Source organism: Oncorhynchus masou, unplaced genomic scaffold (assembly GCF_036934945.1).
Source record: "Oncorhynchus masou masou isolate Uvic2021 unplaced genomic scaffold, UVic_Omas_1.1 unplaced_scaffold_1963, whole genome shotgun sequence".
Classification (NCBI taxonomy): domain Eukaryota; kingdom Metazoa; phylum Chordata; class Actinopteri; order Salmoniformes; family Salmonidae; genus Oncorhynchus; species Oncorhynchus masou.
The window spans coordinates 15,629-87,717 of record NW_027008456.1 but is presented as its reverse complement, the minus strand read 5'-3'; the positions used below and the strand labels follow the sequence as shown (position 1 = coordinate 87,717).

Here is a 72,089-nt window from a genome sequence, read left to right as displayed (position 1 = left end):
GATTTCAGAGCCCTCTCGTCTGAGTGTGGCCGAGTGCAGAATAACTGACAAATTTAAAAACACTCAACACCCATTGAATATGGCAGATATCAGTAAACGTTGGCAAAAAAAGCTTAATTAAATTGTTGCCAGCAGCACAGTTGCAGTCACAGATGATCTGGATAACATAGAAACAGCCTAACCAGCTCTGCTAGGGTGTGTAAAATTGTTAGAGTGAGCTTTTCTCTCATTTGTGTCTGGAAGTAGCTAGCAAGCTAGCCAGTTAGCTTGGGTGCTAACTGGCTAATGCCGGAGAACCTGTTTTCCTGTTCCCTCGTGTCATAGCCCCTGTGGTCTTGGATGTAGATGTGGACATTCGCCAGGCTCTGGAGAGGGAACCTGCTCCTACTACTTGTCCTCCTTAGCACATCTATGTTCCCACGATGACAAAGGAGCAACTGTTGACCTGGGAACACACAGCTGTCCAAGCTGGACATCCTGGGATCACCCGTACTATACAATCACTCTCCAAAAAGTATTGGTGGCCCACCTTAGCGCAGGAAGTTACACGCTAGGTCAACTCCTGTTCCGTGCGTGCCCAAACAAAGCCTCCTCGGCACGCTCCAGTAGGGAAACACCTTCCCGTGCCTCAGCATCCCTGGTCTCATCTGTCCATTGACTTTGTTACCGATCTCCCCTCCTATGACGGTTTCACCACTATTCTGGTGGTTGTGGACAGATTTTCTAAATCATGCCGGTTTATTCTTCTCTCTGGTCTCCCTACCTCTCTCCAGATAACCGAGACACTGTTCCTGCAGGTCTTCTGGTACTATGGACTCCCGGAGAACATCGTCTCCGACTGTGGTCCCCAATTCACTTCATGAGTATAGAGGGCTTTCATGGAGAAACTGGGGATCACAGTCAGCCTCACTTCCGGGAATGGGCCTCAGTCCAACGGGCAGGTGGAGAGGATGAACCTGGAGCTGGGGAGGTTCCTGAGGAGTCACTGCCAGGACTGGCAGGGGGAGTGGGCCTGATTCCTTCCCTGGGCGGAATTCATTATTTCACTCCTCCACCATGCTTACTCCCTTCCAGTGTGTCCTGGGTTATCAGCCGGCCCTTGGCTCCGTGGACTCCACGCCGAGGCCCCTGCGGTGGACGAATGATTCTGACTCGCAGAGGAGGTTTGGAGTGAGGCTCCAGTGTGCAGTCTGTCACCAGAAGTTAACATAGATAACATAGAGCAAAAAGCTGAGCCCCCGGTTTGTGGGGCCGTTCAAGGTTCTCTGGGGGGGTCAACAACAGTAACGTATAGGTTACAGCTTCCCAGTGACTACTGTATCTCACCATTGTTTCATGTCTCCCTTCTCAGGACAGTGGTTCCTGGTCCCCTAGCTGATGCTGTCCCCCATGACACCCCTCCACCCCCCCCTTGGATGTTGAGGGAGGTCACACCTATGCCGTTAGATCCCTACTGGACTCCCGATGTCGTGGGGGTTGGCTCCAGTACCTGGTGGACTGGGATGGGTAGGGCCCAGAGGAGAAGTTCTGGGTTCCGGGGGAGGACATTCTGGACCCCAACATCATCCGTGATTTCCATCTTTGCCGACCAGCCCGCTCTTCGTCCTCGGGGCCATCCCTCTGGCCGGCGTCATCCTGCAGCTGCTTCCCAAATCCCATTGTTCCTCAACTGTAGTGTATGATATACCATTTCCTAGCTCTGAATCTTTATTTTGATCCAATGTAAAAAACACAATTTTACATTTTTGCTACATAAGACCAAATCGAGCCAGTCGATCACAAATATCCATATGTTTTCATGGCTATCTTTCCATATTCTGAATGCATTCTCCATAGACTACATTCTAGTCTTGAACCAATCAAATTTAAGGTACACAGTATTTAAAGGGATTGCTTTAGATAAATGAACAGAAAAACAAATGGATTTTTTTCTGGGATTTAATTAAATTTATTCAATGCATGCAAGGGAGCCACACTCGCAAACCTTGTTATGCACCTCCATAAGGTAAGTCTGAATACCAACTACTGAGAAGTGCATAGGAAAAGCAGGTATAGGAAAGGTGTAACTTTCCTAAGTCTGAATCTGCCCCAAAGAGTATAGAAAAACAAAAGTATGTGCCTCATTAAACTCCCAAACCCAACTGAAACAGAGAAATCCTTCCTCCTACTCAATCCTTTTGTCTGTGGGGAAACAAAGTAATACCTACCATAGGAGCTGAACAATAGATACAGACTCAGATACATTAATGAAACTGCAACACTTCCTCACCTCCTGGCTTGTTCATTTACATGAGACTCTTCCATATCATTCTCAATAAACGTGTAGCAGCCAGGGTTAATGTGGCTAATCATGAATTCCAGTGAATCAGAAAATATGCAACATTGTTTCCAAAACACCTATCATTTTCATCCCATTTCATTCTTTTATTTAGTCATTCAATGACACTTCTCATCGATCATGTCCATGCCAAGATTGTTTCAGCTAGAGACATTACAATGTGGTTGAAATACATCACATCCTGAACTTACACGCAACAGAGGATCTCTGGATCAATAAGTCTGCCACCCTCAGCCTGCTATATATACAGTACTCAACTCACTTGTAAACCACTGTTTGTCCAATATCCCCAGATCATTTGACATACAGTATTCATGCTGTATACAGTAGTAGGAATACGAGACACTTGATGGCTAGAAATGGAACGGATTGTTAAAAAGTCTCCCCTAAGCACCTCAGATGGCACCCCTTGAAAGAGAGTGATTCTTCATTTGGGCTGATCTGTGACCCCCTAGCACCCCCCCCCCCCAGTTAGAGTAGAATAAGGGAACCTCAGAGTAACACACAAGGAAACTTTATCGACACACACAGGAATGAAATGGACATGGAAAGGTAATGGAAGTGTTTTTTTAACACACACACTGTCTCACTAGTCCAGAGATATGTCCAGATATTGCTGTGCAGGACAGAGGTGAGCTTGCTGATCGCTCTGTCATTGCTTGGAGAAGTCTGTGAAAATGTGTGACCTGCAGAGTCAGGAGGATGGGCAGATGTTCGGTCCCCTAACAACCAGCCCAGTAACTGCCCTGGCAACCACCATAGCAACCAACCAGTGGTCAGGGTCCTAGGTCTGACGTGCCAGTTTATGGTCCCTGGCTTGCCTGCTAGGCTTCAGTGGGTGAAGGAAGCCTACTGCAAGATTTGGAAAGTTACGGAGTTTGTGTCCCTGAGAGAGAGGCCCGTGAGAATGATAAAACATTACTTTTTAATAGGGGTGGGCAATAATGTTGGCTCGAGGACCACGTAAGTTTTATTTTCTGGACCCGATTTGTATATGGAAAGCAATTTGCTGGCCGGAAAAGGGGTATTTATTTTAATATATACTGTATACAGTCAAGACCAAATTTATTGGCACATTTCCTGCAATTCTACACATTTTCATGTTGCGTGACAAACATGTTATAGCTATTCCACACATTTTGCAGTGAGGGTGAGATAATTTAGCATTTGTAATGCCAATTTCCTGCTATTCCACACATTTTGCAGTGAGGGTGAGATAATTTAGCATTTGTAATGCCAATTTCTTGCTATTCCACACATTTTGCAGTGAGGGTGAGATAATTTAGCATTTGTAATTCCAATTTCCTGCTATTCCACACATTTTGCAGTGAGGGTGAGATAATTTAGCATTTGTAATGCCAATTTCCTGCTATTCCACACATTTTGAAGTGAGGGTGAGATAATTTAGCATTTGTAATGCCAATTTCCTGCTATTCCACACATTTTGCAGTGAGGGTGAGATAATTTTGCATTTGTAATGTCAATTTCCGGCTATTCCATACATTTTGCAGTGAGGGTGAGATAATTTAGCATTTGTAATGCCAATTTCCTGCTATTCCACACATTTTTTACATAAGAGAAAACGTTCCAGTTTTACAGCGAATTTCATAGAAAAAAAATATTTTTAATGACGTGTTCATATGCTATCAAATCAAATCAAATGTTATTTGTCACATGCTTTATAGATAACAGGTGTGGACTAACAGTGAAATGCTTACTTAGGGGTCCATTTCCAACAATGCAGAGTTAAATATAAGAAAAACATTCATAAATAGAAATAGTGACACAAGGAATAAATACACAGTGAATAATGAATAAAAATAACAAGTAAATATAACATGGCTATATATAGGGAGTAGAAAATAACATGGCTATATACATAGAGTACCAGCACCAAGTCGATGTGCAGGGGTACAAGGTAATTGACGTAGCTACTGTATGTACTGTACATATACAGTGGGGCAAAAAAGTATTTAGTCAGCCACTAATTGTGCAAGTTCTCCCACTTGAAAAGATGAGAGAGGCCTGTAATATTCATCATAGGTACACTTCAACTATGACAAAATGAGAAAAAAAATCCAGAAAATCACATTGTAGGATTTTTAATGAATTTATTTGCAAATTATGGTGGAAAATAAGTATTTGGTCACCTACAAACAAGCAAGATTTCTTGCTCTCACAGACCTGTAACTTCTTCTTTAAGAGGCTCCTCTGTCCTCCACTCGTTACCTGTATTAATGGCACCTGTTTGAACTTGTTATCAGTATAAAAGACACCTGTAAGCAGCTTGGTTTGAAGAAATCAACTGTGGGAGCTAGTATTAGGAAATGGAAGACATACAAGACCACTGATAATCTCCCTCGATCTGGGGCTCCACGCAAGATCTCCCACCGTGGGGTCAAAATGATCACAAGAACGGTGAGCAAAAATCCCAGAACCACACGGGGGGACCTAGTGAATGACCTGCAGAGAGCTGGGACCAAAGTAACAAAGCCTACCATCAGTAACACACTACGCTGCCAGGAACTCAAATCCTGCAGTGCCAGACGTGTCCCCCTGCTTAAGCCAGTACATGTCCAGGCCCGTCTGAAGTTTGCTAGAGAGCATTTGGATGATCCAGAAGAAGATTGGGAGAATGTCATATGGTCAGATGAAACCAAAATATAACTTTTTGGTAAAAACTCAACTCGTCATGTTTGGAGGACAAAGAATGCTGAGTTGCATCCAAAGAACACCATACCTACTGTGAAGCATGGGGGTGGAAACATCATGCTTTGGGGCTGTTTTTCTGCAAAGGGCCAGGACGACTGATCCGTGTAAAGGAAAGAATGAATGGGGCCATGTATCGTGAGATTTCGAGTGAAAACCTCCTTCCATCAGCAAGGGCATTGAAGATGAAACGTGGCTGGGTCTTTCAGCATGACAATGATCCCAAACACACCGCCGGGCAACAAAGGAGTGGCTTCGTAAGAAGCATTTCAAGGTCCTGGAGTGGCCTAGCCAGTCTCCAGATCTCACCCTATAGAAAATCTTTGGAGGGAGTTGAAAGTTTGTGTTTCCCAGCAGAAATGTCCTCTGGTCTGATGAAACAAAAATAGAACTGTTTGGCAATAATGACCATCGTTATGCTTGGAGGAAGGAGGGGGAGGCTTGCAAGCCAAAGGACACCATCCCAACAGTGAAGCACGGGGGTGGCAGCATCATGTTGTGGGGGTGCTTTGCTGCAGGAGGGACTGGTGCACTTCACAAAATAGATGGGGGAAAATTCTGTGGATATATTGAAGCAACAGCTCAAGACATCATTCAGGAAGTTAAAGCTTGGTTGCAAATGGGTCTTCCAAATGGACAATGACCCCAAGCAATGACCCCCTCAATCCCATAGAAAATGAGTGGCAGAACTGAAAAAGTGTGTGCGAGCCAAGGAGGCCTACAAACCTGACTCAGTTCCACCAGCTCTGTCAGGGGGAATGGGCAAAAATTCACCCAACTTACTTTGGGAAGCTTGTGGAAGGCTCCCCGAAACGTTTGACCCAGGTTAAACAATTTAAAGGCAATGCTACCAAATTCTAATTGAGTGTATGTAAACTTCTGACCCACTGGGAATGTGATGAAAGAAATAGAAGCTGAAATACATAATACTCTCTACTATTATTCTGATATTTCACATTTAAATAAAGTGGTGATCCTAACTGTGTATGTAAACTTCCGACTATAAAGTGGCTAAGGTGTATGTAAACTTCCGACTTCAACTGTATGTATACTGTAGCTAAGAAAGTAATACTAAGTGTGTTGTGTAGAAGGTTGTTAGAAGCCCATGTGCCTCACCCAAATAATTTGCTCCCTTTCCCCCTCATAACTTAGCCTACTGTTCTGATTTAGTGGTGCACATTTAGCCTATAGCCTGTTTTAGAGAAATGTCATCATCAAATATAGTAAGAGCCTTTATTATCTGCCCCCATTATTTATCATACGGTTCTGACTTGGTGTACTGGGAGAATACTGTCAGAACGGCCCATGTTCTGAATTCTGTCGCTGTACATTTCAAAAGTGCTGAACAAATAGTTATATTGTCTACGTCCGTCCTCGCTCACTCTTAATCAAAATTACAGATGGCCTCTTATCTGCTCGTCGACCCCTTATGTCTTAGTTTGTACATATCAATTGTTACTAGATTCCACATTTGTTTAATTAGGGTGGCCATATAAGCAATGTTTTTTTAAAGTCAGAAAAGGAGGCTGAATGAACTGTTTCGCTGCCAGACAAGGCTCCGCTGAGGTCTAGCAGTGGTAAGTTGTTTGGACTGTTGTTGGGACTCTTCTGTTGGGACAGCTTTATATAGGCCCTAACAGTTTGTGGGCACCATGTATCACCAGTATAGTGCAATTCATGTATTGTTTAGTGTTGTGTTGTGTATTGGCTTTGCTGGCATGCATCTATAACATTTTTGGGGGACTTTGCCCCACAAAGATTTACATGCTAAAATCACCACTGATATGACCCCACTGTAGAAAGGGGAGACTCTCACAAACACGATGTTCTCTGTTTTGCTCTATGATCCCCAGAAGTGTCATGGGACTCTATATATATATTTAAACCTAAAGGGGTCCTAAAATTCCAAATCAAATAACTAAATTATCCATTATGTGACCTTCATGAAACAATTCCATATGTCAGCTTCCTCCACCCTCCAACGGGTTAGACTTTTAAGAATTAATAGACACGGAGGTGGCAAGAAAACGATCAGACATTCTGAACATTTAATTAAGTGTTTGGCCATTGTTGTTCTGCTATAGTTTAACCACAGTTCCAAAAAATGCTGGTATGCGATGGAGAAAAACTCTAACTTAAAAAAGTTAAAGGTCAATGCAGATTAAATTTAGCTTTATTTTATTTATAAGAATCGTTAGTAGTGCCAATAATTTTGACGCGTATCTTTCGTTTGATTTTTTAAAATGATTGTTAAACTAAATATGTTTTCTCTGAGTAATTGTATTAGTATAAAATAATATTGTTTTCCTATTTTTTTTGCATACGATATAGGTCAGTATTTGTATTATTTATTTGATGGTCTTTTTTACTCATCTTTATCAAGGGTGCCTATAATTTGGGTTGTGACTGTATGTCCATTATAATTTCTACATACATTTTATCTAGTTGAAGATGTTCAAGAGTGGTCTGAGTTTTTTTGGGTCAAAATAATAATTTGCCCAAAAAATGTCAAACCTCCTGCAGGCCAGATTGAAGGGCCTTAGTTTGCCCACCCCTGCTGTAGATGAAGACTGAGTACTGATGCACATGCTTCATCAGCAAGCCTGGCTGGTTGTGCAATTAAACTGACAGTCATATCACAATTAGACGTCATAATGTGCTGGTCTCATTTGCCTTTTATTAAAGTCTCAAAAAAATGTGATTTCCGGTGTTATGTACATATTTCCACCTGATGAAGATGGAATAATACTGTGACAATTATCATAATGCCCTTTTAGTGTAAGAGTTGTTTTAAAAGACTGCTTCAAGTTTCTGCCTGTTTTTGTGGGATGGAGTATTGGCTTTCCGTGGTGACATCAGCATGCGGTAAATTAGACCAATAAGAAAGAGAGTTTAAAACCTCTCTGCCAATAAGAGTACATTTTCAGTTTTCCCTTCCCAACTCAGACCATTCCCAGTCAGTCCTAGCAAAATTCTTGCTTGAGAAATTGCCCTTTGCTAAAAAGCTATTCTTGTTCACTTTTGACTATTTTAATTGAAAACAATCACAATAAGGTACTTCATTCTTACTGAAAAATGATTTGATATTGAGAAAAAATGGCTGCATTGGACCCTTAAAAAAAAAAAAATTAAACTAGAGGGAAAAAACCCCAATCCAAATTAAAATGTGTCCTCATGACAGTGCACAAGTGTAAAATGAATTCAATGTTAAATCAAAGAAACATTTGATTTGTTTAGAAGCCTCGACCTCAAATGACATTTTTCCATATCGAATGCCATTAACTGAAAAGTAGTCCTTGTAAAAATCTAGGAATGTCTTGCCTAATGATGTTAACTGAGAGCTGTATGAATTTGTCCAATAAACAAGCCACATAACAGACAAGACTAATGCCCTCTATCCCAGGGGACGTTCAAAGTATCTCTGGTCTGTGTGAGCTTTACCTACTTTAGGCAGAGAAACTATTGTAAGACAGGAAAACTTTGAGGCTGGTGGGGGTGAACCACCAAGAAGTTGGCCTCCTCTGACACACTCACCCTTCTGTAGACAGAGCAAGACAAGAGCCCAGGGACTGAATTCTCTCTAGGCAACAATATGTAAGAGCACAGACAGAGGCTCACAAGTGGAACAGAACACTCACTCACACTCTTACACAAAAACACAAATGCTTTCATACGTGAATGCACGCACACACAAGGTTCCCTGCCAATGGCGCTGCCTAAAGAGGCTATGAGGCATAACAGGATTGAATGCTCGAAGCTGAGGAAAAAACTAATTCCATGCTACAAAAAAACAGCAGTTATCCACAGAGGAGTCTTGAGTTGACAGATTGGACCTTTCAGATTAGTTTTAAACAAAGGGGAACATTGTGACAGGCAGCTGTTTTCTGACCTAAAAACAGGTGAGATAGTTCTCCACCTCAAACATTTGATAAGTATTGCATTGCATAAAACAAGTGGTGGAGAGGGATGGAGAGATAAACCTGCATTACTACCATATTCCTGTGGATTAAAGCTATTCACAGGGATCAGGCATTTTACTTACAAATCACTGGGGAACGGCAGTTGGTTTGAATTTGAGAAAGGAATGGCTAGAGGAGTTGAGGTAGAGGAGAAGGGTGAACGTCTGTATTTCGCTCCTGCATTCCCTCGATAGCCCTCACATACCAGTTAATGAAAAAGGGTTTTATCTGCTATGTGGCACTCTTCATTCTTCTTTTTCCCCCTCTACAACCTTAATTAGACATTTTGAAGACAGGCTGCTGCCGCAATGTCTTTCCTAATTTTCTGTGTAAAATGCGGGTGAGATATTACCCATGATTGTGGCCTAATTAATACAACCTCACTAAAAGTTTGTGAAATGGAATGGAAAGGAGAGCGAGATAATCTCCGTCACTGTCTGATATGGCCTTGTAATGAGAAATATATTCAATAAGAATCTCAACAATGTTCCAAAGTGCTTTTCACATTATCTGGTTTCAGGGAGAAAAAGTGTGCTTGATTCTTGGAAAGATGTCCTTGCCCCTTTTGCACTGAATGAAAAGGCTTTAGTCTCATCATGACGAAATAAGGAACAAAGAATAAAGTATGAGTAATGCAAGTTTTTCACCTTTGAAAAAGTCAATTGAAAGTTGTGTGACTGTATTGCGAGGACTTGGCAGACCTCAGTCAATAACTGATATCCAACTCAAAGGGACACTCCCTGTGAATGGATCGCTCCACTGACCACAATGGACTGCTGCGGACACATCCTAAGAGCATGATCACTGCAGGAGAGATAAAAAACGGGTGATCCTCAGCAATTTCTGCTGCCATACAATTGCTGATGCTCAACCTTCCAATTGAACAGCCATACATTTTTTTTAGCATCACTCCAATACACACATTTCACTTGTGAGTTAGATAGATTATTAGGAAGTGTGGATCATCATTATTTGGACAGTATAGATTACAGTGCCTTGCAAAAGTATTCATGCCCCTGGGCATTTTTTTAACTTTGTTGCATAACAGCCTGTAATTGAAATGTATTTTTATTTGGATTTCATGTAATGGACATACACAAAATAGTCCAAATTGGTGAAGAGAAAATTTTAAAAAGTAACTTGTTTAAAAACATTCTAAAAAAAAAAAAAAAACAGAAAAGTGGTGTGTGCATATGTATTCACCCCTTTGCTATGAAGCCCCTAAATAAGATCTGGTGCAACCAATTACCTTCAGAAGTCACATAATTAGTTACATAAAGTGCACCTGTGTGCAATCTAAGTGTCACCTGATCTGTCACATGATCTCAGTAAATATACACACCTGTTCTGAAAGGCCCCAGAGTCTGCAACACCATTAAGCAAGGGGCACCACCAAGCAAGAGGCACCACGAAGACCAAGGAGCTCTCCAAACAGGTCAGGGAAATGGTTGTGGAGAAGTACAGATCAGGGTTGAGTTATAAAAAACAGATCAGAAACTTTGAATATCCCACGGTGCACCATTAAATTCATTATTAAAAAATTGAAAGAATATGGCACCACAACAAACCTGCCAAGAGAGGGCCGTCCACCAAAAATCACAGACCAGGCAAGGAGGGCATTAATCAGAGAGGCAACAAAGAGACCAAAGATAACCCTGAAGGAGCTGCAAAGCTCTACAGCAGAGATTGGAGTATCTGTCCATAGGATTACTTTAAGCCGTACACTCCACAGAGCTGAGCTTTAAGGAAGAGTGGCCAGAAAAAAAGCCATTGCTTAAAGAAAAGAATAAGCAAACATGTTTGGTGTTTGCCAAAATGCATGTGGGAGACTCCCCAACATATGGAAGAAGGTACTCTGGTCAGATGAGACAAAAATTGAGCTTTTTGGCCATCAAGGAAAACGCTATGTCTGGCAAAAACCCAACACCTCTCATCACCCCGAGTTCCTAGTAGAGTGTTGGAGGCTGTATTGTAAATGACATCGACAAAGTCGAGGATTGGTAGGATAGCCGCGAGTGAAGGATGCTTTGTTGCGAAATAGGAAGCTACATTGGATGCAGTCTATCACAGTGCCATCCGTTTTGTCTCCAAAGCCCCATATACTACCCACCACTGCGACCTGTACACTCTCGTTGGCTGGCCCTCGCTTCATACTCATCGCCAAACCCACTGGCTCCAGGTCATCTACAAGTCTTTGCTAGGTAAAGCCCTGCCTTATCTCAGCTCACTGGTCACCATAGCAACACCCACCCGTAACACGCGCTCCAGCAGGTATATTGCACTGGTCATCCCCAAAGCCAACACTTCCTTTGGCAGCCTTTCCTTCCAGTTCTCTGCTGCCATTGACTGGAACGAAAAATCTCTGAAGCTGGAGTCTTATATCTCCCTCTCTAATTTTAAGCATCAGCTGTCAGCTGTAAATAGCACACCCGACTACCTCATCACCATATTATTACTTACCCTCTTGCTCCTTTGCACCCCAGTATCTCTGCTTGCACATCATCCGCACATCTAACACTCCAGTATTAATGCTAAATTTCTATTATTTTCACCTCTATGGCCTATTTATTACCTACCTCCGTAGTCTTCTACATTTGCACACACTGTACATAGATCTTTCTATTTTTATTTTCTTTTGTGTTATTGACTGTACGTTTGTTCATGTGTAACTCTGTGTTGTTGTTTGTGTCGCACTGCTATGCTTTCTTGTCCAGGTCGCAGTTGAAAATGAGAACTTGTTCTCAACTGGCCTCCCTGGTTAAATAAAGGTGAAATAAATAAATACAAATAAATTAAACTTGGCTGCTTAAAAGCTGCTTCCTTCCACCACTTAAAAATACCACCACGGCCACACCTGTGTCCCCACTCCCCATGCGCCAACTGTAGCGTGCAAAACATGTCTCTGTATCAGAACAGTGGGGCTTTATGCCAACTATACCACCATATGTTCAAGCAAACCACCAAACTACCATTTTTTTTTACAGCAGTGTTAGTCAGTGCTGAGTTAGACAGAAACTGGTCATTTGACTTTTAGATGACCTCTTCTCTTACAAACTGTCCAGCCTCAGCACCACTTGTCAGTTTCCAAGAAATTGGCAGTATTTCTTTAACTGCTGGGGTAAATTGAATGGGAGAGTGCATTCAGCTGCCAATATGACAGTGATTCAGAACAACGAGCCAGCTTGGTCCTCATACAGTATGTATCCACTCTTCTGGGATGTGCTTTCTACTGCACATCTTGTCTCAAAATGACTCCTCTCATTGACTCACAGATTCAGCATGAAGGCCACCCACTTCATTTTCTTAACTGTTTCATTCAATTTATATATCATTTTCTGAACAAACACAGGAGAGACATTTATTACACATACATAAGAAATCTATAGTCAATACTTAAATGAGAAAAAAAATATCAAGGATATGGGGTGTTACGAGATGTCACCAAGCCAATAGATGGTGCTGCTGTTATGTGTATCTGAGTGTGATACTATATAATACTAGCGAGCCAATTTAGGCATTACTTACCATGCTGTATGCATGCTACCGAGTGATGCTTAAGTAATGACTTTCTAATCAACATTACCTTGGTCTTGTATAGAACAAACAGCACACAAAACATGGGGGAACATCTCTCCATCTCCACTTAGAGAAGGATCAGTAGGCTACAGGTAGTTTCGGGTAGACTCCCACAATAAGTTGGGTGGACTTTGTCCCATTCCTCCTGGCAGAGCTGGTGTAACTGAGTCAGGTTTGCAGGCCTCCTTGCTCGCACACGCTTTTCAGTTCTACCCACACATTTTCTATAGGATTGAGGTCAGGGCTTTGTGATGGCCACTCCAAATTCTTGACTTTGTTGTCCTTTTTGCCATAACTTTGAAAGTATTCTTGAGGTCATTGTCCATTTGGAAGACCCATTTGCGACCAAGCTTTAACTTCCTGACTGATGTTGCTTCAATCGAACCGCATAATATTCCTACCTTATGATATCATCTATTTTGTGAAGTGCACCAGTCCCTCCTGCAGCAAAGCCCCCACAACATGATGCTGCCAACCTCCGTGTTTCAGGGTTGGGATGGTGTTCTTCGGCTTGCAAGCCTCCCCCTTTTTCCTCCAAACATAACGATGATGATTATGGCCAGACAGTTCTATTTTTGTTTCATCAAAGAGGACATTTCTCCAAAAAGTACGATCTTTGTCCCCATGTGCAGTTGCAAACCGTAGTCTGGCATTTTTATGGCGGTTTTGGAGCAGTAGCTTCTTCCTTGCTGAGTGGCCTTTCAGGTTATGTCAATATAGGACTCATTTTACTGTGGATATAGATACTTTTGTACCTGTTTCCTCCAGCATTTTCACAAGGTCCTTTGCTGTTGTTCTGGGATTGATTTGCACTTTTCCCACTAAAGTATGTTCATCTCTAGGAGACAGAACGTGTTTCCCAAGCTGTTTAAAGGCACAGTCAACTTAGTGTATGTAAACTTCTGACCCACTGGAATTGTGATACAGTGAATTATAATCTGCCTGTAAACAATTTTTGGGAACATTACTTGTGTCATGCACAAAGTAGATGCCCTAACCGACTTGCCAAAACTATTGTTTGTTAACAAGAAATGTGTGGAGTGGTTGAAAAACTAGTTTTCATGACTCCAACCTAAGTGGATGTAAACTTCTGACCCACTGGGAATGTGATGTGAAAAAAGTGCTGAAATAAATCACTCTACGATTATTCTGACATTTCACATTCATAAAAAAAGTGTTAGTCCTAACTGATTTAAAACAGGGAAATTTTACTGGGATTAAATGTCAGGAATAGTGAAAAACTGACTTTAAACGTATTTTGCTAAGGTGTGTGTAAACTTCCGACTTCAACTGTACATATGAGATGAGTAATGACATATGTAAACATTATTAAAGTGACTAGTGTTCCATTCCTTAAAGTGGCCAGTGATTTTTACTGTATGACTATAGGCAGCAGCCTCTAATGTGCCACTGATGGCCTTGATATAGAAGCTGTTTTTCAGTCTCTCGGTCCCAGCTTTGATGCATCGGTACTGACCTTGCCTTCTGGGTGATAGCAGGGTGAACAGGCAGTGGCTCGGGTGCTTGATGTCCTTGATGATCTTTTTGTCCTTCCTGTGAAATCAGGTGCTGTAGGTGTCCTGGAGGGCGGGTAGTTTGACCCCGGTAATGCGTTGGGCAGACAGCACCACCCTCTGGAGAGCCTTGTGGTTGTGGGCAACTTGATTGCGGGCGGTACAGTTGCCGTACCAGGCGATGACACAGCCCGACAGGATGCACCACACTCTGGAGAGCCTTGTGGTTGTGGGCAACTTGATTGCGGGCGGTACAGTTGTCGTACCAGGCGATGATACAGCCCGACAGGATGCACCACCCTCTGGAGAGCCTTGTGGCTGTGGGCGGTACAGTTGCTGTACCAGGCGATGATACAGCCCGACAGGATGCACCACACTCTGGAGAGCCTTGCGGCTGTGGGCGGTACAGTTGCTGTACCAGGCGATGATACAGCCCGACAGGATGCACCACACTCTGGAGAGCCTTGCGGTTATGGGCGGTACAGTTGCTGTACCAGGCGATGATACAGCCCGACAGGATGCACCACACTCTGGAGAGCCTTGTGGTTGTGGGCAACTTGATTGCGGGTGGTACAGTTGCCGTCCCAGGCGATGATAGAGCCCAACAGGATGCTTTCAATTGTGATTCTATAAAAGTTTGTAAGGGTTATATGTGACAAGCCAAATTTCTTTGGCCTCCTGAGGTTGAGGCGGCTCTGTTGAGGTTGAAGAGGCTCTGTTGAGCCTTCTTCACCACACTGTCTGTGTGGGCGGTTCATTTCAGTTTGTCAGTGATGTGTACACCAAGTAACTTGAAGCTTTCCACGTTCTCCACTGTGGTCCCGTCGATGGAGATGGGGTGGTGGACCCTCCGCTGTTTCCTGAAGTCCACAATCAGTTAGCCATTCTCTGGCGACGACCCATTTTTAATTACCCCATCATTTGAGAGGCGCATCCATGGAGCATAATGAGGTCTTGCTTAACGAGGCCTTGCCAAATGAGCCATTGACTTTATTCCCCTGCCCTGTGATTGTTGTCTGATCTCTGGGTGGGTAGGGTAGGTACACTGTTGCACTGATCCCCTGAGCTCACCTCCCTTCTCTGCTCCAGACTCAGCAATCCACAGGATTCACTGCTATTACTCTGCTTACTTCACAACTATACTCTGCTGTGAATGCCAATTGCTAACACAAACCCACGATAAGAATACGCCTTGTTTTCAATGTGCCACTCAAATATGCATGCTCACTCCCTCCCTCCCACAAACACAGGCACACACAGATGAAAAGACAGACTCCTATTCCCTAGTTGGGTGTATTTTATTCTAAGGAGCTACATACTCCCTAAAGAGCTTTCATAATACACACACACACTCCACTACCAACACATGTTACCTTCATAAAAGCGCACAAGACACAATGTAAGTACTCGGTCATCCCCTCCCCTGTTTGTCTGGGCTAGAGCTATATCAGTCTGCAATTCTGTTTCATTATGCATGCATGTTCCCTCAGCATTCCACCAGCACTCTTTCATTACATGTGTGGAGAACCTCTCGGATACCATGCTATCATTCATTAGGAGTGTGTCACATGTCACATGGGCCAACAGGGCCATAGCATGTCCAGACATGCCCCTCCTCTCTGTCTGCCTGGAGGGGGGGTTCAAAGGTCAGTGAACACAGGTAGAAGAGCACATTATTTTTTCAGGAGACACTCTTTATTCCTCTGCCCTGTGATCTTGCTGATTTCTCTCACTCCGCATCTCTCTCTCATTCACTAGCTCCAATGACTTTCTGTTCAGGGCCAAAAGTACAGTCTGACGATGCGCAGGGCTACACAAACAAGGAAGACTATGAATCACAGCTACCTGGAGGGGTAGTCAAAGGTCAGTGAACACAGGTAGAAGAGCATATTTATTTGGCAGAAAACCCTCTCGCTCCTCATCACTCTCTCTCTCGTGCTGATTTCTCTCTACTCATCTCTCTCTCACTCACTAGCTCTAGTGACTTTCTGTTCAGGGCCAAAACGACAGAATAACACAAACAAGGAAGACTATGAATCACAGCTGTACACACATGCAAATGGACGAACTTCACCTGCACAAAGTAAAATGTTTTTACAATATATAGAAATCTATCTTATTCTTGTCCTTGGAGACGAATGAAGATGTCTCGCACTGTCGAGACAGTGAAAATGATTCAAACCATAAATGCGTCACAGTGGATTACTCACACAAGGGGGCAATGAGTTCTGTGAAGGTTACAGATATATGTAAGAGTGTTCTCTGTGCACTTCATTATGTTATCCCACTCTTCTTGTTTCAGGGCTGAAACTACTGAATTAACCTAAACTCAGCAAAAAAAGAAACATCCCTTTTTCTGGACCATGTCTTTCAAAGATAATTAATAAAAATCGAAATAACTTCACAGAACTTCATTGTAAAGGGTTTTAACACTGTTTCCCATGCTTGTTCAATGAACCATAAACAATTCATGAACATGGACCTGTGGAACAGTCGTTAAGACACTAACAGCTTACAGGCAATTACGGTCACAGTTATGAAAACTTAGGACACGAAAGAGGCTTTTCTACTGACTCTGAAAAACACCAAAAGAAAGATGCCCAGGGCCCCTGCTCACCTGTGTGAATGCTGCAAGGAGGCATGAGGACTGCAAATGTGGCCAGAGCAATAAATTGCAATGTCCGTACTGTGAGACGCCTAAGACAGCGCTACAGGGAGACAGGACGGACAGCTGATCGTCCTCGCAGTGGCAGGTCACGTGTAACAACACCTGCACAGTATCAGTACATGTGAACATCACACCAGGGGGACACATACAGGATGGCAACAACAACTACCAGAGTTACACCAGGAATGCACAATCCCTCCATCAGTGCTCAGACTGTCCGTAATAGGCTGAGAGAGGTTGGACAGAGGGCTTGTAGGTCTGTTGTAAGGCAGGTCCTCACCAGATATCACCGGCAACATCGCTAACTATGGGCACAAACCCACCGTCGCCTGACCAGACAGGACTGGCAAAAACTGTTCTTTACTGACGAGTCGCGGTTTTGTCTCACCTCGGGTGATGGTCAGATTCACGTTTATCGTCGAAGGAATGAGCGTTACACCGAGGCCTGTACTCTGGATTGGGATCAATTTTGAGGTGGAGGGTCCGTCATGGTCTGGGTCGTTGTGTCACAGCATCATCGGACTGAGCTTGTTGTCATTGCAGGCAATCTCAACGCTGTGCGTTACAGGGAAGACATCCTCCTCCCTCATGTGGTACCCTTCCTGCAGGCTCACTTTGACATGACCCTCCAGCAGGATAATGCCACCAGCCATACTGCTCGTTCTGTGCGTGATTTCCTGCAAGACAGGGATGTCAGTGTTCTGCCATGGACAGCGAAGAGTCCAGATCTCAATCCCATTGAGTACGCCTGGGACCTGTTGGATCAGAGGTTGAGGGCTAGGGTTATTCCCCCCGGAAATGTCCGGGAACTAGCAGCTGCCTTGGTGGAAGAGTGGGGTAGCATCTCACAGCAAGAACTGGCAATTCCATTGCAGTCCATGAGGAGGAGATGCACTGCAGTACTTGATGCAGCTGGTGGCCACACCAGATACTGATTGTTACTTTAGATTTTGACCCCCCTCCCATTGTTCAGGGACACATTATTCAATTTATGTTAGTCACATGCCTGTGGAACGTGTTCAGTTTATGTCTCAATTGTTGAATGGTGTTATGTTCATACAAATATTTACACATGTTAAGTTTGCTAAATAACATCGGTCCGATTCTGACGCAAGCTTGTGTAAATGAATTGCAATTCCCTTTTACTGCTCTTTTCTTTCTATGCATCTGACCTTGAACTTAGGCATGAGAATAGCATGCTATTCACCCACTATTTGTTTGAGATGGAGCTCGGGGAAAAAATGAAGGTGTGGCGGAGGTGTGTCTACAGATACACTGTATTATGACCTTGACTTCATTTTCTCACACTTCCTTCACCAGCGAGGAAACCATGAATAAGGTCAAGCAAACCTTCCCGTTCCAAGTGGAAAAAGCATCTACTTCATTTTTTCCTGTGAGAATGCTGCTGTCTGTCATTTTATAAATTGATAAGATCTATTGAGCTATGTAAATTAGTAATCCATTTGGAGAAGGGGATTGTAAATACAGATAGCAAATGTTTTAAATTATTTTTCCTTTTGACCCCTGGAGAGGAACGTGAAACCAACCATATGGAAGCAAACTGAAATCATATCAACATTACAGATATTGTGGCCCCTTATGCACAGTGAAATGGGATATAAATAGCTGTTCCATTATTCAGAATGCCAATTGTGTGCCATCACAATTTGCATGAACGAAATTTGGAGACCCAAGCTATAGGCTTCTGTCGGGCTGAACCTGCCGAGTTGATGTATACGTTTTAAAATGTTTTGATTATATGCCCAGGCTTTTTTCTGTTTTATTTTACAATTTGTATCGTATTAAATATGAACAACTATCAGGAGTAGTGGAGGCTCCTCACAGGAGGAAGGGGAGGACCATCCTCCTCAGTGAATATTTTTTATTATAATAATTACGAAACATTAAAAAAGTTATACTTTTTAGATAAAACTATACTAAATATATTTTCACCCAATTTTGTTTTGAAACACACTGTTTTGCAATGAAGGTCTACAGTAGCCTCAATAGCACTCTGTAGGGCAGAAACTGTGTGCAGCTGGAGGACAGCTAGTTCCCTTCCTCCTCTGGGTACATTGACTTCAACCAAAACCTAGGAGGCTCATAGTAATTATGACAACTTCCGCAGGACATCCTCCAACCTATCAGAACTCTTGCAGCATGAACTGACATTTTGTCCACCTAAACTACAGCTAGCTAGCACTGCAGTGCATAAAATGTGGTGAGTAGTTGACTCAAATAGAGAGAAAGATCAGTTGAACAGTTTGTAACAAATACATTTCTTCAAAAATGAAAGAGGAGAGAGAGGTAGCTATATTTCATATTTTTTCCACTTTCACTTACTTAGCTAGGAAATGCAGCTAGCTAGTTTAGCCTACTCAAACACCCAGCTCAAATAGAGGGGTACTATGTTACCTAGCTGGCTATTCAACACTGGAACTCTTCCAAGTCAAGGTAAGCTTTTGTTTTTATTAATTTATTACCACCTGGGCCGGCGGGTGTGTCTGCTAAACTGCCTTCTAACTGTACACTGTACTGCTAAGTTTACTAATGCGTTTGTAATGGCTTTCCTCCTCCTCTTCTGAGGAGGAGTAGCAAGGATCGGACCAACCGTTTTTTCACCTGGTCACAGACAGCTAATGTGTTGTGCACTGAAGTCCAGAAGCAAAGGGGAGTGAGAGGAGTGTGTGTAGATGCGAGAAAGAATTATACAGTGGTCAAAGTGATCATGCTGTTCGTTTGTGGCTGCTATGAAAGTGAACTGTGTTTATTTGTGATTAGGGGTGTATTCATTCTGCTGATTCTATTGAAAAAGTTTCTTAAACAGAAGAAAAAATAACGAAACGGGGATAAACATACCTGAATTTGTCCAATAGAATTTTTTTTTTGCAACTGTTGGAATAATGATTAATCCCTAGATCAGCTAGATGCAGATAAGATTGTGCAAGGCGGTATTAAAATGTGTCAATGTCTGTCACCTTGATTACTCAAATTTCTCTCGACCACCTATTACCTGTTTACATTGTAAACTTTCAATCACAGGCTAGGCTGTAGCAACCTCATGATGGGTATGGGGGACATTTTTTTATCATGTAGTAGCCTAAACCTATTGATGTTACACTGAGCTGGGTGAATGAAATATGATTAACAGTCGTCCAATATGATGTAATAGAAATAAGGCCATGCTCATAATAAAAATAATCAACCTCCATCTTAAATGGCATTGATCAGGAGCCACCGTCAGTAATACCCACATACATTTAGAATTGCATTATTCCATTCCGTTTACCTTTCTTTCCTCTGTCACATTCATGTAAGTTGTTACTGAGGGTATCTAGCATTATTGGATCATATTAGGCACATTTTGTGCAAAAGTTTGGGACAAATACCCAATTTGAATCATTATGGAACTCGGACCACGCGTAGCAGCTTAAACCTGGAGCCAGACGCATGGTTCACGACCACTAGAAGGTTGTCATACAGTTCCATGATCAGTGAGAATTAGGGTAGATTTATAGCATTATCGTTCAACCCCTATTGTAAACTTTTTTCCACCTTCCAATATTTTATCGATTGAACTTGAATATGACAACTTTCAGCACTATTTTCTATTCATGAATATATTTTCTGCATAAAGGCTGTCCAAACCATTCTTTATATTTCAAACATACTTTACAAGATCATAGTAAATCTACCAGTTGGTGCTGAAACAGAGACAAAGATGAATAGATACTGAAGCATTCTTTAATTGATTCATATAATCTGAACCCATTCTCTTGATGTGTTCTGTTGAGTCTGTCAACAAAATTATAAGTAGACCGTATTTAAAGGGAAGGCTTAAGATAAATGTACTGAAAACTATATTGGCCGGCAAGTAGAATGGTATTCAACTGTTGACTGATATTTATTCAGTGCGTGCAAGGTAGCCACACCTGCAGAGCGAATTACGCGATTAAAAGGGTAAGTCTCAATACCAATTACTGAGAAGTGGATAGGAAAGGCTTGTGTAACAATAGCATACATTCCAAAATCAAGATTGGGCCCATAGTGAGAAAGCATATTGAATAATGCAAGTTTCAACCCCTTCAGCCTCCTCCTCTCCTCTGCATCCCCACCTCTTCACCCTAACAGCAGCAGTCATGATTTGAAATTATTAGAGTTTTCTTCTCAGTGAACATTACGACTCCATATGTGAACAAAATGATCTCTCCATGGCTTTTAATGTAACGCCCCACTGCTCTCATGTCTCCGTCTCTCAGTCTCTCCCCACTGGGCACACACTGGTTGAAACAACGTTGTTTCCATGTCATTTTGAGGAAATTACATTGAACCAACGTTGAATTGACGTCTGTTACCAGTGGGCCTGCTCTGCCCCCTCCAGCAGCGAGGAACATGCTGTAATCTAGTCTGGTCATTACTGGGAATGCTCAGAGGTGACACCAGAGGGTTGCTGAGTTTTTACTTTCACTCATTTACATTACATTTAAGTCATTTGGCAGACGCTCTTATCCAGAGCGACTTACAAATTGGTGAATTCACCTTATGACATCCAGTGGAACAGCCACTTTACAATAGTGCATCTAAATCATTTAAGGGGGGTGAGAAGGATTACTTTATCCTATCCTAGGTATTCCTTAAAGAGGAATACCACTCAGATTGGATTGCAAGATGCTCAGTTATATAACGAGTTGTTCAATGGCCATTACAACCTTGACCTCAGAAAGGGTTTTCTTTACATCCTGACTTCAGAGATATATACACAGAACATTGTGTCCACTGTTTGTCACATGGGAGAGAACAGGAGCTAAACATATCAATGAGAGAAAGGACTTTATAGAGGCAATGTGAAAATCCTTCCATCAGACACAGGTTCATCATTTTCCTCTAGAGCTCAGTCTTTCCACTGGGCTTTCATTCACCCTCCATCCTTTCCTGGGACTGAAAGCACAGTGGGAACATCCTTAGGAAATGATAGGGTCCAGATACAGCCCATCTCTATGTGTTTAATGATGAACTATAGCTTCAGGCTGAATGATGAAAACCCTCAGTTACAGCAAGAGCCAAAAGCAGAGGTAGCTAGTAGGTACATTCCTCATGAGTCATGACACCTTTTATCCACATTAACACAACATTCTGTCATGAAATGTCAAACAGATTTAGCATGATTGAATTGTGGGTCTATCAAACATGCAAAAGCAGATATTGACCAAATAATTTCACCTGGACTCCACTTTGACACCTACATAACTTTGTCCCCGGGCTCAATTGCTACTGCGTATAGACAGAGAGAGGGGTCCGACAGAGAGAAAGCTGGCTAGAGACGAGAACTATCCATCAACAGAAACCTCCACAATGGGTGTCTAATAACTGTCATCTATCCCCAGAAGGGGGCAGTATAAAACTTATGAGTCACATACCAGACCCAACCAAGCAGTTTTTCTTTTAGGTGTCCTATCTTGATGTGGAGCTAGTCAGACAGCGAGGTGAGGATGTAGAACAGGGCTGTGGGGAGGTGACATGTAAACACTGGTTGAAACACTGGCTGAGGGGCATTGAGGTGTGTACTGTTAGGTGTTCTGGGAAATAGAGGTCAGTAACCCCATCACCAAACCACTCACCCAGGATGATAAAAGCCAACAGGGAGGAGAAGAGGGCAACTGTCCTCCATTGAGTTGCAAAACACAGACACACACACACAATTACCTTCCACAAACAACAACAGGCACACAGTAACGGACAGGTATTCCACACAAACACATGCATAGACACACAAAACATTTGCTCCTGATAATGAACAATGTCATCTATCATCACCATGCAAACAAAAATAGAACAAGTCGTCCAAATGCAGAAATTACCAAGGCAATAGTCATGACAGTGTATTAAGAACTGTCAAAGGATTGAGCACATATGTAACCATTCAGTCCAAGAGCTTTTTAAAAAAATGTATAACACAGCGCATTCGGAAAGTATTCAGAGCCCTACACTTTCCCCACATTCTGTTACGTTACAATTCAATTTAAACATTTCCTCATCAATGTACACACAATTTCCTATAATGACAAAGCAAAAACAGGTTTTCAGAAATGCTTGCTAATTTATAAAAAACAGAAAATACCTTATGTAAGTATTCAGACCCTTTGCTATGAGACTCGAAATTGAGCTCAAGTGCATCCTGTTTCCATTGATCATCCTTGAGATGTTTCTGCAACTTGATAGGAGTACACCAGCGGTAAATTCAATTGATTGGACATGATTTGGAAATGCACACACCTGTCTGTATAAAGGTTCCACATTTGACAGTGCCTGTCAGAGCAAAAACCAACCCTCCAGAAGGACAACCATCTCTGCAGTGCTCCACCAATCAGGCCTTTAAGGTTCAGGGGCCAGACAGAAGCCACTCCTCAGTAAAAGGCACATGACGGTCCACTTGGAGTTTACCAAAAGGCACCTAAAGGACTCTCAAACCATAAGAAACAAGATTCTCTGGTTTGATGAAATTAAGATTGAACTCTTTGGCCTGAATGCCAAGTGCCACGTCTGGAGGAAACCTGGCACCATCCCTACGGTGAAGCATGGTAGTGAAACATATGGCTGTGGGGATGTTTTTCAGCGGCAGGGACTGGGAGACTGGTCAGGATAGAGGGAAAGAGGGAAAGATGAAAGAGCAAAGTACAGAGAGATCCTTGATGAGAACCTTCACCTTCCAACAGGACAACGACCCTAAGCACACAGGCAAGACAACGCAGGAGTGGCTTCGGGACAAGTCTCTGAATGTCCTTGAGAGGCCCAGCCAGAGCTGGACTTGAACACAATCAAACATGTCTGGAGAAACCTGAAAATAGCTGTGCAGCGACGCTCCCCATCCAACATGACAGAGCTCGAGAGGATCTGCAGTGCAGAATGGGAGAAACTCCCCAAATACAGGTGTGTCACACTTGTTGCGTCATACCCAAGAAGACTCGAGGCTGTAATCGCTGCCAAAGGTGCTTCAACAAAGTATAATAAAGGGTCTGAATACTTATGTAAATCCGATATACATATTTTGTTTATTTATTTATTTGCAAAAAAAATCTATAAACATGTTTTTGCTTTGTCATTATTGCTTTGTCTAAGAGCTTGATTTTAGACCAGGGCCGATATTGTGTGTAGATGGATTAAATTATAGTTTTTTTCATCAGTTGTAGAATAAGGCTTTAACATAACATTTCCAATAAGAGAAGGGGTCTGAATTACTTTCCAAAGGCACTGTATACACACACACACACACACACACACACACACACACACACACAATATTTAGAACAATGTAGAATAATAGTGAAGACATCAAAACTATGAAATAACACATTTGGAATCATGTAGTAAACAAATTAACAGGTGTGCCTTGTTAAAAATGAATTTGTGGAATTCTTCCCTTCTTAATGCTTTTGAGCCAATCAATTGTGTTGTGACAAGGTAGGGGTGGTATACAGAAGATAGCCCTATTTGGTAAAAGACCAAATCCATATTATGGCAAAAGCAGCTCAAATAAGCAAAGAGAAATGACAGTCCATCATTACTTTAAGACATGAAGGTCAGTCAATACAGAAAATGTCAAGAACTTTGAAAGTTTCTTCAAGCGCAGTCGCAAAAACTATTAAGCGCTATGATGAAACTGTCTCTCATGAGGACCGCCACAGGAAAGTAAGACCCAGAGTTACCTCTGCTGCAGAGGATAAGTTCATTAGAGTTAACTGCACCTCAGATTACAGCCCAAATAAATGCTTCAAAAAGTTTAAGTAACAGACACATCTCAACATCAACTTTTCAGACGAAAATGTATGAATCAGGCCTCCATGGTCAAATTGCTGCAAAAAAAATACTACTAAAGGACAACAATAATAAGAAGAGACTTGCTTGAGCCAAGAAATACAAGCAATGGACATTAGACCGGTGGAAATCTGTCCCTTGCTCTAATGAGTCCAAATTTGAGATTTTTGGTTCCAAAGACTGTGTCTTTGTGAGACGCAGAGTAGGTGGACGGATCATCTCTGCATGTGTGGTTCCCACCGTGACACATGGAGGAGGAGGCGTGATGGTGTGTGGGTGCTTTGCTGGTGACACTGTCAGTGATTTATTTTGAATTCAAGGCACACAACCAGCATGGCTACCACAGCATTCTGCAGCGATATGCATTCCCATCTGGTTTGCATCTGGTTGGACTATCATGTTTTTCAACAGAACAATGACCCAACACACCCCCAGGCTGTGTAAGGGCTATTTGACCAAGAAGGAGAGTGATGGAGAGCTGCATTAGATGACCTGGCCTCCAAAATCACCCGACCTCAACCCAATTGAGATGGTTTGGGATGAGATGGACTGCAAAGTGAAGGAGAAGCAGCCAACAAGTGCTCAGCATATGTGGGAACTGCTTCAAGACAGTTGGAAAAGCATTCCAGGTGAAGCTGGTTGAGAGAACGCCAAGAGTGAGCAAAGCTGTCATCAAGGCAAAGGGTGGCTACTTTGAAGTATCTAAAATCTTATTCTACAATGTAGAAAATGGTTTTAAAAAATAAAGAAAAACCCTGTAATAAGCAGTTGTGTCCACACTTTTGACTGGTACTACTGTATATGTTCCGGCCCACGACCATCCGCTCAAGAACAAAATCAGCCGCAAGTTGAATCTAGTTGGGGACCCTAGTTATAGATCATTTCAGAGAAATAGAACCACTTGATGCTCTGCTTGATAGCAATACAATTGCTTAGAATCAGTCAACAATATGATGTGCGGTGATAAAAGTACTTTGTCACTCCATGCTATTGGGAACTGTCAAACAAGAGTTTCCATGATAATACAGGCACTGAATGTAGAATTTGGCTTTAAAAAGTCATTAAGACAGCATTTAATTTACACAAAGAGTACCACTCATCTAATAACAATGGTTAATTCATGCTGCTAACAATTGAATTGCATAATCTATACATCTGATTTGAAAAAAAAATAGTCCATCTTGATGCTTTAGAGCTTGTTGATTGGCTATAAATACTGACTGTAGTACTCCCGAGTCCTGACCAATCGACAAGCTGGGTGTAAGGGATTTCCTCCTCTTCTTCCGAAGAGGAGAGGTGAAAAGGATCAGAGGACCAATATGCGGCGTGGTAAGTGTCCATGGTTCTTTTTAATATGTAATGTACACATGAACAACTGACTACATAAAACAAGAAATGTGAAAACCCTAACAGTCCTATCTGGTGCAGAGACAGGAACAATCACCCACAAACACACAGTGAAACCCAGGCTACCTAAGTATGATTCTCAATCAGAGACAACTAATGACACCTGCCTCTGATTGAGAACCATACTAGGCCGAAACATAGAAATACCCAAAATATAGAACAAACAAACATAGACTGCCCACCCAACTCACGCCCTGACCATACTAAATAAAGACAAAACAAAGGAAATAAAGGTCAGAACGTGACACTGGGTCTCTGAAAAATTATGCCGCTCAGGATGTTAATATCATTTTTTCCCTAATTAGCTATGCTAAGCAGTGGTCAACACAATTCAAACTTGCTGTATAATGGGATATGATGAGGTAACTAAAATGAAAGAATTCAGTATGGCCACAACATCCATCATATTGGTTATAAAATAAGAAGTGTAGGACTGACTGTACTGTTAGTACTAAATCAGCATAGGCTTGAGACTTGGGGGTTAATGCTTTTCTTTAACAGGAAATATTTTTTAAAGCATGTCGGCACTGTGGAGATGACTCTTTCAGTTCTCTTACGTATGGAGGCTCACGCATTCACCGAAAAAAGTTCTATGAAAAGAGAAATGATGTGTGGCCTGAAATCTATTGAAGCAAGCATCATAAAAGCCAAGAGAGATACAATTAGGAGGAGAGGTAAAACGGCAGGTCTAGTGTGTGGGTGGACCAGTTCAATCAAATGTGAAAGAAGACAGACGTTTGACACTCTTTAATGTCTCTCAGGACGTTTATTTCCCATGCATAGTTTGGACAAGTGTGTAGTGGAATTTGAGATTGAAATTTAAAAAAGAAAAGATCTGACATTCATTATTACTTTTCCATTAGGAATCATTCACAAAATGTTTTCAATTAATGTGAAAAGGTTGAAATTGATCAGCAACTCTTTCAAGGGATGAGTTTGGACAAAGAAAAGTGCTGTAAAAACATAAATACATGACAAAAAAAGCCTCTAAAACTAAAACATTCAGCACATTTGTACAACACAGTGCAATACAAAGGGGATATTCGAAATGGTTCTCAGCACTGAGCTCCTCGATTTGTCACTTGTTGAAATTGCTAATCTCTTTTAGAAATGAGAACGCAATGCAATTGTAAACATTATTGAGTAAGATATGACTGATACAGCACTGTTCAAAACTACAACTGAGCAAAAATTCTCAACTTTTCACTGCCATTTTGTTTTCCAGTTTTTAGTGCAGAGAAACATCTGCCTGTGTAACACAGAGAAGAGAACAGCACAAGTAACAAACCGATCCATGTAGATCATCATGAGAGGTAAGGATAGTGGAGCACAGGACCAGCTAACTCAACTCTACGCTAAGGCTGTGCCAGTATAGCCAGTTCTGACTGAGGAAAGATTGCATTTCGCAGGTCTATTCAACAACACTCCGTAAACCAGGGATGTACATTTGAAGTCGGAAGTTTACATACACCTTAGCCAAATACATTTAAACTCCCTGTCTTAGGTCAGTAAGGATCACCACTTTATTTTAAGAATGTGAAATGTCAGAATAATAGTAAAGAGAATTATTTATTTCAGCTTTTATTTCTTTCATAACATTCACAGTGGGTCAGAAGTTTACATGCAATCAATTAGTATTTGGTATCATTGCCTTTAAATTGTTTAAGTTGGGTCAAACTTTTTGGGGAGCCTTCCACAAGCTTCCCACAATAAGTTGGGTGAATTCTGGCCCATTCCTCCTGACACAGCTGCTGTAACTGAGTCAGGTTTCTAGGCCTTCTTGCTCGCACACACTTTTTCAGTTCTGCCCACAAATGTTCGATAGGATTGAGGTCAGGGCTTTGTGATGGCCACTCCAATACCTTGACTTTGTTGTCCTTTTTTCCACAACTTTGGAAGTATGCTTGGAGTCATTGTCCATTTGGAAGACCCATTTGCGACCAAGCTTTAACTTCCTGACTGATGTTTTGAGATGTTGCTTCAATATATATCTACATAGTTTTCCTGCCTCATGATGCCATCTATATTGTGAAGTGCACAAGTCCTTCCTGCAGCAAAGCACCCCCACAAGATGATGCTGCCACCCCCGTGCTTCACGGTTGGGATGGTGTTCTTCAGCTACTGCTCCAAAATGTAGGATATTTGTCCCCATGTGCAGTTGCAAACCGTAGTCTGGCGGTTTGAGCAGTGGCTTCTTCCTTGCTGAGACGCCTTTCATGTTATGTCGATATAGGACTCGTTTTACTGTGGATATAGATACTTTTGTACCTGTTTCCTCCAGCATTTTCACAAGGTCCTTTGCTGTTGTTCTAGGATTGATTTGCACTTCTCGCAGCAAAGTACGTTCATCATTAGGAGACAGAACACGTCTCCTTCCTGAGCGGTATGACGGCTGCGTGGTCCCATGGTGTTTATACTTGCGTACTATTGTTTGTACAAATGAACGTGGTACCGTTCATCAGGCGTTTGGAAATTGCTCCCAAGGATGAACCAGACTTGTAGAGGTCTGAGGTCTTGACTGATTTCTTTTGATTTTCCCCTGATGTCAAGCAAAGAGGCACTGAGTTTGAAGTCAGGCTTTGAAATACATCCACAGGTACACCTTCAATTGACTCAAATTATGTAAATTAGCCAGAAGCTTCTAAAGCCATGACATCATTTTCTGGAATTTTCCAAGCTGTTTAAGTCAACTTAGTGTATGTTAATTAACGTCTGACCCACTGGAATTGTGATACAGTGAATTATACGTGAAATATTCTGTCTGTAAACAATTGCTGGAAAAAATGACTTGTGTCATGCACAAAGTAGATGTCCTAACCGACTTGCCAAAACTATAGTTTGTTAACAAGAAATTTGTGGAGTGGTTGAAAAACAAGTTTTAATGACTCCAACCTAAGTGTATGTAAACGTACAACTTCAACTGTATGTGTGTTTGTGTTTTAGACATGACACTTTTAGGAGCTACAGTATCTACCGTGTGTCTCTCTACAATCTGTGAAATACATCTGCTGTCCTTGCCTGTCTCTTACACCTTCTCACTTTTCTCTTCTTCTTTTACTTCATTACCGGAAAAACACAATAGAACAAGCACACACTAAGAGGTGTCAATTAATCAACATAGATTTAAATGGATCCCATGTCTAATTCAAGCATCACATAGCAAGATGGTGGTGTATCAGCAGCTGCAGATTGGCGGGTGTAATATGTTGGTACAGTAGGAGGTTTGTGGGTTAAAGGTCAGGTTTCATTTGGGAGAAGGGTGGTGTTGTGAAGGGCATTATAGGAACAGGAAGTGAAGTGTCTTCATCCTCATCCTCAGGTCCAGTCATCTTCGTTCTACCCAAATTTAAAACACCAGCATTAAAGAAAAATGCTGACAATAATGAAAATAAGATTCAGTGTCATCCCAGTGATTACTGTGAAAGATATATATCTACACTTACAAAAACACCTTTACACACCAAGATTGAAACAGTTCCTTCGAAAAGTATGAAAACAATACAAATAAAAAAGTCAAATATTTTCAGACGCTAGGTAGTTTTCTGTTGACATGAAATCAGAGATAAATATTTCCCATGCTTTCCGTTGCATTAAGAGAAATTACCATTGTGGTTTTGGAAAAAATGAAAATCTATCCATTTGCAAATATTTCATCTGTAATTGATAACCTTGTGACACCCATTCCTGTAATTCACCTAAAATGCTTTCTAGTTAACAAAAGAGCCAGTGTTCAAACAAAAGCATATAATTATTTTAAAGCATCATACACTATGCACAGGTAGGTAGAAATAAAAAGGTGGAGATGGTCAGCTCCACAAGAGGGCCCTGAGGGACAACAGTTGTCCCCAATCAATGACAGGTCATGAGCATCAATGGCTCAGGAAAAGCAAGTTTCGTCATGAGCAAGAAATGCTTCAAACAATCACAATCAAATCAAGATAACTGTGGTATAAACAGTTAAATTAAGCTTGCTCAGGAGATTAAATGTTGGATCTAAAAGTCCCATTATCAACATTCTGTGAACCTTGGAGGTGAGAGGGGAGGGAGAGGGCTAGGGGACTGGTATTGAGGTGGTGGGGAAGGGATGGTGGGCACAAATGTGTGTGCAGGTAGCGTATCTCCGCTCTTAGTGTAATACGAACTTTGACCCATAAGAAGAAATAAGTTACCATAGTAACAATACCGGGAGCTTCAGCGTGCGAGCAGCTAACCAGTGCCTGGCGAGTAACAGACTGTCCAGACGTGGTGCTATGCCATGGTGGCACTGACACAGGTGAAAAGCTGGGGCTAGGCTGTGAGGGGACACTGTGCAGAGACAGGCATGTTCACTTGACGTGCTCAGCGCTGTGGGAGGAACAGTAGTACTTTTTGTGGGCTATGAACGTGGACAGGCTGCTGAACTTGATATTGCACAGCCGGCAGAAGCGGATGTTACCATTCTGCAAAGGGGAGACCAGGAGGGTCTTGGGTGTGGTAGGTGCCGGGACAGCAACAGGGAGTGGGAGAGCCAGGGTGAGGGCTGCCCTGTCTGGAAGCAGAGCAACAGCAGCCTGCTGGTTCATAACCCCAACCTCCCTCAGGACCTCAGGCACAGGGGACACAGTCAGGGGGAGGGACCTGGTGGGAGACACAGCAGGAGGGGCTGCTTTGGGGGAGCTGCCACCCCCAGCATGGGGACCCAGGGGGCTAATGTTCACCAGGGGAGAGGAGGGGGATATAGTGTCCATTCTGACCCGAATGTTGATGCTGTCCCTGCGGGTCTGGAGGCCCAGTTTGGGCGGGGTAACTGGAGTCTCATCCCTGGGGCTCAGGCTGGGGCTGATGACAGCTGGCTGGCCCTCCAGGTTCAAGACCAGGCCATGCATGGATCTGAAGTGCTCCACCAGGTCACAGGTCACCGCCCTATTGGGAGGGCAGTAGGGGCAGACCACAGGAGGAGAACCTGGGCCTTTGGCTGCAGGGCCACTGTGAAGGGATGTAGCCTCAGAGCCAGGCAAAGATGAGGAGTGAGGGCTGGGCGAGGCCCCCTGAGGAGCCTTCTCTGTGGGGAGCCCATTGGCCTCTGGGGAAGTGGAGGCTGGTCTCTTCAGCCTGTGGAGCGTCTTCAGGGTGTGGGCCTGCAAGGTGGTGGCTGGGCAGTAGTAGGTCTTGTGGGCCAGGTAGTTTTCAATGCTGTTGAAGCTGATGCTGCAGGCGGTGCACTTATGGTAGTCAGTGAGGGGCAGAGCAGAGATGCTGCTGCTGCCCCGTGGGGTGTCCCTCAGACGGGGCCTCTTACTCAGGTCGATTGGACCGTCTCCATCAGGGCTGGTGCTACTGGAAGTGGCTGGACACAGGCCCAAGGCCATGGCTGGAACAGGGGCCTCCAGGACCTTCCCCAATGAGGCAGCAGCCTCCTGCTTCACAGCCGGGCCCAGCCCTGGAGCAGAGGGAAAGGCAATAGCAGCAGCGTTGGCTAGGGCCTCAGTCCGAGCCATGTGGATCTCATACATCTTCTTCCTCTTGCGCGTGCGGATGGGCTGAGGCAGGAAGGTGGCTTTGCCAGCGCTTGACCGCTGGTTGGACGGATCGTGGCGCGAGGCACAATAGAAGCGCTTGTGGACGGTGTAGTTCTCATGGCGACTGAAGTGAATGTTGCAGGCCTGACAGAAGGTCCTGGTGGGGTCTTCTTCCTGGTCCTCTGCTGAGCCGCTGGGGCTCTGGCTGCCCTCACTGGCCAGGTCTCGTCCTCCTCCACCACCTTCCCCCTCAGAGGAAGAGGAGGACACAGCCTCCTTCACCCCAGGGTTCTCACTTTTTACCTCCACCAGCTTTCCCTCTGTGCCGGTGTTGCCTGGAACAGGGTCTGAGTCACTGTGGGAGGCTGTGGCAGCCTGAGGGGATGAACCGTGTCCGACAGAGGGGACAGTGACCCCTGAGGCCCCCTCCTTCACTGGGCCAGCCGCGTCTCCCTGTTGATGCCTGCTGGAGCAGTAGAGCTTCTTGTGAACGTAAAAGTTGTTGATGTTGTTGAAGGTGATGTCACACTCTAAGCATGTGGCCCCCTTGTGGACAGCGGTGGTAGTGCCTGCGGGATAGAAGGCTGGTGCTGCCCCAGGGGACACCTGGCCCTGCTTGAGCCGGCTGTGGACCATCTCAGACATCTTGGCCAGGATCTCTGAGGCCTGGGGCAGGATGGCTGCCTCTGGGCTGAACATGTACTGTGGCAGGAATACAGCTGCTCCAGGCAGCACTGAGCCAGCTCCTCCCAGGTGGGCAGGGCTGGAGCCAGGGGTGGGGCTGGTTGGCTCTGCCTTCACGGCCACAGCAAAGGGACTCCTAGGGGAGGTTGAGGTCTGAGAGCACCCTACCCCTGTGTGTCCATGGCTCTTCCCCTCCCGGTCCTCCTCCTCTTGCCCCTCATTCTCAGAGTCCGAGCGCAGTTCCTCTTTGATCCTCATGTCTGTGGGGAGGTGGTCAGGTGGGCTGCAGCCTCGCGGGGTGGCTGAGCTCCCATTGGCCCCAGGGCTGGAGGAGTCAGGGTGGGGTACGCAGGCAGGGGGCTCAGGGTGGTCAGCTGAGGAGGGGGTGCTCTGGCGGGGTGAGGGGCTCCTCTCTGCCGGGACTCTCACCTCCAGGTGTGTGCTAACATGCTGCTGGAGCTGGCCGGGAGAGTCTGTGACGTGGCCACATATCTGGCATTTCAACACAACACCAGAGTCTCCTGGACTTAGACCTGCCACAGAGAGACAGAGACACACACTATTAGAAATGGGTTTCTTACTATTAAACATAACATTACATCACTGGTGATTATGCTTCATAGCCTATAGGACCAAATCATCATCAATATACCCATAATCTCTCATGGAGAGACCCTCCAAAACACACGTTATATTGTCACATACCCTGAATAGGTGCAGTGAAATGTGTTGTTTTACAGTTTCAGCCATAGTAAAATTGCACCCCTGGAGCAAAGTAGGGTTAAGTGTCTTGCTCAAGGGCACATTGACAGATTTTTCAACTTGTTGGCTCTTCAAACCAGCGAGCTTTCGGTTACTGGACCAACGCTCTAACCGCAAGGCTACCTGCCGCCCTTATACTATGCAAACATAAAGGGTACTGTAGAATCTGTCTAGAGACTATGGGAAGCATCGGATAGCAGCAGCAGTAGTTCCGGGGCTTGAGTTTTTCGTATTTGGGTGTACCAGGGCGAGGGAGGTGCTTAAACTTGGGGCGGGGATACGCTGCGAGGTTATTCCTTCGATTGCAGACTACGAGAACCTGGCCATGCTTGATATATCACATTTTTGCCGTAGCCAGTTGGCAAGTATGCAAAAACCTCTTTTCCCTGCTAGCATTTTTAAGCACAACTGTTGCAGTGGCTTAAAACGAAGTGATGAAATGGACACTGCTAATTCAAAATAGTGTTAAACAGTCTCACATATCCATGGTGAGTCTTACACTGCTTTCGTGTGTCAACATGGATGATAAATGCGAAAGGAGGGGGGGGGGGCTTTGGCTGAGAGTTTCTGTTTGCGAGGTGGAGACTTTACAAATCACATTATCGCAATTTCTAACACGTCTCCCCCAGAACTTAATCAAGCATCTGACCAAATTTCACAATATTTTAGTTCTGGGTTAACCTATATTAATATACCCATAGAAAACAGGGTTTCTCTGCATAGTTGCTGTTCTGAAGTAGAGGCAGTGCTGTTATCCTCTCACTGCAATTGTAAACAAAAACATTTAGTCTGTTAATGTATTTACCTGTGGACAGAGGCAGTTTGGGCAGGCCAGGACCTGGGGAGTACACTTCACTGTGCGAGCCGGGCTGACAAACCATGTGACTGGTAACCAGGTGGCTATAGAGGATGTCCCTCGTGGTGGAGATGAAGCCACAGCCGTGACACACTCCGTTTTGCGTGTCCGTGTGCACCTTCAGGTGACGCTCACAGTTGGCTTTAGTGGTGAAGGCCGATAGGCAGATCAGACACACAAAGGGACGCTCACCTACAGACACACAGGATACAACACACACAGCTCAACAAAAGTGTCTAACGCTAACATACACTGAGTGTACAAAACATTAGGAACACCTTCCTAATATGGAGTTGCACCCCCTTTGCCCTCAGAACAGCCTCAATTTGTCAGGGCATGCTCTACAAGTTGTCGAAAGCGTTCCACAGGGATGCTGGCCCGTGTTGACTCGAATACTTCCCACAGTTGTGTCTAGTCGGCTGTATGTCCTTTGGGTGGTGGACCATTCTTGATACACACGGGAAACTGTTAGGCGTGAAAAACCCAGCAGCGTTGCAGTTCTTGACATAGTCAAACCTGTGTGGCTGGCACCTACTACCATACTACGGTCACAAGACGCAGGCCTCCTAATTGTCCCTAGAATTTCTAAGCCAACAGCTGGAGGCAGGGCTTTCTCCTATAGAGCTCAATTTTTATGGAATGGTCTGCCTACCATGTGAGAGACGCAAACTCGGTCTCAACCTTTAAGTCTTATGATTGAGTGTAGTCTGGCCCAGGAGTGTTAAAGTGAACGGAAAGGCTCTGGAGCATCAAACCAGCCTTACTGTCTCTGCCTGGCCGGTTCCCCTCTTTCCACTGGGATTCTCTGCCTCTAACCCTATTACAGGGGCTGAGTCACTGGCTTACTAGGGCTCTTTCATACTGTCCCTAGGAGGGGTGCGTCACTTGAGTGGGTTGAGTCACTGATGTAATCTTCCTGTCTGGGTTGGTGCCCCCCTCTTGGGTTGTGCCATGGCGGAGATCTTTGTGGGCTATACTCGGCCTTGTCTCAGGATGATAAGTTGGTGGTTGAAGATATCCCTCAAGTGGTGTGGCGGCTGTTCTTTGGCAGAGTGGGTGGGGTTATATCCTTCCTGTTTGGCCCTGTCCGGGGGTGTCATCGGATGGGGCCACAGTGTCTCCTGACCCCTTCTGTCTCGGCCTCCAGTATTTATGCTGCAGTAGTTTATGTGTCGGGGGGCTAGGTTCAGTTTGTTATATCTGGAGTACTTCTCCTGTCCTATTTGGTGTCCTGTGTGAATTTAAGTATGCTCTCTCTAATTCTCTCTTTCTTTCTCTCTCTCGGAGGACTTGAGCCCTAGGACCATGCCTCAGGACTACCTGACATGATGACTCCTTGCTGTCCCCAGTCCACCTGGCCGTGCTGCTGCTCCAGTTTCAACTGTTCTGCCTGTAATTATTATTATTTGACCATGCTGGTCATTTATGAACATTTGAACATCTTGGCCATGTTCTGTTATAATCTCCACCCGGCACAGCCAGAAGAGGACTGGCCCACTCCACATAGCCTGGTTCCTCTCTAGGTTTCTTCCTAGGTTTTGGCCTTTCTAGGGAGTTTTTTTTTTGTTTAATATTTTGTCTTGCCCATTCACCCTCTGAATGGCACACATACACAATCCATGTCTCAATTGTCTCAAGGCTTAAAAATCCTTATTTAACTTGTCTCCCCCCCTTCATCTACACTGACTGAAATGGATTTACCAAATGACATCAATAAAGCAAGTAACATTTTATTTGTCACGTACACATGTTAATGCAAGTGTAGCGAAATGCTTGTGCTTCTAGTTCCGACAGTGCAGTAATGTCTAACAAGTAATCTTACAATTCCCCAACAACTACCATATAAACACAAATCTAAAGGGGTGAATGAGAATATGTAGATGTAAATTTTTATTTATTTTATTTCACCTTTATTTAACCAGGTAGGCTAGTTGAGAACAAGTTCTCATTTGCAACTGCGACCTGGCCAAGATAAAGCTTATGGATGAGCAATGGCCGAGCGGCATAGGCAAGGTGCAATAGATGGTGTGATATGAGTAATGTAAGATATGTAAACATTCTTAAAAGGGGCATTATTTAGAGTGGCATTGTATAATGTGACTAGTGATCCATTTATTAAAGTGGCCTGTGATTGGGTCTCAATGTAGGCAGCAGCCTCTCTGAGGTAGTGATTGCTGTTTAGCAGTCTGATGGGATCATAGCTTTCACCTGGATTCACCTGATCAGTCTATGCCATGGAAAGAGCATGTTTTGAACATTCAGTGTGGGTCTTTTAACACACAATGACCACCAGTAGAATTGCTTAACCTAATAATACAAAAAGAGAGAAAAGGTCCTACTGTTATAACTGGCTATTAAAAGTGCAATAATTACACAAATATTCACACTTAGGAAATCTGCTTTGAGAGAGAGAGCTAAAGTAATGTTTTGTTAGAGAGAATACAGTTCTCACCACTGTGTGTCCGCATGTGGATCTCCAGGGAGCTGGCGCTGGGGCAGCTCTTGTTACATTGTGGGAAGGGGCAGACACGCTCATTGGGGTAGGAGTCCTTGGGCTTGTCCTGTGGAGGGGAGCAGGAGGACTGCTGCTTCTGCCGGCTGGCACAGTAGTACATGAGGTGGGCCTGGAGGTTCCTCTCACTGCGGTACCAGATCCCACAGTCCTTACACGGAAAGATGTCCTCTGGACCAAGTAAACAAACAACTGTTATCACTTATCAATTGAGTAGTACATAAACAATGCACGAGAGCAGTGCATGTTCATTCATAAAAATAAAAATAAACTGATTCCATGTGATCTGCTTACACATTAAAACGTTACATAGACACTTTCATGTAAACATCATGTTCATTGATGTGTACACACATCACCACACACGCATTCAGCTGCGTCACATGATCGATTCAATTGCGGAGCAAGAAAAAACACTTGATATTGCTCCGGGGTCTCCAAGGCAACAAGAGCACAGAGGTTGTGGTAGCGAGCGCCCGCCCGCGCGGGGTAATCGTACTGATCTGGTGTCAGGGCTCATGTTAAACAGGCTATTTTTGATAACGTCCGTAATTACCCACAGTCCTCAGCACAGAGCTTCTACAGCAGGAACCGGGATACGGCTGATCATGTTTTACCCTTTAGCTTGATTTGTGGTGATTAATCATGCACTCATCACAGCATGTCCATGCCTGCTCCCGCTGCTGACTACACTGCCAATAGGGGACTTTATGAAAAAGCGTGAAGGCAATTACAAAGCAGTCTACCTCTGAGACCAGGCGGTACAGAGGAGTTACATTGCCACCTTGTGGTGTACTGGGTGAATGAGAAAATGTAGCACGGTGAACCTTTGCAATTGCATTTATCTAGGTCCCAACATGGAGTCCCTCAATGTTGTTCACATTGACAGTATATACACAGTACAGTAACTGCCAATGCTTTGTGCTCTGCATGTGCTCACCATAGACATTAAAACCAGTAGATGGTGGTATCGCTGACATTCCTATGGAAAACTCCTGATGGAGCATGAAGTATTTTAATTTTTAGCGCCATGGCTGAATGGGGCTGAATAGCACCAGAAAATAGCTAAAGATCATAGTGAAAGTGGCCGTAACTAGGGGGCTTGGGTGCTTAGACAGACACATGTACAAAAGCACACAAGACACACTTATAAAAAGAACACATTATTATCCTGAGCAATCTGAAACTCACTGTTGACAACTGCCGTGGCCAAGATGGCTGCCATCCCAGCCTGCTGGGGGAGGAGCTGTATCTCAGAGTGGAGGGATGCTGGGTAGACACCTGTAGGCTCCTCCTTCACCGCAACACCCTGGGTCTTAGAGGGGGACCGCTGCTCCATAGAGGGTGTAGACAGCGTAGCCAGCAGACCGTCCCCTGTGGAGATGTCCTGGGTTACCTTACAATACAGCTCCTCACCTAGGGAGAAGAGATAGAGTCACACACACAACAACACACGTCACACCAGGGGCATGTAGTGAAACATAGATGGTATTGTACAGGATGTTATTTATGGAATGTATAGTAATCTATAGTAGGTCAAAATATCTCCGTTCTGGTCTCACTCTAATAAGAGACCTCTGATTGTAAACTAGGATAAGAGCACCAGAACTAAAAATGTAACAATGAAAATGGTGCATTATCTGCATGAGTGCTGTTTTGATTGTTTGGGCAGTTTGTAGAACCTTGGCTGTAGATGGTACAGTTGGTATCTGTTGCATCAGAGGTTAACAGGACTCTACGGAGCCAGCAGTCTGTGTCCTCACACACCAGGCTCAACCTGGAGATCTGTAGACACACAAATAAACAAACAGACACCGTCAGACTTGCTCTGGAAACACAGGGTCACGTTTTTAATACAGAATGAGGTGCGGCAAATTATTATCATAAGCCATCATCACGTACCCTCTGATTCTCACACACTTTCCAAGTCTTTGCAGACAAACCGATTTGGATACAGAACATTATACAGACAAAGACCTCCTGAAAAGTGAGGTTTAACAATGAATTCATCCTGACAATGTCCTCTGAATAAACTGTTCAATAATTAAAGCACATCGAATATACACTACAATAAAGGGACTCATCTTTTCCAGCAGTAAGGGGCAGGCCTGTAACATGGGCAATCAGAAGCATAGAGGGAGAGGAAGGGGGCACAGGCTGAACAAAGACTCGCTGAAAAGAGCTATAGACAGGGCATGGAGAGAGGGAAGGAACAGAGAGACCCCAGGAGAGAGGAGAAGGAGATCCGATGACGTCGTAGTGCTCCTATTCACCCGGACGCCCTCTCAGGAGCTTCTCTCAATACACGATGGGACAAAAGGTGCGTGAGTGGAGGGGAGTCATAATCTAGCTGTGTGTGTTGAAGAATGTGTGTCAGTGTCTGCACATGTGTGAATGCTGCTGAAGCCAGGGCAGACCAGAGAGTAACACACACCTGTGCCGTCCTCAGCACAATCTTGTCTTTGTTCAGTGGAGGCTCACAGAGCATTCCACCTGACAATCACTCCCACAGGCTTATCGTGTGTCTGCATGAGACACACACTCATCTACGTACGTCTGTGTGTTACGGCACAGTTAAGCAGAGTGCGTTCGTAACCAAATATCTCATAGCAGTCCCAGTAAAATGTTGTCTTCTTTGTGAGGTTTAATGATACATTTATGAGAGTGTGTAGTAAAACCATAAACACAGTCACATTAGGTGGAGCTCCACAACTACCGTATAGTATAGTTGCACAAGGCCTATAGCAGTGCAACACCTGTATGGAGGCCTGAGGACATATAGATTCTAGAACACAGTCTCCACTAGGTGGCAGCAATCATTCAGCAGCAACAGCCCTGACAGACACACCGCTTCAGGGGAGCCACAGTTCACTCAGTCTGCTTGCTACAGGGGATACCTTGGTACATATATTCCAGCATGGCACCACATGGACTGAAACTTTGAGAGAATATGAGGTATGAGTTTAAATTGACGTGTGTACAAGGACTGGGGGTATATGGGGTGAGTTGGGAAGCAAGGGAGGACAGTGGAAGGATTTATTTCTGAATCGGTCTGTTCTAGCCTGAAGACGCTGCGTATTGTATTTCATGGAGAACTTGCGCTGATGTGGAGATATGGCTTCTTTTGTTTTAGTTTGTAACCCAATACTGGAGCCGTCTGTGCTATAAGTGCTGCTAATTTGTTTCAGACTAATTTATCAGAAATCTATCACAATGCTTTGGTATTCACTGAAGAAAAGGCCAGTGTGGTCCGACTTGAGAACATTTCACAGGAACATTTCACACAAGACTACTGTAGAACAGAACAGAATAAAATAAAACCTTACAACAGAATCAGTTGGGAGTTTTGGACAGTTTGAACAAATGCAAAATGCTCTCTGAGAGACTCTCTGAGACTAGCAGAGAGAAGATGAGATGGATATGGTGGTTTAGCTGGCTCTGATCTGGCTTTGGGCCCTGACTGCACTAGGGCTTGAAAGATGGCTGGAACCAACACACAGTGAGATAATATGAACTAAAAGACATGGGGCAAGATTGCAGTTTGATAGGATGTGTAATTAACAAAGCCAACAGAGGCTGTGGCCGCCAAAGATTGTTAAGTTAAGAGGAGCAGAGAAGCCTCTAGTATCACATCTTCCTAGCCTGGAGGATATAATCAACAATCACAGTATCAAATTAAACATATAATCAAATGGCAAGTCCCTGCCTGTGAACACACACACACACACACACACACAGCTAACAAGCACACTCCACCTCTAGTGATGTAAACTATCCCACAATGCAATGTCCAACATCCCTAACTGAAACACTTTCTAATGAGGAGGGAGAGAACAAGGAAGGGGGAGCCAGAGGAGGACTAAAAGACTAAGAGGAGAAGTGAATGTTGCTTAGCACTGCCTGTGTTAACCCTGGTGGTCTCCCTAGGATCCCGGAACTTTGAGAGCGCTTCAAGTTCCTCAGTGAGGGAGTCTTTGAGGTGCAGTCTAAGCCCACTCTTCTGGACCCTCGTCTCTCATGAATATTAATCAGCTCAGCCGGGCTTTAATCTGCCTGATCCCCGCACTGCTGCCGCCGTGACGATAGCAAATCTAATTATTTGGTATTCTGATATTAACCACCACTAGCCCCCTCCCTACACCATACAGCCTCACCATAGCCACCTTCAACTCCCAAACACGCACAGACACAGCCTCAGTACGCACGCACCTCACCGCAGCCCACGACGCCCTCTCCTTATCACTCCCAAAAACGCCCTCTTCTCACACCGATAAAACTTGAATGCAAATGATGCTCGGCTGATTTCATTTCTGTATTCGTTCATTCTGTAGCCCTGTCGTTGCGGCGTATAAAAAGGAATATAGAATTCTCCCCAGATGCTCTTGTCTGGGGGTTGGAAATTAAGGGAGAAACCTTTCCCTGAACTAACCCCAAGTCTAACCTCGACTCAGATCAATTCAGCTTAATATACGGTTCAATTAAAGCAGAGGAAATAAGACAACGCCTCCCCCATCCTCCAGTAGATGAGAAGATTAAGCCTTCATACCACTGTCAACTCTCCACATATATTTGAATTTGCATACACATCATTGCTACCATAATTTGCTGAATATTCCCTGGTGATTAAAGCAATTATAGAATCCTGTTCTCTGTGGAACCATGAGAAACACAATGAAATGATTGGTCAATAATGAACTTCTTTTTCAATGTGTGCATCCTGGATAATGATATCATCCAAGTGTGTTTGAATGTACTCTATGAAGCGGACACAGCTGGACAGACAGAGAAGAAAAGAACAGGAAGGTAGAATAGTCTCTCCTTTCCTGGCCAGTGCAGCTGACTTCCACTGAATTCCACCATAGACCTCCTGACTATTGGGGCTGGCCTGGTCTTTATTCATACTCCTTTTCCCTCTCACTCCCTCTTTCACCCCCTCCTACCATTTACCTCTTCCCCTTCGCTTAATCTTCCCATCCCTCCCGCACTACAGTACTGTATGGCTAATCATGCCCTCTCTCATCCCTCTCTCTTTCCCATTCCTCAACCTCCCTCTCTCATTCCTACCCCTCTGTCTGCCCTTCTATCTCTATCTCTCCCCTTCAGGAAATGGTTTCTTTCCCAAAAGGGGAATGAAGGGGGTACTCACTGTCCCAAACAAAGAGGTCACTGTGTGAATCCTCCAAAAATACAGAGAAGAAAAGGAAGGAAGATAAACATCAGAAACCTACTCAACATCCGCCTCTCACACACACATTCTCTCTCTCAACACACACACACACACACACACACACACACACACACACACACACACACACACACACACACACACACACACACACACACACACACACGCACACACGCACTTCTTTAACACAAATAAATACGCACATGAATACACTAATACATGTGCTTACTGTACAAACACACTGAAACCCATTCCCTTATACTGGTCTGCTCATGCACAGCCACACATCTGCATATACACTATATATACAAAAGTATGTAGACACTCCTTCAAAATAGTGGATTTTGGTACTTCAGCCCCGTTGCTGACAGGTGTATACAATAGAGCACACAGCCATGCAATCTCCATAGACAAACATGGCAGCAGAATGGCCTTACTGAAGAGCTCAGTAACTTTCAATGTGGCACCGTCATAGGACGCCACCTTTCCAACAAGTCAGTTCATCAAATTTCTGCCCTGCTAGAGCTTCCCCGGTCAACTGTAAGTGCTGTTATTGTGAAGTGGAAACGTCTAGGATCAGATGTGAAGTGGTAGGCCTCACACGCTCACAGAACGGGACTGCCGAGTACTGAAGCTTGTAAAAATCGCCTGTCTCCAGTTGCAACACTCACTACCGAGTTCCAAACATCCTCTGGAAGCAACGTCAACCCAATAACTGTTTCCATGGCCAAGCAGCAGCACACAAGCCTAAGATCACCATACGCTATGCCAAGCGTCGGCTGGAGTGGTGTAAAGCTCGCCGCCATTGGACTCTGGATCAGTGGATACGTGTTCTCTGGAGTGATGAATCACTCTTCACCAACGGACAAATCTGGGTTTGGTGGATGTTAGGAGAATGCTACCTGCCGAATGCATAGTGCCAACTGCAAAGTTTGGTAGAGGAGGAATAATGGTGTGGGACTGTTTTTCATGGTTCGGGCCCCTTAGTTCCAGTGAAGGGAAATTATAATGCTACAGCGTACAGCGCATTCGGGAAGTATTAAGACCCCATTGCCCTTTTCCACATTTTGTTACGTTACAGCCTTATTCTAAAATTGATTGAATAAATAAAAATCCTCAATCTACACAATACCCCATAACAACAAAGCGAAGCAGGTTTTTCCATTTTTTTGGCACATTTTACTGAAAATAAAAACAGAAATAACTAATTTAGATAAGTATTCAGACCCTTTGCGATGAGACTCGAAATTGAGCTCAGGTGCATCCTGTTTCCATTGATCATCCTTAAGATGTTTCTACAACTTGACTGAAGTCCACCTGTGGTAAATTCAATTGATTGGACATGATTTGGAAAGGCACACACCTGTCTATACAAGGTCCCACAGTTGACAATGCATGTCAGGGCAAAAACCAAGCCATGAGGTCGAAGGAATTGTCCGTATAGCTCCAAGACAGGATTGTGTCGAGGCACAGATCTGGGGAAGGGTAACAAAAATTGTCTGCCGCATTGAAGGTCCCCAAGAACACAGTGGCCTCCATCATTCTTAAATGGAAGAAGTTTGGAACCACCAAGACTCGGCCCGGCCAAACTGAGCAATCGGGGAAATGGGCCTTTGTCAGGGAGGTGACCAAGAACCCGATGGTCACTGACAGAGCTCCAGAGTTCCTCTGTGGAAATGGTAGAACCTTCCAAAAGGACAACCATCTCCACAGCACTCCACCAATCAGGCCAGATGCAAGCCACCCCTCAGTAAAAGGCACATGACAGCCCACTTGGAGTTTGCCAAAAGTCACCTAAAGACACTCAGACCATGAGAAACATGATTCTCTGGTCTGATGAAACCAAGATTGAACTCTTTGGCCTAAATGCCAAGTGTCACGTCTGGAGGAAACCTGGCACCATCCCTACGGTGAAGCATGGTGGTGGCAGCATCATGATGTGGGGATATTTTTCAGCGGCAGGGACTGGGAGACTGGTCAGGATCGAGGGAAATATGAACTGAGCAAAGTACAGAGAGATCCTTGATGAAAACCTGCTCCAGAGCACTCAGAACCTCAGATTGGGGCAAAGGTTCCCCTTCCAACAAGTCAAAAACTCTAAGCACACAGCCAAGACAATGCAGGAGTGGCTTCGGGTCAGAGTCTCTGAATGTCCTTGAGTGGCCCAGCCAGAGCCCAGACTTGAACTCGATCAAACATATCTGGAGACCCGAAAAAGAGCTTGAGAGGATCTGCAGAGAGGAATGTGAGAAACTCCCCAAATACAGCGGTGCCAAGTTTGTAGTGTCATATCCAAGAATATTCAAGGCTTTAATCTATGGCAAAGGTGCTTCAACAAAGTACTGAGTAAATGGTCTGAAAACTTATGTAAATGTTGTAGTTCAGTACACGTTTTATAAATGTGCAAACATTTATAAAAACCTGTTTGCTTTGTCATTATGGGGTATTGTGTGTAGATTGATGTGGGGAAAAAATGTGGAAAAAGTAAAGGGGTCTGAATATTTTCAGAATGCACTGTACAAATGACATTCTAAACGATTATGTGCCTCCAACTGTCTGCCACAATTTCGGGAAGGCCCTTTTCTTGTTTCAGCATGACAATGCCTCCGTGCACAAACCGAGGTTCAGACAGAAATGGTTTGTCGAGATCAGTGTGGAAGAACTTGACTGGCCTGCACAGAGCCCTGACCTCAACCCCATCAAACACCTTTGGGATTAATTGGAATGCCGACTGTGAGCCAGGTCATCAGTGCCTGACCTCACTAATGCTCGTGGCTGAATAGAAGCAAGTCCCCGCAGCAATGTTCCAACATCTAGTGGAAAGCCTTCCCAGAAGAGTAGAGGCTGTTATAGCAGCAAAGGGGGACCAACTCCATATTAATGGCCATGATTTTGAAATGAGATGTTCAACGAGCAGGTGTCCACATACTTTTGGTCATGTAGTGTGCCTCCAAGAAAAAATAATCCAGGTTTGATGAGCTGCATGCAAATGACATGTAAAAATATAAAACTGCGATACTTAAAACAGGCAAGATAAGAGATTTGAAAATGAGGCACTCTTGGAAAGCGGGCTCCAGAACTGCCGGAGATGAGCCTCGGAGATAGGTTTTCCCTCTCTCCTTTACTCTCCGCCCCGCAGAAGCAGGCGCAGATGACAGCGAGCTGCAGATACCAGCCCAGTCACAGGGACTGAGTGATGAGAATAAGCACCCCTCCCCATCAACTCCATCTCCAACCCCACCTCTTTCCATTCCATCTCCCTTCCTCTCTGGCACTGCCTTCATCCTTTTGCTGGCTTTTGCCATTGCACTTTCCTATAATTTCTTTTTTTCTCCCTTTTGCCTCTCTACTTGCCCCTACCATAGTCCACCTATTTGGTCCATTCCCTTTCGCTAGTCAACATCTTCTCAGTGTCTGGCAGGGGCAGAAAGAGGGAGAGATGTCATAGTGGAAGTGTCTGAGGAAGAATTTAGGCCTCTGGTCCTCCTGTGAGCTCTAAGCTCTGTAGCATAACCTCAGGTCCGTGTTGCCAATGAACGTATACATGGGCGTGCTCTCAACATATCTGCCATCAAGATTAAGCTAGTTTAGTGCACTTTATTATTATAGACATTCAGGAGCGATCAAGAGGGTGACAAGTGCTAAATTACAGATTTGGGGTCTTCTGGAGAGACTGTTTTAATTAAGATCTAATTTGAGAGGGCAGGGTGCAGAAGGCTGCCAAAGACAGTCTCTGTTGATAATTTCAGATCAACTGGAGAGATTTACCAGGAGGTAAACAAACACTGCTAGATAGAGAATGAGAGAGAGTGAGAAGGTTCTCACCTTCACTTGTCCTTCGTAGGGAACGACAGAGCAGTGAGGGGGGAGAGACTCCCCAAAAGTGTGTTTGCAAGCCGTGGGTGGCAGACCTTATCATTTGAGTTCTCCTGGAGAGATTATTGGGGGATTAGTGCTAACGCTTGTTTCTAAAACATGATGAAAAGACGTTCCGCACGTGATAACGCTTTGAACTCCACACTCCGCTCCTTCTAGGATCATGCCTCTAGGCTTCGTTTCCGCGAAAGACAGGAGGGTGAAGAGAGGGAACAAAAGTGATGCGTAAGTTGAGTTGCTTCTGCAGGTTTGGAGGAGTATCACTCAAACTACGGTGAAACTATAAGGCATGGTGCGCTTTTCCTTGTTGAAGCATTGCCATTATGAAGTTATTCTAACTTGGTTGATACCACCAAATCATCACTACATATCAGGTGTAACCTACTAATCTTAAGACTCTTTTGACCGAGATTTGATCAATTTGTGATGTAATCAAAACAAGGGGAACTATATCAGATGAGTCTGATCCAATCAGAAAATACACACCTCAGTTGCCATGAGACGAGGACATGTTCACTGAACGACAAACTCCCAGCAATCTAAGGAAACCTGGTCAGCTCATCAGTAAACATTATTACACTGTGTACCGAAGTCCAACATCCATATCAGACAGAATATATTTCAATAGATTTGAATGCCTCTTTCTCAAGAGATGCAAATTACAGAATTTCCATATGACACACACAGCCCAGTGACATTGATCATCTAATGAGTGAGATCTCTTTAAGAGAGACCTGTCATGGATATCAACTCACTATCCACCCCGTTTCCTTAGACCTGACTGCCGCTCATGATCCCCACCCACACAAAGCAACAAACATATGCGCGAGCAAACACACACATTTCTTGTAGAAAAATGGTGTCAATCCCTCCAATAGAGTTCCAGACACATGTAGGTTCTATGCCAAGGTGCATTGACTCTGTTCTGACCTGTGGGGGCCTAACACCCTATTAAGACACTTTATGTTGGTGTTTCCTTTATTTTGGCAACTACCTGTATATCAGATCAAAAAAGAACAGGTCTTATATTAGCTAGGATCTATGCTTGTTGTGTGAGAGTGCACTAGTGTGCAGTGTGTGTGGGTGTTCAAAGTGAACGCTTGTCTTGTTGTGTTACAGGGTAGGCCCGTATTAAACTGATAGCTTATCTGGCAAGATCAAATAAGAAGCACATTTGCTCAGAGAAGGCAGAGCACAGCAGGCAGGTTTGGCATGGATCTGCAGGTCTGCCAGGCGAGGCGGGTGGTGCCAAGTCACCATGTGATGTGATGAGGGGCAGAACCCCAGGGCTCCAGACGCCACTGCAGGCTGCATGACAACACCACTGGGACAGGTCTGAGGTGGAAAGGGACAGGGAGGAGGTCACACTAACAGGACAGCACATGGCATACTGCCATGACAGCACCACTGGGACAGGTCTGAGGTGGAAAGGGACAGGGAGGAGGTCACACTAACAGGACAGCACATGGCATACTGCCATGACACCACCACTGGGACAGGTCTGAGGTGGAAAGGGACAGGTAGGAGGTCACACTAACAGGACAGCACATGGCATACTGCCATGACACCACCACTGGGACAGGTCTGAGGTGGAAAGGGACAGGGACGAGGTCACACTAACAGGACAGCACATGGCATACTGCCATAAAACCAACACTGAATGTCTCTTTTCTGTTACAAAAACATAATCTTGTAGCTGAATCAGGTAACCCTTTGTCCAATCCCCTACACATAATATTCCCTACTGAGGCCAATCAAGCAGAAAGGTTGGTAATAAGTGTAACTCAATCACAGCAAAATAAACAAAAGTTAGCTGTGTAAATTGGGTATTTGGAATTGTTTAGACTGTCAATGTTGAATCTTTACACAGTACACGATGGCAACAATCATGCAAAGCCAAATGAATTGCACATCCATTGTAAGCACCAGTAGTTTATTAATAATAATTGGTCTCTTTATAGTGGGAGAGAACGCAGCAGAAAGCAATCTTAGCTAAGCAGAGATAGAGATGAAGGCTGCGTAGCGGTGGATCTACTCTATTGAGGGTAACCCTGACCCCTGCTGACCCCTGGGCTGGCGGCCTGGCGGGCGGGGAACTGTGGGAGGAGGATGCGGAGTGACAGTGGGAGACACAGGAGGAATGTGAGATTAAACCCACTATCTCCTCCTGACTGAGGGTCAGTCTTCACTCTTTCAGCCCGCAGATAGCAGAGGGAGAGAGAGAGAGGGAGAGAGAGGGAGAGATGGAGAGGGTGAGGTTAGAGAGAAGGGAGAGAGAATTCAAAAGAGATGGTCAACGCCGAAAATCTACTAAAAACTGCATTGAGACGTAGTCTTCTTGAACATGACAGAAAGGGAAGAGTGAGAAAAGGAGATGAGCAGTGGAAGGGAGGAAACGAAAGATGGGTGATGGGTGTGTGGACTCAGAAATTCTGATAATAAACTAAATCTTAGAAATGAGAGCCTATCAACCAGAAATCAATCATTGGGATTTGTTGTCCAGGAGGATGGCGCCACGCAGAGATAAAATACAGGCGGACGTCTGGGGAGCAGAGGGTAGAGGAGAGGGGTGGGCTGGTCTGGGTTTGCTGGGCTGCAGCTGGGAGAGGAAAGGCTGCAGGACCAGTGAGTCAGTCAAGCTCATGGATGCATCAGCATGAGACAAAAAGTAGATGAGCAGTCTTTCAGAGAAACATTCATGGTCATTCAAGTATAATGTCTTCATATATTTATTAACCCTTTGGGGAATACATACGGCATATACCGTCATTTAAGAACAACATCGCAAAAGGCCGCTACACATTTTGGATTATAAACTGGGAGGTTTGAGCCCTGAATGCTGATTGGCTGAATGCTGATTGGTTGAAAGCTGTGGTAAAGTATATCAGACCGTATACCACGGGTATGACAAAAAAGTACTTTTTACTGTTCTAATTCCATTGGCAACCAGTTTATAATAGCAATAAGGCACCTCGGGGGTTTGTGGTATATGGCCAATATACCATGGCTAATGGCTGTTTCCAGGCACTCCGCGTTGCGTCGTGCTAAGAACAGCCCTTAGCCGTGGTATATTGCCTTCGGAAAGTATTCAGACCCTTTGACTTTTTCCACATTTTGTAACGCTACAGCCTTATTCTAAAATGTATTACAGATTTTTCCCCCTCAGCAATCTACACACAATATCCCATCATGACAAAATGAAAACATGTTTTGAGATATGTTTGAAAATGTATTAAAAATAAAAAACAGAAAAGCCTTATTTACATAAGTATTCAGACCCTTTGCTATGAGATGCTCAGGTGCATCCTGTTTCCATTGATCATCCTTGAGATGTTTCTACAACTTGATTGGAGTCCACCTGTGGTAAATTCAATTGATTGGACATTATTTGGAAAGACATACACCTGTCTACATAAGGTCCCACGGTTGACAGTGCCCGTCAGAGCAAAAACCAAGCCATGAGGTCGAAGGAATTGTCCATAGAGCTCCGAGTATTCAGTATTGAGCATGGAGTTGAACTGATCTGATCGAACATCTCTAGAGACATGAAAATAGCTGTGCAGCGACGCTCCCCATCCAACCTGACAGAGCTTGAGAGAATCTACAAAGAAGAATGGGAGAAGCTCCCCAAATATAGATGTGCCAAGCTTGTAGGGTCATACACAAGAAGACTCAATGCTGAAATCGCTTCCAAAAGTGCTTCAACAAAGTATTGAGTAAATGGTCTGAATACTTATGTAAATGTGTTATTTAAAAAATATGTTTTTATATAAATTAGCAAACATTTCTAAAAGCCTGTGTTTTCTTTGTCATCATGGATGTGGTATTGTGTGTAGATTAATGAGGCAAAAACCCAATTTAACCAATTTTAGAATAAGGCTGTAACATAACAAAATGTGAAAAAAGTCTAGGGGTCTGAATACTTTCCGAAGGCCATATACCACACCCCCTCAAGCCTTATTGCTTAAATAGAGCATGGATTACAAATCTTTAAAAAGTATTTGATCCAGTCCAGAGAAAGTGTGTGTGTATGTGTTTTTGTGTTTGACAGTGTGCAATGTTCTGGAATCTGTATCTGGTCAGTGCCAGGAAAACTCTTCCAGCTCAGAATCACATGATTAGACGGACTTTCAGCACATGATGAATAAGAGACAACTCCAGCGAGAGGAACATCCTGTCTCTAACATTTCCCAAGGAAATGCACATAGCGATTGGCCATGGGGTAATAGGAGCGTGCGCACACGCACACAAAGATATTTCCATTTCCCACCACTGACAGATTAATGGGTGATAAGTCATTTTTTAATTATCCTGTCCCATTGACAGAACCCAACCCTCTACTTGACCTCTAACATCTCCCTCCATGCACTTTGAACCTTCACCTCTGACTCCTGGTCATCTCCAGCATCTTCTGTTTGGATGATCCCAGCGTATGGCCCCCATAGTGTGTCGGTGGTGAGGTCCCGGCAGGCCAGGACCTTGGGGTAAGCAGCATCATCACTCAGCTCCAGATCATCTACAGATAGAAAGGGAGAGAAGAGAACGGGAAGAGAGAGATAGGAGATAGAGAGAGATATTAAGTCACTAAGGTGCCACAAGCAAACAAGATACACAGCCAAACAAAATTAAACCAAATCCAGGTAAAAATACGATCTCAAAACACAACTACAATGATCTACGTCATGTAAAGGCCAGAGCCCTGGAGATAACTGAGGAACAGACATGGGAGTCAAGGCTTTTTGTAAACAACCGGTGTAGACTAACAGTGAAATGCTTACTTACAGATCCTTCAACAATGCAGAGTTAAAAAAGATAAAACATCTAACATAAATGTCAGTGGTGACCCGAGGAATAAATGCACCGTGAATAACGAATAACAATAACGAGTAAAAAAAATCACGGCTATATACAGGGAGTAGCAGTACCGACTCGATGGGTAATGGAGGTAGCCATGTACATATACTCTGGGTAGGGGTAAAGAAACTATGCACCAGGATAGATAAAACAGTAGCAGCAGCGTATGTGATGAGTGTGAAAGTGTGTGTCGTCGGTATGCATGTGTACGCGTGTGTGGGCGTATGTACTGTGTGTGTTGGGGTTTCAGTGTAAATATGTGTGAGTGTGTGGGTAGAGTCCAGTGTGTGTGCATGGAGTCAGTGCAAGAGAGTTAGCGCAAAAAAAGGTCAATGCAGGTAGTCCAGGTAGCCATTTGATTAGCTATTTAGCAGTCTTGTTTCGAGGTCCTATGGCATGGAGGTAGAAGCTCTTCAGGGTCTTGTTGGTTCTAGACGTAGTGCACTTGTACCGCTTGCCGTGCGATAGGAGAAAGAACATTCTATGGCTTGGGTGGCTGGAGTCTGAAAATTCTTTGGGCCTTCCTCTGACACCCCCTGGTATAGAGGTCCTGGATGGCAGGGAGTTCCGCCCCAGTGATGTACTGGGCTGTACTCACCACCCTCTATAGCGACTTACCTTGCGTTTGCCGAACCAAGTGGTTATGCAGGTGCCGTTGATAGGATAGTCTTGAACGGAGCTTGTACAGAGTTCATCCAGTTTGTTCTCCAGGGACTGCACTCCAATACAACAGAGGGCAACGGTGGTTCACCTACGTGGTCGCGTCAGTATGCCCCCTTGCTTGCATCTCTTTTGCAGCCGTTTCCTCTTTCGAGACCTGGGTATTTAAGGCCTGGTACGGAGTAAGCAGAATGTAAAGAGCTGCCAACTCGTTGAAATAGAAATTTCCCTCCAAATCGAGGTTAATGATCACTGTTAAGATGTCCATAAGCTGTTTTTTCAGTCAAAGGAAATTATGGCGGAGACATTATGTGAGCTGGCGCACAGACAGAAAAAATGTTTTTGTGTGGAGGTGCTGACTAACGACGAATATAAACTATAAAAATAAATAATACAGAAATTTGCACACTATTGGGTAAATCACCCAATAAATTACTGGGAGTTGATATATGGAATGTGCGACTATCTTTATGATTTATTTTGATAGTCTATAGGAGACATTATGTACAAAAGAAGTTAAGATCAGCTTTAAAAAAGCTGGCAAGACTGCTACTATCCACTTTTCTGGAGGAGGGGGGGGGGGGTTACTAGACTACTAGAACAGGAGGAGACTCAGGCCATTGAGGAGGAGAACGCTTCACTAACGAACTGACAACCCTTACAACAACACAGAGGATCAACCAAGTAGGATCTCAAAGGCTTCAACAAAAACAGACGTCTCTCACAAAGGGATGATTGAGAAAGACATGTAGAAATTCACTGAGTCCAGTACATATAGTAAGTCGTCATATGACACAGCCCCCATAGCAATGGTGCTCTACAGAGCAGTCCCCCCCCCCCCACACACACGGTTCAGCTTCACTTTCGGGGCTCGGGCTAAAGTGCCGAGGCGATAAGAGTGTTTGTCTAACACTCTCCATGTCAAAACACTCATCTATCTTCTCTGTATCTATCCCCACCAGAGAACAACAGACAGACGCTGATAAAATGGCTTTCCCACAAGCCTAGAGTGGGAGAGAGAGGGATGGAGAAAGGGGGGTGGCAGGGAGAGAGAGGGATGGAGAAAGGGGGATGGCAGGGAGAGAGAGGGATGGAGAAAGGGGGTGGCAGGGAGAGAGAGGGATGGAGAAAGGGGGTGGCAGGGAGAGAGAGGGATGGAGAAAGGGGGTGGCAGGGAGAGAGAGGGATGGAGAAAGGGGGTGGCAGGGAGAGAGAGGGATGGAGAAAGGGGGGTGGCAGGGAGAGAGAGGGATGGAGAAAGGGGGGTGGCAGGGAGAGAGAGGGATGGAGAAAGGGGGTGGCAGGTAGAGAGAGGGATGGAGAAAGGGGGTGGCAGGGAGAGAGATGGATGGAGAAAGGGGGTGGCAGGGAGAGAGATGGAGAAAGGGGGTGGCAGGGAGAGAGATGGAGAAAGGGGGGTGGCAGGGAGAGAGGGGATGGAGAAAGGGGGTGGCATGGAGAGAGACGGATGGAGAAAGGGGGTGGCAGGGAGAGAGGGATGGAGAAAGGGGGTGGCAGGGAGAGAGAGGGATGTAGAAAGGGGGTGGCAGGGAGAGAGAGGGATGGAGAAAGGGGGTGGCAGGGAGAGAGAGGGATGGAGAAAGGGGGTGGCAGGGAGAGAGAGGGATGGAGAAAGGGGGTGGCAGGGAGAGAGAGGGATGGAGAAAGGGGGTGGCAGGGAGAGAGAGGGATGGAGAAAGGGGGTGGCAGGGAGAGTGAGGGATGGAGAAAGGGGGTGGCAGGGAGAGGGATGAGGGATGGAGAAAGGGGGTGTGGCAGGGAGAGAGAGGGATGGAGAAAGGGGGGTGGCAGGGAGAGAGAGGGATGGAGAAAGGGGGGTGGCAGGGAGAGAGAGGGATGGAGAAAGGGGGTGGCAGGGAGAGCGAGGGATGGAGAAAGGGGGTGGCAGGGAGAGAGAGGGATGGAGAAAGGGGGGGTGGCAGGGAGAGAGAGGGATGGAGAAAGGGGGTGGCAGGGAGAGAGAGGGATGGAGAAAGGGGGTGGCAGGGAGAGAGAGGGATGGAGAAAGGGGGTGGCAGGGAGAGAGAGGGATGGAGAAAGGGGGTGGCAGGGAGAGAGAGGGATGGAGAAAGGGGGGTGGCAGGGAGAGAGAGGGATGGAGAAAGGGGGTGGCAGGGAGAGAGAGGGATGGATGGAGGGAAAGGGGGATGGAGAAAGGGGGGGCAGGGAGAGAGAGGGATGGAGAAAGGGGGGTGGCAGGGAGAGAGAGGGATGGAGAAAGGGGGTGGCAGGGAGAGAGAGGGATGGAGAAAGGGGGTGGCAGGGAGAGAGATGGAGAAAGGGGGTGGCAGGGAGAGAGGGGGAGAAAGGGGGTGGCAGGGAGAGAGAGGGATGGAGAAAGGGGGTGGCAGGGAGAGAGAGGGATGGAGAAAGGGGGGGCAGGGAGGAGAGAGGAGAAAGGGGGGTGGCAGGGAAGAGAGGGATGGGATGGGTGGCAGGGAGAGAGAGGGATGGAGAAAGGGGGGTGGCAGGGAGAGAGAGGGATGGAGAAAGGGGGTGGCAGGGAGAGAGAGGGATGGAGAAAGGGGGTGGCAGGGAGAGAGAGGGATGGAGAAAGGGGGGTGGCAGGGAGAGAGAGGGATGGAGAAAGGGGGTGGCAGGGAGAGAGAGGGATGGAGAAAGGGGGTGGCAGGGAGAGAGAGGGATGGAGAAAGGGGGGTGGCAGGGAGAGAGAGGGATGGAGAAAGGGGGTGGCAGGGAGAGAGAGGGATGGAGAAAGGGGGTGGCAGGGAGAGAGAGGGATGGAGAAAGGGGGGTGGCAGGGAGAGAGAGGGATGGAGAAAGGGGGTGGCAGGGAGAGAGAGGGATGGAGAAAGGGGGGGGTGGCAGGGAGAGAGAGGGATGGAGAAAGGGGGTGGCAGGGAGAGAGAGGGATGGAGAAAGGGGGTGGCAGGGAGAGAGAGGGATGGAGAAAGGGGGTGGCAGGGAGAGAGAGGGATGGAGAAAGGGGGTGGCAGGGAGAGAGAGGGATGGAGAAAGGGGGGTGGCAGGGAGAGAGAGGGATGGAGAAAGGGGGTGGCAGGGAGAGAGAGGGATGGAGAAAGGGGGGTGGCAGGGAGAGAGAGGGATGGAGAAAGGGGGTGGCAGGGAGAGAGAGGGATGGAGAAAGGGGGGTGGCAGGGAGAGAGAGGGATGGAGGAAAGGGGGGTGGCAGGGAGAGAGAGGGATGGAGAAAGGGGGGTGGCAGGGAGAGAGAGGGATGGAGAAAGGGGGTGGCAGGGAGAGAGAGGGATGGAGAAAGGGGGTGGCAGGGAGAGAGAGGGATGGAGAAAGGGGGGTGGCAGGGAGAGAGAGGGATGGAGAAAGGGGGGTGGCAGGGAGAGAGAGGGATGGAGAAAGGGGGTGGCAGGGAGAGAGGGGATGGAGAAAGGGGGGTGGCAGGGAGAGAGGGGATGGAGAAAGGGGGTGGGCAGGGAGAGAGAGGGATGGAGAAAGGGGGGTGGCAGGGAGAGAGAGGGATGGAGAAAGGGGGTGGCAGGGAGAGAGAGGGATGGAGAAAGGGGGGTGGCAGGGAGAGAGAGGGATGGAGAAAGGGGGGTGGCAGGGAGAGAGAGGGATGGAGAAAGGGGGGTGGCAGGGAGAGAGGGATGGAGAAAAGGGGGTGGCAGGGAGAGAGAGGGATGGAGAAAGGGGGGGAGAGAGGGATGGAGAAAGGGGGTGGCAGGGAGAGAGAGGGATGGAGAAAGGGGGAGAAAGGGGGTGGCAGGGAGAGAGAGGGATGGAGAAAGGGGGGTGGCAGGGAGAGAGGGATGGAGAAAGGGGGTGGCAGGGAGAGAGAGGGATGGAGAAAGGGGGGTGGCAGGGAGAGAGAGGGATGGAGAAAGGGGGGGTGGCAGGGAGAGAGAGGGATGGAGAAAGGGGGGTGGCAGGGAGAGAGAGGGATGGAGAAAGGGGGTGGCAGGGAGAGAGAGGGATGGAGAAAGGGGGTGGCAGGGAGAGAGGGGATGGAGAAAGGGGGTGGCAGGGAGAGAGAGGATGGAGAAAGGGGGTGGCAGGGAGAGAGAGAGAGATGGAGAAAGGGGGTGGCAGGGAGAGAGAGGGATGGAGAAAGGGGGTGGCAGGGAGAGAGAGGGATGGAGAAAGGGGGGGTGGCAGGGAGAGAGAGGGATGGAGAAAGGGGGTGGCAGGGAGAGAGAGGGATGGAGAAAGGGGGGTGGCAGGGAGAGAGAGAGAGATGGAGAAAGGGGGAGAGAGAGGAGTGAAGGAAAGGAAGAAAAAAATTCAGACGCAGTAGTGAGAAGGAGATGGGAACGAATCAAGCTTGTGAATGTGTTTTTGAGTGTGTTACTGTGTTAATGTGACCACTGTTTGACTCCGGTTGTCATAAATGGAGCTCATACCACTATATTTGAACACATTGTAAGCTTCTGTATGAAACTGCACTGGGCTAACAAACTCATAATTGAGTTGAAAATCTCTGAAGCTAAAATGTATTTGATTCCCATAAAATGTTGAAGACTATACAGGCAATAGGCCCATGTCTCTATTAGCTATTAATCCGTGTTAGTCTTCTTTCCACATCAGTGAGGCTGAAGTTCAGTGTCCAGGCTTGGCCTATCTCCCATCACCCCCTGGTCAGATCACACTGTAACCCCCTAATCTCAACACTCCATCATTGTCCAGTCTGCTGCCCTGTCCCTGGCTGGTCTCGGTCACATGATGCCTTATCAACGTGACCACCACTATTAACCTAATTGTGAAATTGTCTTCTGAGATGTTACCTTTGTGAGGAAATACTGAGAGTCAGTGTTTAGAACGCCTATTCCCCCTCAGGAGACTGAAAAGATTTGGCATGGGTCGCCAGTTATTCAAAAGGTTCTACAACTGCACCATCGAGAGCATCCGTGTTGCATCACCGCCTGGTATGGCAACTGCTCAGCCTCCGGCCGCAAGGCACTACATCACTGGGGCCAAGCTTCCTGCTATCCAGGACCTCTATACCAGGTGGTGTCAGGAGAAGACCCTAAAATTTGCCAAAGACACCAGCCACCCGAGTCATAGACTGTTCTCTCTACTACCGCACGGCAAGAGGTACCGGAGGGCCAAGTCTAGGTCCAAAAGGCTTTTTAACAAATTCTACCCCCAAGCCATTAGACTCCTGAACAGCTAATTAAATGGCTACCCGGACTATGTGCATTGACCCCTCCCCCCCCACACACACACATACACATACATCTTTTACACTACTGCTACTCTCTGTTTATTATCTATGCATAGACACTTGACCTCTCCCTACATGTACATATTAATTACCCCGACTAACCTGTGCCCACGCACATTGACGCTGTACCAGTACACCCTGTATATATCCTCGTTACTGTTATTTTATTGTTGCTCTTAATTATTTGTTACTTTTCAAAAAATATGTTTATGTATTTTTTTTTTCAACTTCAGTTTGAGTAAATACCTAACACTTATTTTTCTTAAAAGTGCATTGCTGGTGAAGGGCTTGTAAGGAAGCATTTCACTGTAAGGTCTACTACCCCTGCTGTATTCGGTGCATGTGACAAATAACATTTGATTTGATATAGAAGATACAAATATTTGATCCTGCTGCCCAGTCTTCTCCCTCTCTATCGGCGTCACCTCCTGGATGGCAGGGTCCAGCTCTGAGGTGCCCACGGCCAGCCGCCCGGGCACACCATTCAACCGGCGACTTTAAATAAGAGATCAGTTTCATCCTCCCACTGAGGCGGAGGGAGTGATCATGAGGCCCCTTTTAATCACTGCACATCTGTAATCTCTGCAGGTTAGCATGGCGCTACTCTACGCAGGGCCTCCTCCAGTTCTAATCACTGCTAATTACCACTACCACCCACCACAAAACCCCATAATGACCTGGGGCTCTTATCAATACTGCTCAATGCCCTGCCGCTCGCCTCTCGGCCTGATACTGGCCCCTCTGTAGGGGCTCTACACCCCCACAGCCCTGTTCAATGCCCTGCCGCTCGCCCACTCCGCCTGATACCCTGGCCCCTCTCCTCGCCTCTACACCATATCTATACCCTCACAGCCCTCAACAATATCCCCAGCCTGGACCACAGACATCATCTACGCTGCTGCGTGACCAGTGGCCACAAAAACACAGGCCTTATCAATAGGGATCTTGCACGACAGAGTCCACATAGAGCGAGCGGCCAGCCTTATCAATATAGCTCCACTCTGGCAGTGTCCACACAAAGCCTCATCAATACGGCTGCTTCACCAGCCACTGGGGCGCCCTGTCCGTTTACCACAGCAGACAATAAAACAAACAATCACTCTATCATTAATGAAATGACTAATGCAATTACCCGATGAGTAGAAAGATGGGGATAGAGTGAGGGTAGGACGGAGAGGAAGGACAGGAGGGTGAATAATGCAACAATGAGGTCATAAATTAGTAACAAAAATACATGTGTGATATACATGTACAATATTTCAAATGCATCATTGACCTGGATGAAGCCAACAATCACATAACCACTTTTATTTTATAGAGACCTGGTATGTTTGTGACCTGTTGTGGCACGTATCCACAGACAGACTCCCTTCAAATTCCCTTCCTGTCTGAACCCTTCAAGAGGAACAAAGGAAACATCACATCTAAGCTGAGAAAAAAAACATACTTCTTAATTAACAGACACCTGAAAGTAGTTTGACAAGTCTGTCAAATTGTCATGAGCTCAGTGAACATTGATGTCCTGCCGTTAGTTACATGGCCCTATGAGTAACCCAACACCACCAAATGGGTTATAAATTATATCATGTTAAAGTACTACCAATGACTGTAGTTTATGGTATAGTACTGTAGGGGGACCAGAGTTCAGACTAGATTACCCAAACAATGTTTTAAGACAGACATACAGTAGCACTTCCTGGTACAGGTCAAATACACAGCGTACATTTATCTAGTTATTCTCAACAATTCATGGGACTCTTGGACAGCAATTCATGGTCTAATGGACAAGAACTTTGAGTTATTGAGCAATGAATGACAACATCACCAGCATTACTCAACGACAATGACCAACATTACATCAGCCAACCAATTCTGTTGGTTGTCACGTATGCAAAACAAAATGCATGACCAATGACTAACAAAAAGCAGTTACACAACCCTAAGTAACAGGTGCTCCCCTACTCCCCAACACCATAGTCTCCTCTATCAAGGCTAATTGATTTAAAAAAAACAATTGTTGATATCAAATGAGCACATCGCTGCGGAGCCATTGATTTTTTTGACACAGTACAACAGGAAATCTTTATCAGGGCCGTACTACGACCCTGCGCTAATAGGTGGGGTTTAACCTCTGCTGAATGACAAATCCCTGAGCTTTCTTCCCCACTCACTCAGCATGGGGACTCCCTCTCTGCTCTGCCCTGTAACGCCCAACTGAGGAAAGAAGATGGGCCCCTATCGGTAAATCAAATGTTATTTTTCACATGCTTTGCAAACAACAGGTGTTGACTAACAGTGAAATGCTTACTTAGGGCTCCATTTCCAACAATGCCGAGTAAAAGATTAAAATAAAAAGGTAAAATAAAAATAGATTGTGACACAAGGAATAAATACACAGTGAATAATAAATAACAATAAGGAGTAAAAATAACATGGCTATATATATACATGGAGTACTAGTACAGAGTCACTGAACAGGGGTACAAGGTAATTGGAGGTAGCTACTGTATAGGTAGGTATAAAGTGACAAGGCAACACGATAGATGATAGACTGAGGAATAAAGGAATGCCAAATCATTTCAGCCTCCTGAGGGGGAGGAGGCGCTGTTGTGCCGTTTTCACAACTATGTGGGTGTGTCTGAACCATGTTAATTCCTTAGTGAACAAAGAGATAGTTGAAGTTCTCAACCCTCTCCACTACAGCCCTCATAGATGTGGACGTTTCCTGTAGTCCACAAACAGTTTCTTGGTCTTGCCGATGTTGAGGAAAGGCCGTATTCCTGACACCACATTGCCAGGTCACTGACCTCCTCCTTACAGGCTGGCTCATCGTCGTCGGTGATCAATCCTTTCACCGTCTGGCCGTCAGCAAACTTAAAGATGGTGTTGGAGCTGTGTGCAGCCATGAAGGGTTAGGGATAGGATGAAAATGTCAGTGAAGACACTTGCCAGCTGGTCAGCACATGCTCTGAGTACGCCTCATGTCCTGGCCCCGTGGCCTTGTGAATGTTAACTCTTACTCATATCGGCTACGGAGAGCGAGATCACACAGGTGTCCGGAACAACTGGTGCTCTCATGCATGGTTCTATGTTTCTTATCTGGAAGTGAGCATATAAGGCATTTATCTCATCTGTTAAGCTTCTGTCGCTGGGCAGCTCGCAGCTGGGTTTCCCTTTGTAATCCGTGGTAGTTTGCAATCCCTGCCACAACCGCTGAACATCAGAGCCGGTGTCGTAGGATTTGTGCTTAGGATGCGGTCTTAGACGCTTTGCCTTTTTGATGGCTCGAAGGTCGAGGCAGGATTTCTTAAAAGTGTCCAGATTAGTGTCCCACTCCTTGAAAGCGGCAGCACTAGCCTTTAGCTCAGCGCAGATGTTGCCTGTAATCCATGACTGGTTGGGTTATAAACATACGGTCACTGTGGGGACGACGTCATTGATGCACTTAATTAGGCCGGTGACTGATGTGGTAAACTCCTCAATCAGATGTGTCCCGGAACATATTCCAATCTGTGCTAGTCCTGTAGTTTAGCATCCACTTCAATGGATCATTTCTGTATTGAGCGTGTCACTGGTACTTCCTGTTTGAGTTATTGCTTGTAAGCAGCAAGCAGGAGGATAGAGTTATGGTCTGATTATGCCAAATGGAGTTCCACCTACACTCTCTAACAAGAAACATTTCCATGATCATCCAAGCAGACCCAGAGTCCCTTCGGGTCCAGTAGCAGTTCAGTTGAAAATATACACATTTCTGGAATATGCACCTCATGCTCAGGACGCAATCATTTCCATTTTACCCTCTATTGCACAGCCAAGATAAGACACCTGCATCGCCACGCTAATCAGATGAGCTTCAACAGAACTTTATCATTGACATTTACGACTGTTTACCCAACTAATTTCTTTTAACTGCACTGCTGAACTTTTATCAGCAAAATACATACCCTAGGAAAGAGCAGATGCCAAACATGCAAATTACAAATATGTGAAATAAGATAAAATAACTTAAAACAAAATGGGGAACATTACTGTAAGCCAGGGTGGCAAGACAGTGTTGACAATATGTATTCCTGGGAATACAGACAGAAATGAAGAATGCTGACATTCACATGCAAAACTTCATTTTGAGTTCAAAGCCCAGTGGTTGAATGTGTTTACTTGCAATAAGAGCCTGTGATTGAGATACATGACTAGTAACACCCTTGTCTGAGTTTATGCTTCAAGTATACTTTATCACTCTAAAAACACAGCCAGCTGGGAGTCCAAGGTAAAAAAGAAACATACAAAAAGGACAAGCACTGAATGTCATCATTAATAGTGGCTATGTGCAATGTATTTCCTGTGTCTCTGGGAGGCTGTACCAACAGGGGGCACTGTAAAACAGAGAGCAGCCTCATTAGGGTCAGCAGTAGGACTGGAGGGTCACAGACAGGGGAGAATGGTTAGATCCGATCAAGACACCAATACTACCTCTGATCTCCCACACACACACACAGAGACAGTGTGTGTGTGCGTGCGCTTGTGTGTGTATATGTGCGTGTGAGCTCAATCTCTATTCATTCTTTGCCTCCATCTCTTACAGCCTCCCCTTCCTCCACTGCTACCCTTTTAGAAATTGAAAGTAGAGACCTTCCAGAAACTCTCCCTGATAATCACACATAAATTAATTAGAAAATGTTTCTTGACATTCTCTCCGCATAGATGGAGGGAAAAAAAGACTCGGGCAAAGCCACAAAATTAATTGTACGGTATGTGACTTCGATAATTAATTCAATCATTAATTCATGTCTTCTTTAACAACTCCTTCTGGCTTCATGAAGGACATTTCAATCATAGCTGTATCAGGATGTAGACTTGGAAAGTGAGTGTAGAATGAAGCTACTGTAAATGGTCAGGGCCATGTACAAATCCACTAGCTAGAAGTTAGAAGGCCTAAGGCGCTATAATAATAGCACACAAGGATGTGAAACAACGTGCCATAAAATATGAGTCCTTTTCTTACACTCTGGTCTGTGTCTGTACTTTAAAAGAGCAAACCGTTTTAAACATAATGCTGCTTCCTGTAATAAATCTATATAGAAATCACAGGCAGTGGTGTAGTGGAGGGTAAATGCAAGTAAACCCAGTTTACCCACCTTTTTTCCCCATCTCCCAACAGTTTACCCACCTTTTCCCCCCATCTCCCAACAGTTTACCCACCTTTTCCCCATCTCCCAACAGTTTACCCACCTTTTCCCCATCTCCCAACAGTTTACCCACCTTTTTCCCCCATCTCCCAACAGTTTACCCACCTTTTTCCCCCATCTCCCAACAGTTTACCCACCTTTTTCCCCCATCTCCCAACAGTTTACCCACCTTTTTCCCCATCTCCCAACAGTTTACCCACCTTTTTCCCCCATCTCCCAACAGTTTACCCACCTTTTCCCCCATCTCCCAACAGTTTACCCACCTTTTCCCCCATCTCCCAACAGTTTACCCACCTTTTCCCCCATCTCCCAACAGTTTACCCACCCTTTTCCCCATCTCCCAACAGTTTACCCACCCTTTTCCCCCATCTCCCAACAGTTTACCCACCCTTTTCCCCCATCTCCCAACAGTTTACCCACCTTTTCCCCCATCTCCCAACAGTTTACCCACCTTTTTCCCCATCTCCCAACAGTTTACCCACCTTTTCCCCCCATCTCCCAACAGTTTACCCACCTTTTCCCCCATCTCCCAACAGTTTACCCACCTTTTTCCCATCTCCCAACAGTTTACCCACCTTTTCCCCCCATCTCCCAACAGTTTACCCACCTTTTCCCCATCTCCCAACAGTTTACCCACCTTTTTCCCCCATCTCCCAACAGTTTACCCACCTTTTGCAGAAAAATGCATTAAAAGAACAGGGAGCGTTATTTTTGTCACTGCGACCGGTGAGCAGAGTTACCCACCTATTTGTTGACCACTACATTACTGATGACGGGTAAGAAAAGGGAAGTATTAATGGGCTAACGGAGGAGAGACAATTGAGTGTGCTCTTGTTCCACTTCCTAAAATGGCTACTTTTGTCCTACAGTTTTAACGGCAGATTTTGTTAGAGGAGTGTGTCAGAAAAAGTGCCAGAAATTCCCATTTCCTGGTGTTAATTCATTGAATCAGGCTGGAGGTGGTAACTACTGTATTGACATTCAATCATTCCAGAGATACTTCCATTTGGGCACACCAAGCCAACGATGCATTTCAGAAAATGCATCACCCTCTCCAAGTTCAACACAGTACAGTACATGTGACAATGCTCTTTCCCCTGCATGAAATCTCATCACACACATCAGATCTAAACCATAAAAAAACATTCAGTATAGTGGAGCAGTGAGCTGGAGTGGGAAGTTGGTGTGAGTCTGGCAGTGGAGAGATAGAGGACAGGAGGGGGAAAGAACAAACTGAAACGCAGGGTAGGAAGGACAGGATGTGGGCTAGCACTGCTGAGAAGCCAGGCATCTGATAGGGTTGTAATCACCATGGCTCTGTCCCGGCAACAGGCGCTAACACATCGGCGATGGGAGCAGCTGGGCTGATAGGGCCTGGACAGCACTGAGAAATGTTCCTTTAGATTATACCCCTCGCCTATCAATCATCACGAGGGGAACAGAGTGACACAGAGACAGGGCCAGTTGAGAGAGAGCGAGAGTGAGAGGACAGGGGTGGACAGGGGTGGGGTTCAAGAGGAACGGAGATAGAGGGGGTTGTTAAGGCTTAACTACAGTTGCTCCTTCATTCTAGATAAAATACACCAAAGCAGGTCCATCATTAAACGGTGAGCTTATTATTTTACCACAGTGAAACAGACATGTAATGGCCACCATATTTATTCACAGGAACAGATCACATTCACATGGAAGCAAACACATTCAACCACTGGGCTTTGAACCCAAAATGAAGTTTTGCATGTGAATGTCAGCATTCTTCATTTCTGTCTCTATCCCCAGGAGTACATTTAGTCTTCGACCTTAGATTTTTATGCAACTTTTTCCAAAAAAGATTCAAACATGTTTGCAGAAAGAATGGGGTGTCAGCTATGGCATGGCACCTTGAATTTGCAAAATATATATTTTGGTTATTGAACTAAGGCAAGTCAAGTTGATTTAAACATAATTATGGTAACGGAATTACAACATGGGTCCCTGATATGTACTACATAGAAATGCATAATTATGGATATGAATGTCATTCTCCTCATGTTTCACAAGTAGTTTGGACATCCCAACACAGCATAGTAGAGCACAGTACAATGTAGCACAGCAGAGTAGGGTAGAGTAGAGTTCAGTACACTTCTTTTATTTACTGTACTATACTCAGTACTTTACTCTACTGTGCTATGCAAACTTGTGAAACATACATCTACAACAGTTTCAGATTTGGTCCAGTCCAGCCAGGCCACGGTGGACTGACCAAATTTCAAAATACTTTTCAACGTCCATGGACGTCCGGTGCTCAGTGGGTGAGGATGGTGGTTACAGTAAATGGAAAGAGAGGAGGCTCATGGGTAGGTGTCAGTAAGAGCTGGAAGAGGTCACATTAACTGGAGAGAGAGAGAGAGAGAGAGAGAGAGAGAGAGAGAGAGAGAGAGAGAGAGAGAGAGAGAGAGAGAGAGAGAGAGAGAGAGAGAGAGAGAGAGAGAGAGAGAGAGAGAGAGAGAGAGAGAGAGAGAGAGGTTGTCCACGCAGACAGTTTTATAACTCTTGGTTTGACCACCCGTCGACAGAAAGAAAACAGTTATGAGCTGAACATAACAGTATGTAAATTCAGTTGCACTAATTCCGTGACCGATTTCTTGGTTATTCCATTACCAATTTGGTAACGAATTACAAGTTTTAATCACTTAATAATATAGGCTCTTAGTGTTCATTTGACACCCAATTTGATATTCTCCTATGAACTTCACATGTAGGCAGTGGTGTGTATTGATGGATGCCAAGGGAAGCCAGGCTTCAACAAATATTTGACCAATAAATAAGTAAATAAAGTAATTTATATTTCGTCTCTCTGTGTTTTCATAATTTTCTGTAAATTTGCAAGTGGTTGAATCTCAGCGGAGAAATCATCCGAGCGAGGGAAACAACGCCCCTCTGTCTCAGCCTGTGTAGCCCATGTACCTGATTCTCTCTGGACCAAAAGAGTATAACATGTTGCCGACGTAGCATTTGATTGATTGACTGATGCAAGAATTTGGCCTTCCTTCATCATTTCTTTTTTTGCCAATCAGCATTGACCTGAGCTCAACTGTGGGATGTTCCAGTGCAGCAAAACACCCCCAAGGGAGGACAGTTTGGATTTGGCTTCAGACCAATGAAATCACGTATCTGTTTCTGGTCTGCTTGTGTTGATGTCCTGTAGTAGCTAGCTTCTAAAATCGGCCCTTTCCTAAGCCATGGATGGAGATGGGGATTTGTGGTTATGATTATGACAGCGATTCTGATCCATAAATGAATATGTTGTGCCACTGGCCTGAGACAAGTTCAATATGCAGCCTAGATGTAGCATAGTAGGCTCACATTAACTAGATAACTAGCAATCTTGGCTGGTTAATTGTTGCTCATTCAAGGAAGTAGCCTATGACAACAAAAAACTAAAAGTGTACTGTATGACAGAGCCATAGACCGGTTTGCCAACATGAAAAACATTCAACTAGTCTACAAGTAGGGTGAGTCAACATTTTTGTTTAAGCGCGCACACACACACAGAAATCAGTGTGTGTGTGTGCTATGTGATATTTAGCAACATTGATTAGACTAAATCGATTTTGGTATATTTACATTTGTTTTCCAGTATTAAACTAAGCATAAACAGCCTTGTTGATTTGATGTTGAAATGTTTAAGTTGAAATGGTGATGGAATAGCAGAGGCAGTGCTCCTGTTGTCTTTGTGCTGATGTGCAGGAACTCTGTGGTTCTCAATCAGGTGTTGTTTAGTAAACTGTTGAAAACATTAACTTGCTTGACCTGCAGGAGATATAACTGTCTGTATGCAACATTTGCTTTGTGGACTTCACCGGACAGATGTTGCTTTCCTTTTATTTTAATGAAACAAACGTATTTGTAGTTGAATTTATTCTGCCACTGTGTAACTGTTGTCTTTCTGTTGTCACGGCCTTATTGTGTATCACAGTGGTGTATGAACGAATGGGTTAGAGAGCAAACTACGCAATTATCACAACGTAGGTGGCATTTTTGACTGGCTTGGCTTGCTCAGTGATTTTACCCATGCACCGCTACCGCATGAAGGTGCTCATGGGTCCTTTTCGATGGAAATGGCCTGAATCAACATGTCCAATGGGCATAGAGTATCTAAAAGGCAAACAAACCTCCAGGAATGAGTAAGAAATAGCCTCTGAATGATAAATATAATCTGCTGTAATAGACAGGTTACAGAGAAGCCATGAGAAAAAGGTCTAGTAATGAGTGGTTGGCTTTCTATACACCAGTCTGCAGTGTGCTCATTATAAGAACATATCAAGAGACCAATATTTCCCTTAGACACACATTCTCGGCCTCACACCAGAGGGCGAAACACACTCCCTCACCCGATCCCCGCACTCCTACTCCTCAATCCCTACCCCTCAAAAGTGATGTCAGACCACAGTCAAATGTTTATGATGTGACTGAGACAACGGTCTGAGACAACGGTCCAAAACGGATACTTTCTGTAGCAAAGTATTGTCCTAAAAAAATAACAGATTTTGGGATTGGGATTTTTGTTGTTGATTTCTAATACTAAAGAGAAAATAGCTACACTAAATTATGCAAATGTGTTATTACTGCACTTGATACCTCCACTGCCTTCTGCCTTTCGTGACACACAAGGAATAGGCTGAAATAAAACCTCAAAAGTAAAACCGCTATATCGCAACCTGATACACACAACTAAACTTGTATAACTTCTCATTTGATGGATATCTTTACAGAGAAATAAAGCAACTTGCAAAATAATAAAAAAGCAATACTAAAAAAGCAAGCACACAAGGAACATTTTCCAGATAACATTACTGCCTTTAATATTATGCATAGTGATAGGAGATTACACAGGAGATTACGGTCTCCAAAACTGCTAAATACAGTATAAGGCACGTTCAAAACCTTGCTGTTAGGTACATTAATTTTCTTTATAAATTCACATAAAACCATATATCATACGCAGATTTAGAAACAGACATCATAATAATCATAATTTTTTATAGTCATGATTAAAATTTACTTGTATTTAATACTTTAATCTTGGTATACCTGTAAGGAGCCATGTCAGTTCTACCTCTGCCTTTTCCACTTTAGTTCTGCTCATCCCTCACCCCCCTGCTCGCCCTCCAATTCCCTCTACGGAGCTCTCCTATAGAGGGATATGCAGATTCAGTCACTCTCTGCTGACAGAGAGACAACCTAACCCTCTATACACACCTTCATATCAGGACCACTCCCCCCCTGCCTCTCACCCACCACCACCGCTGCCCAAAATAAATTATCATCATTTATATGCCATTGATAATATGCATATTACTATGTCACTCCATGGTCCTACATAATTAAATATTATAAAACTCTACCACGCCTGGTAAATAATAATAATAATTATTATTACGTTGCCATAATAATTTATTATTGTGGGTAATTTGGAGGATAAGGATAGAGGAAAATGCTAGCAAGGCAGGTCTGCTGGGTTTCTCCAGGTCCGATTGCGCAGCTCAGTGACACTCAGTCTGTTCTGTTCTGTATGTGGAGGAGAGAGAGCCAGGAGTGACAGTCCGTGAGCCACGAGGGATTACTGTGATGGCTATTTGCATATCAAGAATTTTAAGCAGAGAGGAAAATATCAAACCCTCCAGCCAGCAAGGTCATTCAAGAGACACATTTTTTTCTCTTCATAATTTATTTTGCATATCATGCAGCAGGACACATCCTAGATTAAAAAGCCTCTTTACCGTATCATACTATCCCTGCCAGACACTTGGTCCCAGCCACCGCCTTCCATTCCAAAACATCACACCCTCATCAAACTCTATATTACACACACCAACTCCATTACAGAGAAATACAACCACAGACACACACACACGTCATCTTCCAGGTGGCCTGAAAAATATAGCAAGAATATAATTTGTTAAATAAATATTTGAGCTAGTGTAAGCCTTTTCCTTACAGCATTCAACTTCTTTAGATATTGCTTATAATCAAGGCATATTTTAATGTTCATGGTTTTCACTATCAATTAATGTCACAAAGGCAATGTATTGATAGTTATTGACAGTAAATATAATTATTACATTTTTTATACTGCTTGATAACGATCGTCTATAGTCATATCACTCACTTGGATGAAAGTGTAGGCTACAACCATATGATAACCACTTCTCATATGGTCCTACCAGGGAAAATAACACACTAATGACACTTTACAGGAAGATAATGCCTTTCTGATGGGAAGTGGCACATTTTATTTTCTAATAAACAGGAAACTAATGTGGTCGACAAATATAGGCATGGGAAGAATTCAAATCCTTATTTTGAGCAATTACAATAGGAGTCTTCCTTCTGTTCATCTGAAATGTAATGTCTGAGCGGTGGTAATGACACAGACACAATGCAATATCATTTACAGGAACGAAATAGATAAAAAAATATATATAAAAATCCTTTCTATAAAGAATTGCTAACTTAATAATCATTACCATTATATTGTAAAAATGGAATTTTTGCACAGAATTGGAAATTACATGAAAAATATTTCTACACTGTAAATGAACGACAAATATTCATGATTGTGTTCATCATTGACTCATTATGGCATAGAGAGAGAGCGAGAAGACTGCGAGGGCCTGAAGACATCAGTCATGGAGAAAGAATATATCGAATTTCTCACATGAAGCGTGGCTGCCATGACATGAACATCTAGAAAGCACAGAAATTGAGGGCAAGCACCAATCTCTGGCAGACAGGAGCATGACAGTCTGCATTTGTGAGGAAGAAAATAGTTAAGTTGGACAGCTTGTGAGAGCGACAGAGAGAGACAGAGAGGGAGAGGGAAAGAGAGAGTAAGAAGGAGGGGGAGATGGTGAGGACCTGACCAGACCCTGCTCTCTCGTGTAAACCACCCCCAAATCCCTGTACCCAGATGGACAGCCAGACAGACAGGAGGTAGAGACAAAAACAGATATGCAGCTAGAAAGTTCTGTATCTTCAGCCTCATCCGAAAACAGGGGTAAACTAAGTGACAGTGAGAAATGAGCAGAACGCTAACACAAAGAAGAAAGAGATGAAAGACTTTTCCATATGAGAAAATGTTCCTCTCCCAGAGACTTGTGAGAAATCGCTGATGGAGAATAAACGAATGTATGAACAAGACCACGTTCACCATGTCTCCATTCCTGACATTCAGAGGAAGAAATAACAAGAGGGAAGTGCATGTCTGGGTTTGGGGGGTTGTTAGTGGTGATGGGGGATTGTGGGGGGGGCCTTGACGATAAGGGAAAAATTCAGACCGGTCAAAGTTTCCCTTTTGCCAATCGTGCTCCTGATAAAGACAGCGCCTGCTCCAGTACTGATAGAAGGGCTATCTCTCGCTCGTTCCCCCTCTCTCTTGCTCTCCCGGCAGTTAGTTTGTGAGAAAAAAGCCTATCACACTAACATCACTGTGCTGCCATCAACCAGCAACCACACAGCAATTAATATCGCTCCAATTACTGTTAAAGGGACAGGCTGGGACATGACGATAATGAAAACATCCTCAACTAAAATAATTAAAAAACACTGACATACTCACTGATGGGCACATACACACTCACACACACAGTTTGAAAATAAATATGAAAGATAGATCCTATAGTAATCTCCTTACATTATTTAACTGAACAGAAGAAAAATAAAAAAGCTATGACAAGAGAGATGAGAAGAAATATGATGGCAATTGCTTGTTAAATCCTCTGTGACATGTTTGTGTTCTCAGATGGGTTTTTCTTACAAGTTGAATAAATTCCCATTGGTCACATTAAAGGCTGCCTCTCCCAAACAACAGCCTGGGCACATCACACCATCTACACAATAATACAGCAACTTAAACACACTCACACTTACTTTGCAAAACAAATACACAGCCCTCAGTCAAGATGGCTATGACACAAAAACAAACACATTACACACGTACCACACAATAAACAAGACAAACTAGACGTGGATTCACAGTCTCTGACTAGTCGGACAGACAGACAAACTGACTCACCTGGACCCCTCCATTGTAGACAGTCTTCCTCCTCTTCCATCTCCTCCTTAGTGTGTGTTGGACCTTTCTCCTCCTCCTCCTCCTCCTCATCATCAGGTACACAATGGGATTCATGTGTCCTTGGCTCTGTTGAAAGAAGAGGGCATCAGAACAATGAGAAACAACAGGGTTGGTGCATTATACATTATATACGTATCATATTATAATAATATGACGTTACATCGAGACATGAAAATAAACACTATTCAGAAGAGGATCGATGGCCATCCAGTGGCTATTTATTCACTTTTGTCTTATTCAACCTGTGTGAGTGTGTGTCATAGTAACCACTGCTCTAATATCCAAAAGTTCTTTCCGGGTGTATGTAATAACACAAAAAACATTCTGGGCTAATAATGTAATAAATAAATAAATAAATAAAAATTGCAAAGGGGTTTAGGAGCTAGAAGCAGAGCTGCCATTGTCTATCAGCGCCATCCATTCAGGGGACAGGACACTGTGTGTGTGTGTGTGTGTGTGGTGCTCGCAATTCGTCACACTTGAGTGTGTATGTGTGTGTACAATGAGTCTACTCCACACATACTTTCCTCATCATTGGCGGTTCCTGTCTGTTGATCAAAGCCCTCAGAATAAAGCCTCCATAGCTGTGTAACACAACACCTCAGCACGGAGATGGACACTTTGATTCTCCAAGCGACACCACAGACAGAAAACCTCATTAGAGACGATGTCTAGTGATCTCTCCCTCTCTGCCTCTGTCGCATAAAGGCAAACCACCTCCAACAAAGACACAGATGGAGTATACACTCTAATCACTGTCATCAATATCCCTGTCTGTCTTTGATGAAGGTGATTACTGAATCTCTCTCTCTGATCAGTGTTCACTGTGTAGGGAGAACTCTGAACCTCCTCTTTGACTTTGGTATCATACACTTTACTTCCACTGTGTTCCTACATAGCAGAATAGGCTGATTATCAGCCATTAGCTTAATCAGAGGTACTCTCCCGCCCCTGCCCCTGCCCCACTCACCTTCTCCCCTTCCCCAAATCCCTTCCCATCAACCCACACCGATAACACCTCGGCCTTGTGCACAAAGGGCATGTTTACCATTGCATTCTCGCACAGATAAACAGCGATAGCGCTCGATCGATACCCAGCCATAAACGTCCGCCAACGTGACGCCCTCAGAGAGGTGCTGTTATTAATGTAACAGTTGAAGATTAGATCTGTATCGTCAAAAAAAAAAAAAATCAACCATTGCCCGCCCCCTCCTAACTAAAAATCCACCCACCCCGTCCAACTCTCCATCCCACCCCATACACACACACTCAGCCTGTCCCAGCACATCAGCCCCGACACTACTAACCCTCCCTGTCTGCCTAAACAGTCCCATTATTTTCAGCTATAAATCACATTGAATGGCATATTGATTTTATCATGCAGCGCTCAGCTGGGGGAGTGGAGCTGGAACCACAGTTATTGCGTTTAATATTATCAATATTATCTCCCATATCATCTGAGCCGAGGAGGCAGGTATCAGGAGTCGATGACAGAGACTTTTCTGCCGCCCCCTCCTCCCCTCCTTCTATGCCTCCCACCCCCCACCCCCCCAACCGAGAAAGCCTCTATCAATCTGATAAGCAGAACTTCCCCTGTCACACATGCAGGGCAAAGTCACCCAACAACCTGAACTTCTAAACCCAGACTCCTCTTTCTCATCCCCAACTCACTGTGTGTCCTCCCCCTACTGCATTGTTGACCTCTGCTCTTAACTCATGTTAACTCACTGGTGAACTCCACTGGTTCCCACAGAAACAAAAACAGGGATGCTGCTTGAGCGCAAAGGCCCTGTGAAGAGAAATAGTTATTTGGACCAGCAGTGTTGGTCTCTCTCACTCACTAGTTTTGCCTAGCATATTTTTTATTATCCTAATAAGGTCTCAGACAAGGGTCCTTGTTTCAGTAAGAGTTCCTGTATTCACCTGTAGACCATAGATCTCATCAAACACTGAGAATGAAGGAACATTGAAAGGAAGCAGTCACACCACGACAGAGACAGATGAATTGAGCAGATGAGTAGCGTATGTGTGTGTGCATGTGCAAAGGTGCATTCTTTGTTCATTGCAAATTAATATATTTGCTTTCTGTCTAGAAGATGAACACAGAGCGGGTCCTGTTACTGGTAGAATGTGTTCTTCTCTCTAAGTTATCAAGGCGGGCGGCAGGGTAGCCTAGTGGTTAGAGCGTTGGACTAGTAACCGGAAGATTGCGAGTTCAAACCCCCAAGCTGACAAGGTACAAATCTGTCATTCTGCCCCTGAACAGGCAGTTAACCCACTGTTCCCAGGCCGTCATTGAAAATAAGAATTTGTTCTTAACTGACTTGCCTGGTTAAATAAAGGTAAAATAAAAAATAAAAAAAAGAGCTTATCGCCTGTGTCTCTCTCTCTCCCAGATGGTGGATAAGGGACCTTGCCTTTATTAGCCAGCGCTGGTCCGATAAAGACCTGGTATTGATCCCAGGTTGAAAGAGCAGGTCCGTCAAACACGGCTGATTTACAGAGAGCTGATAATGGCAGGACCGGGCAACCGAGGAACCAGAGAGAGAGCTAAATCAACAAGGTGACGTGTCGCTTTTCTCCATTCAGTTGGGGGGGGACAAAGACGCAAGAGAAAACACAAAAATACAAGCTTTATTTGTCTCTGAAATGTAATCGACGTTCTATTCTTCTCCATCGCGAGCGAGCGCACACACTCACACACACTTAATTCTCTCATCCTCACCTGCAGCACA

General features: G+C 44.7%; 1 protein-coding gene across 1 annotated transcript; it reads right to left on the bottom strand.

Moving 5' to 3' along the window:
- Positions 1 to 26,719: 26,719 nt before the first annotated feature.
- Positions 26,720 to 69,416, bottom strand: LOC135532645 (zinc finger protein ZFPM1-like). Its single transcript, XM_064960112.1, has 7 exons — positions 69,295 to 69,416; positions 49,739 to 49,872; positions 37,978 to 38,080; positions 37,487 to 37,711; positions 36,236 to 36,466; positions 33,733 to 33,975; positions 26,720 to 32,698 (listed from the first exon to the last, which is right to left on the bottom strand). The coding sequence occupies exons 1-7, from the start codon at positions 69,332 to 69,334 to the stop codon at positions 30,309 to 30,311; spliced, it is 3,366 nt and encodes a 1,121-aa protein (XP_064816184.1). The 5' UTR covers positions 69,335 to 69,416; the 3' UTR covers positions 26,720 to 30,308.
- Positions 69,417 to 72,089: the final 2,673 nt, after the last annotated feature.

Excerpts from the sequence above, each read along its gene's own strand:
- LOC135532645 (XM_064960112.1), bottom strand. The coding sequence starts at position 69,334 with ATGGAAGAGGAGGAAGACTGTCTACAATGGAGGGGTCCAG. Across the intron at positions 33,976-36,235 it reads CCACATGCGGACACACAGTG|GTGAGCGTCCCTTTGTGTGT; the intron begins GTGAGAACTGTA and ends GTGTGTCTGTAG. Across the intron at positions 32,699-33,732 it reads CAAACTGCCTCTGTCCACAG|GTCTAAGTCCAGGAGACTCT; the intron begins GTAAATACATTA and ends TCTCTGTGGCAG.